The following is a 60,080-nucleotide window of genomic DNA, read 5'->3' as shown; positions in this document are numbered from 1 at the left end:
TGCTAAAGACTTAGAAGGAGGCAATTCTAACATCCCCAATGGGCTATACTGTAAATGATTCTTCCCAGCCCCTGTCAGTGACTCACTCACTGTAGTAAAGTAACACTGGGAAAAGAACTATCTTAGCAATAAATAGATTCCAGAGAAGGACAAATAATACCTTAATACCAGTCCTTGGGGCTGAAGGTTGAAACTGTCTAAAAGAGACAAGCCAGGGTCCAGTCTCCCTTCCATGCTGATATACCCAACACCCCCGTCCTCACACTCCTTGGCCTGGGTCATGTCCACTATGGGGATACTTGACCATGGAGGTCTGGGGCCCTGACAGTTCCCATTGCTTCTGGCCTCTCTCTCTGTCTCTCTGTCTCTCTCTCTCTCTCTAAGTTTATGTATTTAAGTAATCTCTACATCCAATATGGGGCTCAAACTCATGACTCATGTGACTCAAGAGTCACATGCTCTACTGACTGAGCCAGCCAGGTACCTCTCTGACCAGTCTCTTGATGGAGAGAACTCATTGCTTCTCTCATTCGTGCTGGCATTCTATTTAGATATTGAGCAACTTCCTCCTCCCCCCCCCCTTTTTTTTTTTTCAGACTGAGTTCTAATCCTGTTTCTGGGACAAGGTAGCTGTGTACAATATAGGGTAGTTCAGTTATCTGGGCCTTTCTATCTTAATATCTTATGATCACCAATACAATCAAGTTGGTTGAAAACGATATGTGCCAGACATGCTGAGTTTTCTGGAACATTTCAAGAAATTGGATAAGGCATAGACTGTACCCTCAAGAAGTAAAACAGCTAGATACTAATAATACAATAATTCTATAGCACTATGCAAATTAATTATATGTATCTATTGAACTTCATAACCAAGGTGGATAGAACTATAATCACCCCAAAGATTCATTCACCCAATGAAGTTTTGTTGAGCAATCACTATCTGCCAGTTGCTCCTAAGTGGTAAGTGATATAGAAGTGGTCCTCTGTGGGGCTCACAATTTACTAGAGAATGGAAACAGACAATTACAAAAAGAGTATAGTAAGTGCTGTGAGAAGAGTCATACAAGATCCCGTGAGTTAGTAGTGGCTCCATTTGGTTGGTGGGGGGGGTGCTTGGGATCTGATCAGGAAGGAGTGGTATAGGGCTGGAAGCTGTGTTTGGATAGCAAGTTATATAAGGATGCAAAAAAAAAAAAATCAGTAGTCTATGGTAAATAATTGCTATGGAAATACTAAGCAGGCAGCTAAGCTAGTCTTGGTGAGTCAGAGGAAGCCTAGAGAAACAGAGATCCAAGCTGAGACCTGAAGACAGAGCAGGAGTTAGCCAGGCATTGAGAAGGCAAGAGGATTCCAGAGGGAACAAGCAAAGCTCAAGGAACAAGCACTTGACAAGTTGGGAAGACCAATGTATTCAGCATGGCTTAGGGGCTTAGGGTGCAAGGTAGAGGTGGGGAAAAGTGAAGCTGGAGAGGGAGGCTTGGGCCAGCTCTTGCTAGGCCTTGTCAGACATACTAAAGGTGTAGAGTTTATCCAGAGGAATAGTGAAGAACTTTAAGCCTAAGAACAAGGAGAGATTTGTGCCTTAGATCACTTTGGTTTCAGTGTGGAGACTGGTTTGGAAAGGTAGAGAGATCCAAGGCTTTTGCAGTGATCCAAGGGAAGAGAATGGAAACAAGAATTAAGGTAGTGGCTGATGGAAAGAAGAGAAATAGTTTTATGGGGTACTTAGAGGGTAGAGTTAATGTCTGGGGAATAGTTTTGCTGTGTGGGGGAGGGAGAGAGACAAGGCAAGATTTTGTACCATTTCTGACTTGGAACCAGAGTAGGTGAAGGTGCTATTTCCTGAGACAGGGTTTATTCGAGTGGAGCTTGGAGGAAGGGGGGAGTCATGGCTGCAGACAGATTTGGGCAGCATCAACACACTGGGAGGAGAGTAAAGTAGATAACCCACAGAAAGTTCAGCATGAGAAAAGAAGAGGGCCAAGGAAGAAAGTGGAGAACATACATAAAAGGGTGGGCAGGGGAAGAGAAGCCAGCAGACAGGATGAAACCTGGAAAGTGTGGTGCAATGAAAGCCCAGGTAAGAAAGAAGGAAGGGTGAAGTGTGGGATGTTCCTAAGAAATGCTGACACCAAGAATGAAGAGTGGCTACTGGATTTGGCAACAAGAAGCCTTGGTGATATTGGTGGGAGTAGTTCCGTTGGACAGGTGAGATCAGAAGCCCCAGGATGTAAGGCAATGGAGGAATAATTTGGAGGAAGAAAATGGAGGCAGTGGAGGAAGAGATATAGTCTTCAATAAATTTGGCTGTATTTGCAAGGAAAGAAAAATGGAAGGGGCAGATTATATAGAATTGAGAAACTTTTTTTTTTTTTATAATACTTTGTGTTAACATGTTGGGAAGAAGGATCAAGTGAGGAGGAAAAGTTGGAAATGTGGGAAAGTGGGAATTAGGATGGAACAAGCCCTGGAGAGCAGGTAATGCACTGAGAGTCCCAGTGCAGGAAGTACCCTCCCTCAGGAGCTGAGTGGCTTCTGTCTTAATAGAAGGAAACAGCACTGACATTCAGCTGGTCTGCTCTGATACAGCTCAACCAGTTGTTAAAACACTTTTGTACCAGTTAGTAAGTAGTATAAGAATAACTGCAGTAAGCAATAAACATAATAAAACAAATTCTGATATGAACTCATCAACTCAAGCTAATTAAGAGATTGCAACAGCCATGGGTAAAGGGTTTTCCCCTGCACCTGAAATGCTCTGTAGCATTATCTGCTGGTGTGGCAGCATCACTGCAGGCTGAGAGTTGCTTTGCACACTTATGAAGCACTCTTTAAAATTGCCTGTTTAAATTATCTTTGAATTATGGAGTTGCTACTGCTTCTAAATAGTTTAGCTTCATTTTGATTTTATTGCTAGTATATTGTCATTCTTGTGCCAGTAAGTTGCAGTGTTTTAATATTTAAAAATTCAAGAATTTTTAATAAAATACTGATGCCAAACTTGCATAACGAGACAACAAAGTTTGGATGTTTCTTAATATGTCTTTTGAAATCTCAAAGTGAGACTCTCTTGATTGCTGATGGGAACAAAGAAGAAATATTAACGAGATGCATCCTGGAATGTCTTCCATTACTGTGTAAAAATCAGAATATTCATGTAGAAATTCTTTCTAACTTTTTATTTTGAAAATTGTCTGATACACAGAAAAACTGAGGAAAAAGGATGATAAACACCCGAACACTCAATACAAGGACTCAACAAATCTTAATATTTTGCTGTATCTGCTTTAATAGTCTCTGTTGTCTATCCATCTGTGTACATATCTTTCTTTTCCTGAACTATTTGAAAACAAGTTACAGACACCATGACCATTCATCCCTAAATCTTCAGTATATATCTTGCATCACTTAGATGAAATTATCATCCCTAATGAGTTAATAATTCTTAATATCATCTAGCATTAATCTATATTCAAACTTTCCCAATTTAAATCTTTTATAGCGTTAATTAAAAAACCCCCAAGATCCAGTCAAGTTCCATATGTTGCTTTGTTGTTGTTGTTGTTGTTGTTATGTCCTCCTCTCTCTTTTTTTCTTTTTAATCCAGAACAATCAGTATTTTTTCTTCATAGAATTGACTTTTTGAAGACATTAGGCTAGTTGTTTTGTTTTGTTTTGTTTTAAAGTAGGCTCCACATCCAATGTGGGGCTTGAGCTCACAACCCCGAGATCAAGAGTCAGATGCTCCACCAAGTAGCCACCCAGGCACCCTAAGGCCAGTTGTTTTATAGAATGTCCAACGTTATGGATTCTGTTATTATTTCTGTCTGGGCATTTAACTTGTTCCCCAATCCCTCTGTATTTTTTCTTTTCAATTAAAAACTTAGATTCTGATTACCCAATTTGGGGACTAATTCTTTAAAAGTGCTTAACATTGCCTCACATCAGAAGGGATGAGATCATCCCACAACTAATGATGCTTAGTGTGATCACTTGGTTAAGGTGGACATTGTCAGATTTGTCCTGTAAAGTTTCCCCCTTTGCAATTAACAAGTCATCTGCAAGGTTCTTTGACACCATGACTATTCTAAAACACTTTCACCTAATAATTGGCATCTATAGTGATCCTTCCCTGAGTGAATTTATTTCATCAGTGGTTACAAAGCAGTGCATTTCTAATTCTCCCCTTCCTGCATTTATAAGGGAGTAGTTATCTAGAGAGGAGCTTTCCTTCATCAACTAGGACTCTAGAGTTCCTTCTAAAAACGCAGGGTAAATGCTTTATTATCTCTCATTAATTACCAATTTTCAGAGTAAGGTGGTGGCATATTAATCTACACAGGTGGAAAATCAGTCTTTTTCTTTAACTGTGAGATCAGGGTTTTTATCCATTTAGTATTTTACAACCAATTACAGTCATTCTTTTTGTGCTCAAACTGTACTAAAATATGTCCAGTGGGCATCCTTTAAAACTTGACTTCTGTGTCCTTTTGAGGTGCCCCCAAAGTTGTCTGTGAGCACTTTCTTGCTTTTGGCACAAGATGTCCCAGGCCCAATCTTACTTTCCCAAGCTCTGGACATGGAATCAGCCATTTCTCCAAGGTCACTGGTTCTTTTAATGAGGAATGATTTTTAGAAAGCACTGTTTAGGAGCTGGGAGAGTTCATTGCTTCAGAAATATCACCGCTTTCAGACATTTAAGGCAGTGTTTAGAAAAATCATGAATTTATATTGATATTTTCAATTCAAATTTTATATTATAGTTTTCTCCTTTCTTTGATTTTATACTTTACATCTTTTATCAGGGTAATTGAAAATCTTGTAGGTTTCTTTTCTTTTCTTTTTCTTTTTAGTAGCCTCCATGCCCAACATGGAGTTTGAATTCATGACCCTGAGATTAAGAGTCTGTGCTCTATCAACTGAGCCAGCCAGGTGCCCCCAAGGTAATTGAAAATCTTGGCTCTTAATAACCTGGACATATTTACCTATTTGCTTTATCTTAAGATATACATAAAATAGCTTCAGAACTGCAACAATCATAGTACTACTAACAATAAAATCGCTAAATGAAATTTAATATTTATTTGCTGTTTTTTTACTCCTTAGAGTATTTACTGTAAAGGATGTACAGAGTACTGCATTCAGAAGTCACCTGAGATAATTATTTTCTCTAATGGCTACCTTAAAATTACTAAATAAATAGGTTTATTTCCTTTAGTTTTCAGTTTTAGACTTTTATTTTTTCTTTCAAAATTAATTTCATTTTTATTATGTAAAATGCTTAAAGTGTTTAAAAGTAAAAACACAATTAAAAACAGATGTACTCAGACAAGTATATTTATCCTATCCTCTCTTTCATTTCTTCCTTCCCCCTCTAACCATTTTTATTGGTTTCTGTTTTATTTCACAATTTTTTTTTACAAAAATAAACACATATGTATAAGATTCTTATTTAGTCTCCCTTCTTATACAAAGAGTAGCATTATATAGACATCTTTGCACTTTGCTTTTGTTATTTAACTGTATATCCTGATGGTTGATCCATATTAGTATGTATAGGTTATTTTCATTCTTTATTTACAGCTGCATAGCATTGTTGTCTGGATGTACCATGGTTTATTCAGTATCCTACAGATGGACATTGTGTCGTTTCTAGTGTTTTGCTATGACAAACAATGCCAAAATGAATACTCTCATCCATGTTCACATTTGTAGAAATATGTATTGTAAGTAGATTACTAGAAATGGGATTTCTGAGTCTAAGGGTAATTATAGATGTAATTTTGTTAGATGGTGCTAAATTTTATTCCATAAGGATTCTAGTAAACATTTTGCCCTCCCATCAGCAATGTTATAGTGGGCCTGTTTCTCCACAGTCATTAATAGGTTGTTTTGAAAAACTTTGACACTTTTGTCACTCAGATCAATGGGAAATTGTATCTTGGTGTAGTTTTATTTATTTATTTATTTTTTATTATGAATACAATTGAGCATCTTTTCACATGTATTAAGGCCATATGCCTTTCCTTTTTCTTTTTTTAATGTTTACTTTGAGAGAGAGAGAGGGAGAGAGAAAATCCCAAGCAGGCTCCACACTCAGCATAGAACCCAATGCGAGGCTCAATCTCATTGAGCCACTCAGGCTCCCCTGCTTTTCCTTTCCTATGAACTCTCCACTGATGTCTTTTGCTCAGTTTTCTTGTTTTGGTATGTGTGTTTGTGTTCTGTATTTTTAAGAACTATAGCAGGGAGATAAGCTATAAATTACTTGTGATATGTTATACATCTTTATAATTTATCCTTCAATTTTGTTTATTATTTTGCAAAAACACATGTATTTTTAATTTTATATATAGTCAGATTTGTTAATATTTTCTTTTATTCTGTATTTTGAATCATACTTAGAAAGGCCTTCCCAACCCACAGGTTATAAAGGAATTAATCAATGTATTCTTTCAGCAGTTGTATGGTGTCATTATTTATATTTAAATTTCTGATCTATTGGGGTTTATTTTAGTATGTGAAATCAAGTATGGCTCTAATTTTATCTTTTCCCAGAGGCTATTTAGTTGTTCAATACTATTAATTAAAAAGCCTATCTTTCCCCCAGGCATTTGAGATGCCACTTTATTGCACACTAAATTTTTATATTTACTTGATCCTATTTCTTAACATAGTATTCTTCCCCAGTAATCTCTTTCTCTATTCACTTGCTAATACCATACTGCTTTAATTATGGAGGATTCATATTACTTAAATATCTAATCAGATTGCCCTGCCCTCAAATGTTCTTCCTTTTCAGACATTCTTGGTTGTTAACTTTTCTATATGAGCTTTAAAATAAGACTAAATAACTCCAGAAGAAAACAATGGGAATATATGAAATTTATCAATTAACTTGGGCAAATCGATATATTTATGATGATGAGTCTTTGTATTCCAAGGGAAGATCTTTTGATATTGTGCAGGAAGTAGTACCAAACATGACAAATAATTTGTGTTTTTAAATGAAAGGCAATTTGGGTATCTAAAAAGAATAGTGGGGTGGGGCGCCTGGGTGGCTCAGTTGGTCAAGTGTCTGATTCTTGATTTTGGACTCAGGTCATGATCCCAGAGTCATGGGATCAAGCCCCATATCAGGCTCTGTGCTGAGTGTGGAGTCCGTTTAAGATTCTCTCTCTCTCCCCTTCTGCCTCTCTTCCCTGCTTGTATACATGTGTTCTCTCTTTGAAAGAAATAAAGAAGGAAAGAAAGAAAGAAAGAAAAGAAAGAAAAGAAAGAAAAAGAAAGAGAGAGAGAGAGAGAGAGAGAGAGAAAGAAAAGAAAAAAAAGAAAAGACAGAAAGTAGTTGGTATAGCTAATGATGTAAAAGTTGGGTACAGAGTGTACTTAAAAGCTGTTTGATAAGAAGTAAAAATGCTAAACAATGTTAACAGAAGCTACCACTACCTTGCTCACCCGGTGAACCCAGCCAGTCCTCTCAATTTGGACTTGCCTTCATTGTCAACCTGGCTTGGCTGAGTTTCAGGGCTTCCCCAGTGGTCCAAATTTGGAACCAGAATTGAATATCCCAAGGCCCAAGGAAGGGTTATTCACCAGCCACCTCACTCCGCCAGGGAGAGAAGGAGCAGGGGTCCTGGTCACAGAGCCCAGGGTCACTCTCCAGAAGCCCTCTGGGATAAACCTCCCTGCCTTTCCTCTTCTGCTAACCCTTGAAACCAAGCAGGCAGCCTTAAAATATTTCAGGTTTTGGCTCCTTTTGCAGAGGGCTGAGGTTTGGCCTGTCACCTTGCTAAACCACAGGTCTCTCTTGTTTATCAGCTGGGTAAGCTTGTATGGGGTTAGAAGACCACACCCATTCCTAACACAGGTCCTTTCGACTGCACAGCCTGATCTCCCTTAGTCCAAACTACTCAGCAAAGGGCATGGTGGGCACTCTCCAGAGGAGGCCAGACCGAATTGTCAGGAGAGACTGGACCGAAAATTCCGCCATATAAGAGGGAGCAGTGCCCATGATGAACCTGAATCCAGAACTGTGGATCTGGGAGACTGGAGTAAGAAGGGGGAAAATGGGTCCCAGGGTTTAGGAGGAGGCTCATGGTCAAAATGTGATAGGGTTCAGCCTTCAGCACTTGGGGATCTCAAGGAGGGAAAATCTGACCTGGGGTGGAAACTTTATTTATTTATTTATTTTGCATATTTAGGCCCTATCAGGCTAGACTGGGTTTCTCATCTGTGAGTACAGGTGACTGGGCTTCAGCTCAGGGGAGTTGTCTTCTACTTTTTGTCCTCGAGTCTCATTACAGGAGTAGAAACTGAGGGGTGCAGGGCCAGTAGCTGAATAAGATTTGGAAATGCAGGACTCAGAGCTGAGTGTTGATTATACCATACCAAAGCTTGTTTTTAAAAAATATATGAATATATGAACATGCGTGTAGTCTTCTTTTAGTAATTATATTGAATCCTCAAGAACCCACTTCCTAGTCAGGAGTTATAACCCCAGCCAGTGCCCAGGAAGTCCTGAGTGCCCCTTCTCCATCATAATCATCTTTTCTCCCCTCACCCCCATCCCAACTAAGCATGGTTCCCTCTTCTGTGGTAATAGTTTCTTTGCTTTGCTGTATGCTTTTCCATTGTGTTTGCACTCTCTGTGAAGTAAGGAATAGCTTCCCAATTCTGATTTTTCCTTCCTGCCCACAGGAGATTTCCCCCTCAGAGCTGAGAATCTCACTGGGCACTTCAAGTTCTGGGTTGTGGTGGGCTCTGGTGACCACAGGAGTGTTTGCAGCTGCTTCCCTCTGGCTGTGGTGGGTAAACTCCCCTTCTATCCTCTCTCATCAGCTGGCAAAAACAATCCATGAGTAATGTGCAGAACATCATCTTCATGAAATGGTGGTGGCGAGGGCTGTTAGGAAGTTGGGAGAAGAATTCTACCCAAGTGAATGAATTTAGAGGCAGTTTGTCATATTAATCCCATGAAAGGAGCCATGAGGGAGACTAGAGTATGCCAACCTGCTCAGGTCAAAGGGTTCGTAATTTCTCTTACCTCTCTCTTCATTAAGGCAGCCTCAGTGACCTTGCTTGGCCTGAATGCTGGTGCCCCACTCCCCAAGAACACATCCTCCCATGCAATTTTACCTTCCTGGTGCAGGTATATGGTAGTTTGGACTGGACTGGGAGTCAGAGTTACAATTATTTACTTATAAGAATGTTACTGACGTCTCAGTCACACATTAAGCTCCCTTAATTGTCTTTTTCATACACACTAATGTTTCTCGGGGATTTAATAATTGCCTGATGTTTTCATTTTCTTACTTTTCATGATCTTTTAATTTTATAAATGTGAATCCTTCTCAATCCCTTCAGATTCATTATGGTTGTTGTCTAGGTCATTTTGTTGGTGAAGGCTCCCTTCTGCCTTCCCAGCACCTAGGACACCCTAGCCCTTCTAGGCCTCTCCCAGCTGTCCCGTAGACTCTTCTTCCTCCTGACTTTTCTTGGTGACTCCCTTTTCTCTCTTGTGGGTTGATGCTCTGGTTTCCAAGATTCCACATCTTTTTTGGTATACACCCTCCTTTTCCTGGAGTACATCCCTATACTTCCCAAAAAAGGTTCACAGGAAGAAAATCTTAGTTTCCTTAATGTCTTATTTTCCTTCTATTTTATGGGAGTGGGTTTGGGAGTCATGGTCATCCCCAGCAGGGACATCTAGGGTCACAGGAAGATCCCCATCAAGGTGCACAGATGGCCCTTCTCCTGATGAGGAATCTGAATCATCCCTATCCCGATTACCCAAGCAGGCAGCACAATAATACCAGGGCCTGAGGTCTTCTCTGACTCTTAGGTCCCTTATAAGTCCCTGTTTGGGGGTGCCTGGGTGGCGCAGTCGGTTAAGTGTCCGACTTCAGCCAGGTCACGATCTCGCGGTGCGTGAGTTCGAGCCCTGTGTCGGGCTCTGGGCTGATGGCTCAGAGCCTGGAGCCTGTTTCCGATTCTGTGTCTCCTTCTCTTTCTGCCTCTCCCCCGTTCATGCTCTGTCTCTCTCTGTCCCAAAAATAAATAAACATTGAAAAATAAAAAATAAAAAAAAAATAAGTCCCTGTTTGGGGAGATTAAGCTGAAGGACTAGGTGACCTTGTATAAGCATCATTAGGCTCTGGGTCTTAGTTTCCTTCCCTGGGCAATGTACTGATTGGAAGGCCTTCCTCACATAGCTGAGGATCAGATGTGGGGGAAAATGCTTTGATAATAATAAAACAAAATTTAAAAAGGGGCATCTGGCTGGCTCAGTCACTAGAGCATGTAACTCTTGTTCTTGTGGTTGTAAGTTTGAGCCCTGTGTTGGGTGTAGAGATTACTTAAAAAACAAACATATTTTAAAAAACAAAAAGCAAATGACAGCCTGCATTTATGTTCCTTCCTGAACTTTCACGGAGGAAGAAAGAGAGGAGAGGCAGAGCAAATGGGAATCACAGCCAGGAGAACAGAAGGATGGAGGGAAAAGCATAAGAGGTCGGAAGGGGAAATGAGGAGGAAGGATAGTTTGATGGGGGAAGAGCCTGCAGAATGAGTCACAGTAAGTGTGATAGAGGGGTGGAACCTGGGAATATCTCTGGAAACCCACATTTGGCTGCTTTTACAGTTCTCACTTCTCTATCTACCAGGAGATCCATACCAACTTGGTTAGAAACCTACTAAAATGGAACTGAGCTCCTGATTTTTAGACTGGCACCATCACCATCCCCAAGCTCTTTCTTTACTTCTTTGCTATCTCCTCACCCCCCATCCCCAACTCTTTCCCTGGTGCTCTTCTTCCCATCATGTTATTCTTCCCATCATACTCTTCAAGGTAGCCATTTTTGGGACTCCTGTCATGACCAGCAAAGCCTTGAGTGACCATAGCACTCATTTCCTTGTCATTCTGTAGTCTGGAGCTTCCTCCTGTCCCCCAACTCCCTCTCTTGTTCTGCACTCTCCACACACCCTTTCAGCGCCAGAACTTGCCTGATGGGAACCTGCAGGACAGCCTGCAGGACAACCAAATAGCCCCAGTGCCCCAACTAACTCCCTGTACTCACTCACCTCCCTCTGCACTTACTCACCTTCCCCCGACCATGCTCTTCCTGCATTCTAAGCTATAATCCGTTCTAGGTGTTATCAGTTCCCAAGCAGTGTTTGATCAAGCAGAGTGGCAGGATATGGGTGCTGAATTCAGGGCATGGGAGGTAGGATCCCCTGCTGGGGGTTCTCTGGTTTTTAAGATTAGGAGAGTTCCAGTTTTATTTTTTATTTTAGAGAGACAGAGAGAGAGCGAGCAAGCACACACTCGCATGAGTGGGGAGAGGGGCAAAGGGAGAGAGAGAGAGAGAGAGAGAGAAAGAGAGAGAGAATCTTAAGCAGGCTTGAAAGCCTGATGCAGGGCTCTATACCAAGACCCTGGGATCATGACCTGGGCTGAAATAAAGAGTTGTCCCCTCAAATAACTGAGCAACCCAGGTGCCCCTGGAGAGATCCAGTTTTAAAGGAGAGGTACTGGATAAGAACCTAGGTGACCAGTTTCAGTTCAAACACCATCCTCTCTGGGCCCAGTTAATTGACAAACTGGACTTGTTAGGGGATGGAAAAACATCTAACTTGACTTTTTCATTATATAATTCTCTCCAAAGGCATCCTTTGCCCTAGGCTTTTCTGAGCACTACATGGTCTGGTACTGTCTTGCCTGTTGTTAATCTGGGGAAGCTGAAAATCTTCTTGAATTTGGCAGGTGTTTTTTTTTTAAGTTTATTTATTTTGAGAGAGAGAGAGAGAGAGAGGAGAGAGGGAGGGACAGAGAGAGAAGGAGAGAGAGAGAGACTCCTAAGCAAGCACTGCACTGTCAGCACAGAGCCCAATGCAGGACTTGGACTCACAAACCACGAAATGATGACCCAAGCCAAAACCAAGAGTCGGCTTCTTAACCAACTGAGCCACCTAGGCAACCTGAATCTGGTGGGTCTTGATGGTTTACCTGGTGGTGTTATCCAATCCCTTATCCCCAAGGGATCTGAGGCCCTGGTAATCATATTTTTCTCAGCTGGGGTTGCTGCACATATGCTTTCATAGTCATAATTGGGCATGGAGTACCAAGAGACACCCACATGGATCATCTGAGTTCTACACAGACTCCTACCTGCCTTCATAATGGAGGCCCACTTCCTCTTCCTGTTAGAGTTACTCCTACCAGTACTGAATCTCCTTTTTTCTTCTATTGGTGTTTGGATCCAAGGAGACCAAAATGTCTAGACAGCAGCCACAGTTTTAGGTCAGTATGACCCTTACTGTATCACTTGGCAAGAGGGTTCCATGACTTCTAATCCAGCATAGCCAGGACTAAAAGAAGCAAGAAGCACAAATTCCCCCAATGGGTTATTGGCTGTAATAGAAAATGAGCCCACTCCTCCCATCCCTTCATTCTTGGACCAATGTCCTGTGTACTGTTCTCACTGGGGCCATAACACCAGATAAAGGTCTCTGATTCAATAAATACACTACATTATGAACATTGATACCTTATCTTGAAAAGTATTACTTCTGAGCTGATGCTTCAGCAGCAGTATCAGCAGATTATCCCAGGGCTCTGCCAGCAGCTTCAGATTGGTGCAATGTGTGATATTGTCAGTGGATACCACGGTCATTGCCCCACTTTTCACTTCTTATTTGTTGTGAAGTGGGTCTCCTGGACAGAGCTATGTTGTATGGGCCAGACACTCTGTAATTCCCTTGATGGTGGTATTTGGCCAAGGTTCTAAGAACAGAAAATGCAAATTCTTACCCAGAATCAGTGTCTATTTGTAAGAAATGAACGACTGGCTCTTGAAGGTGGAGGAAATCCAATGTAGTCAACTTGCCATCAAGTAGCTGGTTAGTATTTTTGAAGAATATTGCCATATTGTAGGCTGAGCATTAGTCTCCAGTGCTGGCAGGTAGGCCATTAAAGAGGCACAACTGAAAATTAAGAAAACAATTCAATTCATAAAAGCATCAAATACTTAGGAATAAATTTAAGTAAATAAGCGCAAGACTTGTCTGCTGGAAACTGAAACATTGCTGGGAGAAATGAGTGGTCTAAACACATGGAGAGACATTTAATGTTCTTGACTGGAAGACTCAGTATTGTCGAAATGACAATTCTCTCTAAATTGAATAAAATCCCTATCAAAATCCCAGCAACTGTTTTTTATAAAAATTGGCTCACAGATGCTAAAATTTGTACAGGAATACAAATGATTTAGCATAACAAAACAATTTTGAAAAAGGAGAATGAAGTAGGAGGACTCATACCACCCAGGTTCAAAATTTACTATTGTGATCTTATGATTCATATATCTCATATATATTTGGTCTTTCTCCATGGTTCCTGGTTCCACGAAGCCCCCCAAACCCTTGGAATTTCCTAAGTGTTAAGAATGATAAAAGTGTCTTTTGTTATGTGAATGACATGACTTTTGGAAAGCACCTAAGGAAGGGGGCTATTTGCCAATAGAGCCAAGCAAGTGATTAGAAGATTGGAACTTTTAGTTCAACCCCTGACCTCCAGGGAGGGAAAACGGGCTAGAGATTGAATCCATTCGGCAATGGCCAATAATGTAATCAATCACACCTATGTAATAAAGCCTCCATAAAAACCCAAAAGGACATGTTTGGAGAGGTTTGAGTTGGTAAACATAGGGAAGTATTAAGAGAGTGGCACATGTAGAGAGGGCTTGGAAACTGTGCCCTTTCCTATGCATCTCTTCCATCTGGCTATTCCTAAGGTATATCCTTTTATAAGAAACTAGTAATCTAAAATGTATTTTTTTAATGTTTATTTATTTTTGAGAAAGAGAGACAGAGTGCAGGCAGGGGAGAGGTAGAGAGAGAGGGAGACACAGAATCCGAAGCAGGTTCCAGGCTCTGAGCTGTCAGCACAGAGCCCTACGCAGGGCTTGAACTCACAGACTGGGAGATCAAGACCTGAGCTGAAGTTGGATGCTTAATCGACTGAGCCACCCAGGTGCCCCAAAACTAGTAATCTAGTAAACAAAATGTTTCTCTGAGTTTTGTGAGCTTCTGTATGCAAATTAATTGAACCAGAGGAGTGAGTCCTTGGAACCTCTGATTTATAGCCAGTTGGTCAGAAGCACAGGTAACAACCTGGGCTTTCAACTGGCATTTGAATTTAGTGGGTTGGAGGGGGGCAGTCTTGTAGGACAGAATCTTTAACCCGTGGAATCTGATGCTAACTCTGGATAGATAGTCAGAATTGAGTCACATTGAAGGACACCTAGCTAGTGTCTGAAGCATTGTTTGTTGTCTGTATGGGGGCCCCCACAACTGGAAACTGGTAGCAGAATTCTATTAACTATACAGCCGTAGTAATCAAGATAGTGTTATATTGGCACAAAGACAGGCATATAAAGCAATGGAACAGAGTTGAGGATCTAGAAATGCATTCTCATATTTATGGTTAGTTCGTTTTCAAGGTGTTGAAAGAGAGTAAGTCTCTTCAACAAATAGTGCTTGGACATTTCGATATCTGCATGCATTGTATAAATTTTGACCCTTACCACACATCAAACACAAAAATTAACTTGAAATGGATTATAGACCTAAATGTAAGGTCCAAATGTAAGGAAAATAAAAAAACAAGCCACTAACTGGAATAAATTATTTACAGGCCATACATCTGGTAAAGAACTAGTATCCAGAATATATAAAGAACTATTAGTCAATAATAATATAAATAAGCTGATTAAAAATTGAACACCCAAAGAATACAAAAACACTAATTCAAAGGAATACATGCATCCCTATGCATAAACATTATACAGCAGTGTTATTTACAATAGCCAAGATACAGAGGCAGCCCAAAGGTCCATCCATTGATGAATGGGTAATGAAGATGTGAGATACACATACATATTAGTGGATATATATATGTATATATAATAAGATATTATTAAGTCATGAAAAAGAATGAAATTTTGGCATTTGTAACAATATGGATGGAGCCAGAAAATATGCTAAATGAAATAAGTCAGTTAGAGAAAGAGAGATAGCATGATTTCACTCATAGGTGAAATTTAAGAACAAAAAAAATGAGCATAGGAGGAAAAAGGAGAGACAAGTCAATAAACAGACTCTTAATTATAGAGAACAAGCCGATATTTACCAGAGGAGAGGATAGGTGATAGATTAAGAAGTGCACTTGTGATGAGCACCAGGTGATGTATGTAAGTGTTGAATCACTATATTGTACACTGAAACTAATATTACACTGTATGTTAACCAACTGGAATTAAAATAAAAAATGGACAAAAGATTTGAATCACCATTTTACCAAAGAAGATATATGAATGCCTATTATGCTTATGAAAAGATTAGTATTTCAACAATTTAGTCATCAGGTGGAAAACTATAACCAAATGAGATTCCACACTGAGATACAATTATAGCATGGCTATTATAAGAAAAAACATTGTATAAAGAGAAGAGCATTGTCAAGGAGAAACTAGAACCCTCATACATCGCTAGTGGGAAAGTAAATTAGTAGAGTCACTTTGGAAGACAATTTGACACTCTCTTAAAAATCATTAAACATAAATTTAAAATAGAGTTTAGCCATCCCACTCCTGTGAATCTACCCAAGATGAAGAAAAACACAAGTTCACACAAAGACATATAAATGACTGTTCATGGCTTCAATATTTATAATAGCCTCCAAACTGGAAAGAACATAAATGTCTACCAACTGATGGTGGGAAAAACAAACTTTGGTAATCTATACTATGGAGTACTTACTATTCAGCAATTACAAGGAACAAACAACTGATACATGCTATCACATGGATGAACACCAAAGGCATTATGCTAAGTTAATGAAATCAGACACAAAAGACCGTGTAATGTACAATTTCATTTATATGATACACCTAGGGGTGCCTGGGTGGCTCAGTCGGTTGGGCGTCCGACTTCGGCTCAGGTCGTGATCTCGCGGTCTGTGAGTTTGAGCCCTGTGTTGGTCTCTGTGCTGATGGATCAGGGCCTGGAGCCTGTTTCAGATTCTGTGTCTCCCTCTCTCTGTGACCCTCCCCTGTTCATGCTCTGTCTCTCTCTGTCTCAAAAATAAACATTAAAAATTTTTTTTATATGATACATCTAAAAAGGGCTAAAAATAACTGATCAGTGGATGGCTAGAACTAGGGCTGGGAGTGGAGATTAGAACAAGGAAAATTTTTGAATAATGGAAATGTCCTAAAACTTAATTTTGGTGATAGTTGCACAACTCCATAAGCTTACTAAAATTGTTGAACTATTGAATTGTATATGTAATAAAGTGGGTGAGGAATGGTGAAGGTAAAGATTTAGGTTGTCAAAATGTTCCTTCTGAGAAAGCAGTTGCATTACCACCATTCTCTTATGCTTCCTATCATTAAAAACAGTAGGTTTTTTGAGGGTGGTGGTGGTGGTTAAAGTAATTCTGGGCACAGAAATGAGTAGATAGAATCCTTGAGGATATATAATTTCCTTAGAGTACTAATGGTACCTCACAACCTCCTTTGTCTCCAACAGGAGCCCTCCTGCTCCCTGCTGCATTTTCCAGGATCCTATAACTAGTTTGACATGGGACTTTTCAAGACTATGTCCAATTTTTCAGATCCTGTCTTCTCTATTTAGAAGGGGATGGGCAGCATACTACAGACCTAATTCATTCTTGGTCATCAGATAGGGGATTTAGAGATTGTACACCCTTATACTTGTCAAGAACATTGAGATGACTCAGTCTGAGTCCTTCACTTTTTGGAGGTGTGAACTAGGGTCTGAAACTGATGACTGCTTTAACCAAAGCCTGGTAGAGAATTAGAGGCAGTGTTAGAACCCAGAAGTCCTGAATATGAGGCCAGGGTGCTGTGTGCTGCAGAGCACTTGAGTTTGTAGCAGCCAATAGAGAAATGAGGCTCAGAGTCTTTGCCACAATGAGCAAGTGATTCTGAGGCTGATGGTTCTGGTGAAATTTGTAGACCTTCAGGATCCAGAGCCCAGCTCCATTACTGCATTACCAGGGAATGAGAATGAAGGTGGGGTAGGAGTGTGGTTAAGAGGATGTGTGTGTGTGTGTGTGTGTGTGTGTGTGTGTGTGTAATCACAAGATCTAGCCCTGCTTTGTGGTAGTAAGATCCATCCACTCTCATCTGTTCAAACTTTGCAGATGTAGGGTCTCAATAGAGATGAGGAAACTGAGGATAGGAAGGTTTAGGTATTCAGTGGGGTCATGGAGCTAGTACTTGGTTGTATTTGCAAAGGCAAGTACTAGGTCTCACTGTGTTTTGTATGACACCTCCTCTTTTTTTTTTTTCTTGAAAGGGTTTGATCTCTTGTTCTTTTCTTTTTTAATATTATGAGATATAAAATATATGCAGAAAAGTACTGAAACCACATGTAGAGTTAACTAGTGATTATGATCATGTAAGCAACATGCAGGCCAAGAAGCAGATGGGGTCAGAACCCCACAACTGTGCACCTCTCACATTATTATACCCTTTCTCAGCGCCCCTAGTAATTACTCATCTGACTTGTGATAATAATCTCTTCCTCATCTGTGTTTGCAACTGCTGTGATAAAAGGATTGCTTCTCAATTCTGGTCTCATCTTCCCTCTTGAGGCCATGTTTCTGAGACCCTCTCTGCCAGTGCAGGCCACAGACCTTGGTGGCTTCTGGTCCCTGTGGGAGTTCTTGGAGCTGATTCTGGCTGTACCAATGAGCTCTTCTTGTTTGCTCACACATTTGCTCTATGAACATTCATGCACACGTGTGTGTGTGTGTGTGTGTGTGTGTGTGTAAATTTAAGATTACATTTCTCTGGGATAAATGTCTAAATAGTGAATTGCATGTTAATTAAACAAACAAAAAAGACTGCCATACTTGTTTTCCAAAGTAGCTATACTATTTTACATTCCCACCAGCAATGATTGAATTCAGTTTCTCTGCATCCTCACCAGCATTTGGTGCTAATCACTATTCCTTATTTTATCCATTCTGATTTTGGTTTTAATATGCATTTTCCTAGCGGCCAAAGCTGTTAATCATCCTTTCATGTCTTTATTTGCCATCTGCATGTTCTCTTTAAGGAAATGTCTGTTCATGTCTTTTGTTCATCTTCCTATTGTATTGGTTGTTTTTTTAACTGTTGAATTTTTAGATTTTTTTAAAAATGTATTCAAGATATAAGTCCTTGGTTGGACATGTGGTTTGCAGTGGTAAACTTCTGAGGTCATGCATATGGGATTTTCTTCCTCTTTTTCAGGGGCAGATTCTGGAGTCAAGGCTAGCTGTGGCTGGGAAAGCTGAGTCTTGGCAGTCGCAGGGTGCCCAGGCTCAGGGGACCTATTCCCCCCTTTCTCGCACCTCCTCCCCAGCCCAAAGGGTGCAGGGGAAAGTTAGTGCCATTTCTATCCCTATTTCTGAAAACAAGATGCAGAATATAATGTCCTGGACTGGGGTCTCTGACTCTTGGGGGTCTTGGGAGATGGCCTCCATCACAGAGAAGCCTGGATTCTAGTCTAGCTGAGGGGTTCTGTGTTCTGGCCAGCCTCTCCGCCTGCACCTCACTTTCCTTCCCCAGGCACAGGGTGATCAGACAGCCTGCCTGTCATAGCTGAGGAGAGGAAATCTTTTAGGAAAGTATTCTGTAACCAGAGAGCATGCTGTCAATGGTAATGCCTGAGAGGGCAGCTCCTGGGATCTCTCCAAAACCCTAACTGGAACGCCTGATGCCACCCTCGTTTCACTCCCTGAATTCTCTGAGGGGAAGGATGGTTGAGGGGTTGCAACCTGAGGGGCAGGAGGAGGGGGGAGAAGCTGGCAGAGTTGGAAGAAATAAGAGAGATGAACAGGGCGGGAAGGAGCGGTGACTTGCAAGCGCTGGGCCAAGACCCCCTTGCGGAGCCCACACATGGTGGGTCTCATCCCAGCGCCCTGGGTCCCGCCGCTGCGTTGTATGAAACAGGATAAAACGTACCCCACACAGCTGGTTCCCAGCCTGGTGCCCCTAACCCCGCCTCTCTTTGATCCGTTTGTGCTTCGCTGTACCCCACCCCCATCCCTCATTCTCATCCTACTCGGACTGGGCAGCCAGTTCCTCAGCTCGGTTCTTGGCTTCTAAAGCCACGAGTCACTAAATCACTTGTGGCGTTTTCACAAGGAGGTCTGAGGTTCCCAAGTCACCATTCCTTGGCTCCTGCCTGGAGGGCTTTTCACTGGCAGAATCCATGGCCTCAATAAGCTCCCTAAAGGGTTCTGCTGTCCTGGTGCGACACCGGGAAGGCTTTTTCTGCTCCAGGACAGGCTTTGGGGGACTGGCAGGACGGTCAGCACGCCAGCCCCCCTGCTAGGCTTCAGTAGTCTCCAATGTGTCACCTACTGTGGGCACTTCGGCCCCCTTGGAGACGGTTGTCTTGGCGTCCGGTGGTCGGCCTCAGGGAGGGGATAGTCTGCAGGGGCTCAGTTATCCGGAGAGTGGAGGGGGCACCAGGCCTGAGGGACAAGCTGCACAAAAGCCGGGAGGCCCATCGTCCTCCACTAACTCGTTTCCTGGCACCGGTTTATTGGCATGCTGACCTCGGTAGGGGCCAGCAGGAGAACGTGTCTTTTTCTTGGTATACTTCTCTCCAAAAACAGCATCAGCCCTCAGCTTCCTGGGGCTCAAGGGAGGCCTCTCCTTTGGGGAAGCTAAAAAGCCTCTTGGGCTCTGTCCTCCCTGAAGCTGCTGAGACCCCTGTCTGGTGGAGCTGTGGTTACCTGGAGGTCAGAAATGGGGGGCGGAGTTGGGGGTGGGGGCAGAAAAAGAAAGAAAAACAAACACCCCCCAAACAAACAAAACCCTCAATTCCCCAAATCCCTGCTCCTCCAATTCCATTTATATAACCCATCTTTTAGCAATTGATAAAACAACTAAACAAAATATCAATAACAGATATTGAGTTATCTGTTAACAGATATTGAGTTATCTGTTAACAGAGAACCTGAAAAAAACCCAATAACAAACTATCAACCACCTTGATCTAATTGTCATTTATAGACCATTACCTCACAGCAATTGAAGAATAAAACTTTTCAAGTGCATGCAGTAGATAGGTAATATACTGTGCTAGAAAACAAGTCTCAATAAATTAAAAAGGATAGAGATCATACTGAATGTATTCTCTGAATATAATGTAATTAAATTAGAAATTAATACCAATCGAATATATAGGAAGGCCCAAATATCTGGAAATCAACACACCTCTATATAGTTCATAGGTTGAAGACAAAATTACAAGGGAAATATAAAAATATTTAGAATTAAAAATTTCAACAATACAACTTATTAACATTTGTAGAATGCAGTTAAAAGAGTCACTTGAGGAAAATTTAAAGCTTTGGATGTTTAGATTAGAAAAGAAGAAAGACCTCGGGGCACCTGGGTGGCTCAGTCAGTTGAGTATCTGACTTCGGTTCAGGTCATGGTCTCACGGTTCATAGGTTGGAGCCCCAAGTAGGGCTTTGTACTAACAGTGCGGAGCCTGCTTCAGATTCTCTGTGACCCCCTCTCCCTGGCCCTTCCCTGTGGGTGTTCTCTCTCTCTCTCTCTCAAAAATAAACATTAAAAAATACTAAAAAAAAAAAAAAAAAAAGAAAACCCTAAAAGCAGTAACATGAATTTCACCTTAAGAAACTAGAAAGAGTAAAATTAATCCAAAGGATAAAAGGAAGGAAATAACAAAAAAAAAATCAACTAAATAAAAAACAGACAGCAACAGTGACAATTAACAAAGGCAAAACTTTGTTCTTGACTTGACAAACCTTTAGGTAGACTAATCAAGAAAAAAAAGTGGGGTTCTGGGTGGCTCAGTCGGTTAAACTTTTGACTCTTGATTTCCCCCCAGGTCATGGATTGAGTCCGTCTCCCCTTGGGCTGGCTCTGTGCTAACAGCACAGAGCCTGCTTGGGATTTTCTCTCTTGCTTTCTCTCTGCCTCTTTCAACCTCTCAAAATAAATAAATAAATATATAAAAAAGACTCAACATTGTAAAGATGACAGTTCTCCCCAAAATGATCTATAGATTGAACAAAATCCCAAAACAAAATTTGAGGATAACTTTTGGTAAACATTGGTTAGCTGATTTTAAAATTTATATGAAAACATTAAAGACCCAGAACAACTAAAGCAATTCTTAAAAAGGCAAATAAAGTTAGAGAACTTATTTTCAGCTAAAAAAGCTGAGATGATTTGTTGTGTTTATGACCACTTCTATACAGTTATACATACTATCTACTTGTACAATTTCTGTTGATTTTCTTCCTGTTATCCATCAAAGAAATGCATATGTAACCACTTTGGGAAAGGACAGGAGAATGGGTGAGGGAAACTAGAAAATCAAACACTAGCCTCCTCAAGGCACAGAAGGAAATGCTATTTTAGAGCAGATTCTAGGCTAAAGCTGAGACCACACAGAGATGGAGGCCTCAGGCCAGCAGAAGAGGAACTGTGGCTCCATCGGAGATAAATGTAGAATCAGACTGAGCAGCAGGCCTTGGAAAGTGGTTTAGGGCAAAGTCTAAGGGAAAGAAATCCAAACAAAGCTGGGTCTCTAAGATCAGTTTCAAAGAGAAATTGCCTTTCAATTTCTGGAGGTCTTTCTCCCTACCTTCCTTCCCCAAAACCTCTTATTCCAAAATGATCCAGAAAGCAGTGGCCCTGGATGGGGGTAAACTGTCCTAGAGACCCAGACAAATTCAACCTCTCCATCAGAACCCCTTAAACTGTATGAAAGGTTCTCTGATCCCTGCCTTGTTCCCATTCTTAGGGACAGCGCTACAGACACTGTCCCAGTCAAAAAGGAGGTCCAGGGAGGCTGCTCTGTGGTCCCCAGGAACCTAGGTGAAGAAGCATGCCCTTCTGGTTCTCCAGGGATCTATGTGGGGGATCCAGGCAGTACCCTTCAGGTAGGTCTGGAAGCACAGCACCGACCAGGCTGCCTTCCCTTTCGAGTAGTCCAGCCTCTACTCCAGAGCTCAGGTCCCTTTTGAGGAAGATGCAATGTGCATAGGGGTAGGAGGCGGCTCACAACTGTGCAAAGGCTTCGGTTGGGGCATGCACAGGACGGTATGAGACCCTGGCCCCAGCCCCGCAGCATCCCCTTTCCAAGACAGTAGTTAGCCAGATCAGGGGTCATTCACAGTTCTCTTCTATGTGGGGCCAGTGGTGTCCCAGGAATACAACTGTGTGCATTATCCATGCCTTTGAAGTACCCAGGCTTTGCGAATCTGGGCTGGGGATAGGGTGGTGTCGAAGTACCTCAAGAAGTGGGACCCTCTGAGGTAGGCAGGTCTCGTGTGTGTGTGTGTGTGTGTGTGTGTGCGTGTGTGTGTGTGTGTGTGTGTGTTGGGGTGGTAGGGAAGGTGACGAGGATCAGAGAAGGCAGGTGAGGAAGGGGGCAGGAAGGAGAAGAGATCCAAAGGGATATACCTCTTTTCCTTCCTCCTCAAAGGCAGGTTCACTCCAGATCCCACACTCACTCTCCTGGGTCTCTGTCGGAATTAGCATCCCTGAGAGGAACAGGTGGAGATTTTGGACCACAGTGATCTGGTGCCTCAGGACTTCGGAGTCTGGGAACTCTGGCTACCTGTCTGCTCCTCTGTAAAAATAAACTCCATCTAGTTGGTTTCTCTAGAACAGGATACCCAGTGGAAACAGATATTGACAAGTGTCATGGGTCTCCAGGCATGAAAGAGGTTGTGAAATTGAAAAGTGAAACTTCTGAAAAAAAACAAACATAAAACTAACCCTTGTGTGAATGGGGATTCCCAGATGCCTCCTTCCACATTTGGCCACACTACACCACCACAGTTATTTTCTGCATCCCAGAGGTTACCCTCAGTGCTGGACCCCTGAGATCAAAGTTGCAGACATTGGTACCTTTCTCTGAGCCCTCTTCTCTGCCACATAGGGAACCCTTGCCCATTGTCTCAAGACCAAGTCCTGCCCCGAAACACTCAGAAGGAGGAAGAAAGAAGACATAGTGATATTAGCTTGACTCTCAGCTTACTTTTCTTCTTCATTTTCTAGAATCTCTGCCCTGAACTGGGCAGGGAAAAGGACTCAGAGACTCTTGACTCAAGATTCTCCTCAGTCTTTCCTATTCCCTTCTGGAAAAATATCTTTCTTCAAAGAGCTCAAGGACAGATAATAAGCACCTCTGGACAATGGAAGGTGGCAGGATGGAGACTCTCTCTTTAGTTCAGGAGACAACTGATGGCTGCATCGGGTCAGATAGTGATTCTCTTACAGTTTTTGTTGTTGTTTGTTAACTTCTGTTTTGAGAACTATACCCCGCAAAGAGCTAGGAGCCCAAGGTAGTTTCCATGAGGATTTTGGCCACTTCTCATATGCCAAAGTGTCCTGCAAGCTTCGCATAATGCACCTGAGTTCACTCCATCAAGGAATATATTTGTGTGACTTTGGGATTGAGGTGGATTACAATTGTTTGTATATCATATCCAGGGATAATAGCACAATGTGGATCATATGTGTATCAGTCAATGTAGACAGTCCCTCAGGAAGCAGAATTTATTTACAAAGTTTAACAAGCAGTGTGTGGGGCGCCTGGGTGGCTTGGTCGGTTAAGCGTCCGACTTTGGCTCAGGTCATGATCTCATGGTCCGTGAGTTTGAGCTCCGCGTTGGGCTCTGTGCTGACTGCTCAGAGCCTGGAGCCCGTTTCAGATTCTGTGTCTCCCTCTCTCTCTGCCCCTCTCCTGTTCATGCTCTGTCTCTGTCTCAAAAATAAATAAACGTTTAAAAAAAATTAAAAAAAAAAACAAGCAGTATGTACAAATATTAATCAATACCTGTTTTAATCTATGTTACAAATGTTTAAAAATGCCTTAACTAGTTTCAGTGTATCGTCTTTACAGATATGTGTTTTTATAATATATTTATTGATATATAACTCACATACCATACAATTTTTCCACCTAAATCATACAATTAAATGGTTTTTAGTACATTCATAACATTTTAATATTTATTTATTTGTTTAAAAGTTTATTTTTGAGACAGAGAGAAAGCATGAGTGGGGGGGGGGTGCAGAGAGAGAGGGAGAGAGAGAATCCTAAGATTCTCTGACAGAATAGAGCCCAGTGCAGTGTTCCATCACATGAACTGTGAGTTCATGACCTGTGCTGAAACCAAGAGTTGGACGCTTAACCAACTGAGCCATCCAGGCACCCCAATATTTATTATTTTAAGGTAAGCTCTATGCTGAATGTGGGGCTTGAACTCATGACCCTGAGATCAAAAGTCACACGCTCTACTGCCTGAGTCAGCCAGGGACCCCTGTTCATTGCGTTTTGCAATCATCGCTACCATCAATTTAGAACATTTTCATCAGCCCCAAAGAAACCCCTGTACACATTAGCAGTCACTTCTCTCTCCCATTTAGCCCCAAATCTCCCAGCCCTAAGTAACCAATAGTCTATTTTCTGTCTCTATGTATTTAACTATTTTGGATATTTCACATAAATGGAATCATGCAATGATTTGTTTATTTTATTCATTTGATGACAACTGGGTTATTTCTACCATTTGTCTATTAAGGAATAATGCTGTTGTGAATATTTGTGCACAAGTTTTTGTATGGATGTATGTGTTTACTTCTCTCAGATATATACCTGTGAATGGAATTGCTTGGTCATATTACTCTGTTTAAAGTTTTTTAAAAAAAATATTTTTTCTGGGGCACCTGGGTGGCTCAGTCGGTTAAATGACTTCAGCTCGGGTCATTATCTCGCAGTTCACAAGTTTGAGCTCCACGTTGGACTCTGTGCTGACAGCTCAGAGCCTGGAGCCTGCTTTGGATTCCGTGTCTCTCTCTCTCTGCCCCTTCCCTGCTCGTGCTTTGTCTCTGTCTCTTTCTCTCTCAGAAATAAGTAAATATTGAAAAACATTTTTTTTCTGATTTAAAATATGTGGTAAGATACAGATGACATAAATTTACCATTTTAAGTGAAAATTCAGTAGTATTAAATACATTCATAATGTGCAACCATCACCATCATTGATCTCCATAACTCATTTTATTATGTAAAACTGAAACTCTTTACTCATCAAACAGTAATTCCCCATTCCCCCATCCCCTGGCAACCACCATTCTACTTTCTATGATTTTAACTACTTTATGTACCTCATATTAAGTAGAATCATAGAATATTTGTCCTTTTGTGGGTTGCCTTATTTCACTTAGCATAATATGCTCAATGTTCATTTATGTTACAGCACGTGTCATAATTTCCTTCCTTTCTAAGGCTGAATATCCTTTTGTATGTAGATTGCATTTTGCCTATCCATTCATCTGTCAATGGATACTAGGATTGCTTCCATGTTTTAGCTGTAATGCTGAATAATGCTGCTGTGAACATTGGTGTACAAATATCTGTCTTTGAGACTCTGGTTTTAGTTCTTTTGGCATATACCTAGAAGTGGAATTACTGTATCATATTCTACCTTTAATTTTTCAAGGAAACACCATACCACTGTTTCCCACAGTGGCTGTTCCATTTTACATTCTCACCAGTAGTGATCAAGGGTTCTAATTTCTCCACATCCTGGCCAGAACTCTTTTTTTGTTTGTTTTGTGTTTTTTAATAGCAACCACCCTAATAGGTGTGAAGTGAGATCTCATTGTAGTTTTGATTTGCACTGCCCTAATGAATAGTGACATTGAACATCTTTTCATGTGCTTGTTGGTTATTTATATATCTTTTCCAGAGAAATGTCTTTTCAAGTCCTTTGACCGTTTTTGAATTGGGTTTTTGTTTTTCTTGTGGTTGTTGTTGTTGAGCTTTAGGAGTTCTTTATATATTCTGGATATATTCTGGATATCTGTTATCAGATATATTATTTGCAAATATTTTCTCCCCTCTCTGTGGATTCCCTTTTTACTCTGTTGCTACTGTCTTTCAATGTACAAAATTATCATGAAGTATGATTTAACTATTTTTTTCTTTTGTTGCCTATGCATTTGGTGTCAAATATAAGATGTCATTGCCAAATCCAATGTTGTGAAGCTTTTGCCCTGGGTTTCTTTTAAGAGTTTTATAGTTTTAAGTCTCTGACCTATTTTGAGTTATTTTTTCTGTTTGATGTTAGATGTAAGGGTACAATTTCATTCTTTTGTATGTGGATATCAAGTTTTTTCCAGCACCATGTGTTGGAAAAGTTCCTTTCCCCATTGAATGGTCTTTGCACCTCTGTCAAAAATCACTTGACCAAACATTTGAGGATTTTTTTTTGGGGGGGGTATCTATTCTACTCCATTAGTCTATATGTCTGTCCTTGTGCCAGTACCACAGTGTTTTTATCACTGAAGATTTGTAATATGTTTTGAAATCGGGAAATGCATGATCTCCAACTCTGTTCTTATTTCAAGATTGTTTTGGCTCTGGGTTCCCTTGTGATTCCATATGAATTTTGGGATGTTTCTGCAAAAAATGCCATTGTCGTTTTGAATTAAATTGCATTAAATCTGTAGATCTCTTGGGTAGTATTGATATGTTAACAATATTAAGCCTTTCAAAACATGAACATGAGATGTGTTTCCATTTACTTGTTCTTTCAGCAACATTTTGTAATCTTTCATTCATTGGCTAAGTTTATTTCTAATTATTTTACTCTTCTTGATGCTATTGTAATTGGAATTATTTTCTTAATTTCCTTTTCTGATAGTTCATTGTTACTGTATAGAAATGCAACTGATATGTATGTGTTGATTTTTATCCTATAGTTTTGCTGATTTCATTTATTGGTTCTAATAGTTTGTGTGTGGGTATAATCTTTAAGTTTTTTTTTTTTATTAAACTATTGCTTTAGTGGGTCTCAAATTCTGTGACAGATTTTTGGTGAAGTTTTTTCCATTAAAAAGTACTGATTTTAGGGCTTGCTTTGGTAGTATATATGAAAGTTGGAGCGATGCAGAGATCAGCATGGCCCCATGTGCAAGGATGATATGCCAAAAGTACTGATTTTAAAAACTAGTAACTTAAAGATAACACACACACACACACAAACACAACCCAAGTGGTCCACAAAACATTCTCCTATCCATCTGAAGGTTTTACAGTGCATTGTTATCATTAACCAGTCCTTTACTATTATTATTTTTTTTATATGACCTGACTTGAGTTTTTATTTACTTATTTTTCAATATATGAAATTTATTGTCAAATTGGTTTCCATACAACACCCAGTGCTCATCCCAAAAGGTGCCCTCCTCAATACCCATCACCCACCCTCTCCTCCCTCCCACCCCCCATCAACCCTCAGTTTGTTCTCAGTTTTTAAGAGTCTCTTATGCTTTGGCTCTCTCCCACTCTAACCTCTTTTTTTTTTTTTTCCTTCCCTTCCCCCATGGGTTTCTGTTAAGTTTCTCAGGATCCACATAAGAGTGAAAACATATGGTGTCTTTCTCTGTATGGCTTATTTCACTTAGCATCACACTCTCCAGTTCCATCCACGTTGCTACAAAGGGCCATATTTCATTCTTTCTCATTGCCATGTAGTACTCCATTGTGTATATAAACCACAATTTCTTTATCCATTCATCAGTTGATGGACATTTAGGCTCTTTCCATAATTTGGCTATTGATGAGAGTGCTGCTATAAACACTGGGGTACAAGTGCCCCTATGCATCAGTACTCCTGTATCCCTTGGATAAATTCCTAGCAGTGCTACTGCTGGGTCATAGGGTAGGTCTATTTTTAATTTTCTGAGGAAGCTCCACACTGTTCTCCAGAGTGGCTGCACCAGTTTGCATTCCCACCAACAGTGCAAGAGGGTTCCCGTTTCTCCACATCCTCTCCAGCATCTATAGTCTCCTGATTTGTTCATTTTGGCCACTCTGACTGGCATGAGGTGATATCTGAGTGTGGTTTTGATTTGTATTTCCCTGATAAGGAGCGACGTTGAGCATCTTTTCCTGTGTCTGTTGGCCATCCAGATGTCTTCTTTAGAGAAGTGTCTATTCATGTTTTCTGCCCATTTCTTCACTGGGCTATTTGATTTTCAGGTGTGGAGTTTGGTGAGCTCTTTATAGATTTTGGATACTAGCCATTTATCCGATATGTCATTTGCAAATATCTTTTCCCATTCCATTGGTTGCCTTTTAGTTTTGTTGGTTTCCTTTGCTGTGCAGAAGTTATCTTCATGAGGACCCAGTAATTCATTTTTGCTTTTAATTCCCTTGCCTTTGGGGATGTGTCGAGGAAGAGATTGCTACGGCTGAGGTCAGAGAGGTCTTTTCCTGCTTTCTCCTCTAGGGTTTTGATGGTTTCCTGTCTCACATTCAGGTCCTTTATCCATTTTGAGTTTATTTTTATGAATGGTGTGAGAAAGTGGTCTAGTTTCAACCTTCTGCATGTTGCTGTCCAGTTCTCCCAGCACCATTTGTTAAAGAGACTGTCTTTTTTCCATTGGATGTTCTTTCCTGCTTTGTCAAAGATTAGTTGGCCATACGTTTGTGGGTCTAGTTCTGGGGTTTCTATTCTATTCCATTGGTCTGTGTGTCTGTTTTTGTGCCACAGTCCTTTACTATTAAACTGAAATTGACAATTGATGCAAACTGTTCTGAGACCATTCTTCCACCACTAATTAAGACTGGGGTGGCAGGTATTGGGGATAATATTCATTTAGCCTTCTGAGCTTCCTGGACATACCTGGTGACCTTGCCAGCTCCAGCTATCTTATTGTCCACTGCTTTGATGACACCTACAGCAATCGTCTGTCTCATGTCACAAACAGCAAAATGGCCCAGAAGAGGGTAGTCAGAGATGCTCTCAACACACATAGGCTTGCCAGGAACCATACAAACAATGGCAGCGTCACCAGATTTCAATAACCTGGGGCCATCTTCCAGCTTTTTTCCAGAATGATGATCAATCTTCTCCAGCTCAGCAACTTACAAGTAGTGTAAGCTGTGTGAAAATCCAGCACAGTTGTATATCCAGCACTGATTTGGCCTGGATGGTTCAGGTGATTATCCTGGAAGCTAGCTGCTTCCATTGATGGGTCATTTTTGCTATCATCAGCCACATTGCCATGATGAACATATTTGACAGATATGTTCTTGACATTGAAGTCTATATTTTCCCCAGGAAGAGTCTCACTCAAAGTCTCATGGTGCATGTCAACAGACTTTACCTCAGTTCTAACATTCAGTAGAGCAGAAGTGACCACCATAACAGGTTTAAGAACACTAGTCTCCACTTGGCCCACAGGGACAGTACCAATACAATCAATTTTGTAGATGTCCTGGTGGGACAGACACAAGGGCTTGTGAGTGGGACAAGTTGGTGGCAGAATGCAATCCAGAGCTTCAAGCAGCATGGTTCCACTGGAATTGCCATCTTTATAGGTGAGTTTCCATCCTTTGAAAGAAGGCATGTTAGCACTTTGCTGGAGCATGTTGTCACCATTCCAACCAAAAATTGGCACAAATGCTACTGGGATGGTAGCCAATTTTCTTAATGTAGGTGATGACTTTCTTAACCATTTCCTCATATCTCTTCCAGCTGTAGGGTGGCTCAGTGGAATCCATTTTGTTAACACCAACAAATGGTTGTTTCACACCCAGTGTGTAAGCCAGAAGGGCATGCTCATGGGTCTGCCATTCATGATACCAGCTTCAAATTCACCAACAGCAGCAACAATTAGGACAGTACAGTTGGCTTGAGATTTTTTTTTATAAAGTCTGTGCCCTGTGGCATCGATGATGGTCACATAACACTTGCTGATCTTGAATTTCCACAGGGAGATATTAATGGTGATACCACATTCACCATTGCTTTCAGTTTACTCAAGACCCAGGCATACTTAAAGAAGCCCATTCTCATCTTGAATGCCCCCTTATCAAATTTTTCAATAGTTCTTTTGTTGATTCTACCACATGTTTAGATCAGATGACCAGGAGTGGTAGACTTGCCTGAATCTACATATTCAATAACTATGATGTTGATATTAGTCTTCCTTTCCCATTTTGGCTTAGGTTTAGTGGTGGTTTTCATGACACCTGTGTTCTGGTGACAAATCTGTTGTAAAAATGTTTAAGTTTTTCTACATATGAAATTGGGCCATGTGTGACAGAAATAATTTTATTTAAAAATATTTTTAAAATTTATTTTTAAGTTTACATCTAAGTTAGTTAACATATAGTGCTATAATGATTTCAGGAGTCGATTCCAGTGATTCATCCCATAATATAACACCCAGTGCTCATCCCAACAAGTGTCCTCCCTAATGCCCCTTACCCATTTAGCCCATCCCCCCCCACAACTTCTCCAGCAACCCTCAGTTTGTTCTCTGTATTTAAGAGTCTTTTATGTTTTGTTCCCTTCCTTGTTTTTATATTATTTTTGCTTCCCTTCCCTTATGTTCATCTGTTTTGTACCTTAGATTCCTCATATGAGTGAAGTCACATGATATTTGTCTTTCTCTGACTGACTAATTTTGCTTAGGATTGTTTGTTCTAGCTCTGTAAAGAATGCTGGCATAATTTTGATAGGGATTGCACTGAATGTGTATATTGCTTTGGGTAGTATTGACATTTTAACAATATTTGTTTTTCCAATCCATGAGCATGGGATGTTTTTCCATTTCTTTGTATCTTCAGTTTCTTTCATAAGCTTTCTATGGTTTTTAGTGTACAGATCTTTTACTTCCTTGATTAGGTTTATTCCTGAATATCTTATAGTTTTTGGTGCTATTGTCAATGGGATTGGTTCCTTGATTTTTCTTTATTGCTGCCTTATTGGTGTATAGAAACGTAACTTATTTATGTACATTGATTTTATATCCTGTGACTTTGCTGAATTCACGTATTAGTTCTAATGTTTTTTTGGTGGACTCTTTTCTATGTAGAGTTTTCTATGTAGAGTATCATGTCATCTGTGAACAGTGAAAGTTTGACTTCTTTACCAGTTTGTATACCTTTTATTTCTTTTTGTTGTCTGATTGCTGAGGCTAGGACTTCTAGTACTATGTTCAATGACAGGGTGAGAGTGGACATGCCTGTCATGTTCCTGACCCTAGGGAGAAAGCTCTCAGTTTTTACCCATTGAGGATGATATTAGCTGTAGGCCTTTCATATATGGCTTTTATGATGTTGAGGCATGTTCCTTCTACCCCTACTTTCTTAAGGGTTTTTATCAAGAAAGGATAATGTATTTTGTCAAATGCCTTTTCTGCATCTATTGAAAAAATCATATGGTTCTTATGCTTTCTTTTAATAATGTGGTATATCACATTGATTTGTGAATATTGAACCAGCTCTGCAACCCAGGAATAAATGCCACTTGATCATGGTGGAAGACTTTTGGTGACCAACTCAATTTCTTTGCTGCTTATGGGCCTGTTCAAGTTTTCTATTTCTTCCTGTTTGAATTTTGGTAGTGTGTGGGTATCTAGGAATTTGTCCATTTCTTCCAGATTGCCCAGTTTTTTGGCATATAATTTTTCATAGTATTTTCTTATAATTGTATTTCTGTGGTGTTGGTTGTGATCTTTCCTCTTGCATTCATGATTTTATCTATTTGGGTCCCCTCTCTCTTCTTTTTGAGAAGTCTGGCTGAGGGTTTATACATTTTATTTATTCTTTTGAAAAACCAACTCTTAGATTTATTGATCTGTTCTACCGTGTTTTTGTTCTTGTTGTTGTTTTGGATTCTATATTGTTAATTTCTGCTCTAATCTTTATTATTTATCTTCTTCTGGCTTTGGGTTTCTTTGCTGCTCTGTTTCTAGTTCCTTTAGGTGTGAGGTTAGATTCTGTATTTGGGATTTTTCTTGCTTCATAGGCCTAGATTGCAATGTATTTTCCTGTTAGGACTGCCTTTGCTGCATCCCAAATGGTTTGGACTGTCGTGTTTTCATTTTCATTTGCTTCCAAATATTTTTTAAGTTCTTCTTTAATTTCCTGGTTGGCTCATTCATTCTTTAGTAGGATGTTCCTTAACCTTCATGAACTTGGAGGCTTTCTAAATTTTTTCTTGTGGTTGATTTCAAGTTTCAAAGCATTGTGATCTGAAGATATGCTTGGTATGATCTCAATCCTTTTATATTTGTTCAGGGCTATTTTGTGGTCAGTATGTGATATATTTTGGAGAATGTTCCATGTGCACTTGAGAAGAATGTGTATTCTGTTGCTCTTGGATGAAAAGATCTGAATATATCTGTTAAGTCCATCTGGTCCAGTGTGTAATTCAGAGCCATTGTTCCCTTACTGATTTTCTGCCTAGATTATCTGTCCATTGTTGTAAGTGGACTATTAAAGTCCTCTACAATCACAGTATTGTTGTCTACACATTTATTTATGTTTGCCATTAATTGATTCATATATTTTGATATTTTCACGTTGGGGGCATAAACATTTACAATTGTTAGCTGTTCTTGATGGATACACCCTCTAATTATAATATAATGCCCTTCTTCATCTCTTATTACAGTCATTGTTTTAAAATTAGTTTGTCTGATATAAGTATGGCTACTCTGGCTTTCTTTTGACATTCAGTAGCATAATAGATTGTTCTCCATCCCTTCACTTCCAATCTGCAGGTGTCCTCAGGTCTAAAATGAGTCTCTTATAGGCAGCATATAGATGGATCTTGGTTTTTTATACATTCTGATACCCAATGTCTTTTAAATGGGGCATTTAGTCCATTTACATACAGAGTGATTATTGAAAGATGTGGCTTTAGTGTCATTATGTTATCTGCAGGTTTTGTGCTTGTGGTGTTGTCTCTGGTCCTTTGTAGATTTTGCTGCTTTCCACATGCAGAGTCCCCCTTAGGATCTCCTGCAGGGCTGATTTAGTGGTTATGGACTCTTTTAGTTTTTGTTTGTCTGGAAAAGCCTTTATCTCTCCTATTCTAAATGACAACCTTGCTGGATAGAGGACTCTTGGCTGCATATTTTTCCTATTCAGCACATTGAATATTTCCTGCCACTCTTTTCTGGCCTGTCAATTTTCAGTGGACAGGTCTGCTACTTCTCTTATATGTCTACCCTTGTAGATTAAGGCCCGATTTGCCCCTAGCTGCTTTCAGAATTCTCTCTTTATCTTTGTATTTTGCCAGTTTCACTATGATATGGCATGGTGTTGACCTGTTTTTGTTGATTCTGAAGGGAGTTCTCTGTGCTTCCTGGACTTGGATGCATGTTTCTTTCCCCAGGTTGGGAAAGTTCTCAGCTATAATTTGTTCAAATAAACCTTCTGCCTCTTTCTCTTTCTCTTCCTCTTCTGAAACTCCTATGATACAAATATAATTAATTTTATTGAATCACTTAGGTCTCTAATTCTCCCTCGTGGTCTAGTAATTTCCTTTTTCTCCTTTTCTCAGCTTCATCATTTTCCATAATTTTATCTTCTATTTCACCTATTCTTTTCTCTGCTTCTTCCATCCTTGCTGTCGCTGCATCTAGTTTATTTTAACCTATTTACAACATTTCTTAATTCATCGTGACTATTTCTTATTTCCTTGATCTGTGCAGCAATAGATTCTTGCTGTCTTCTATGCTTTTTTTCAAGCCCAGTTGGGGTGCCTGGGTGGTTCAGTTGGTTAAGCATCTGAGTTTGGCTCAGGTCATGATCTCACCATTCATGCTGACAGCTCAGAGCTTGGAGCCTACTTTGGATTCTGTGTCTCCCACTCTCTCTGCCCCTCCCCTGCTCATGCTCTGTCTCTCAAAAATAAATACATATTGAAAAAAAGAGGGAGGAAAATAAAGAAGGAGTACAGAAAAGGTATAAAAAGAACATAGCAATAAATGCCTGATCAAACAACCAGAAAAGAGGGGGAAAAAAGAGAAAAAATATATAATAAGAATCAACCAAAAATCAAATCAGAAACTATAAGGCTCTCCAGGGAGAGAAAAAAAATAGGAGAGTAGAAAGATAAGGCAGGGAAAAAAGAAGAGAAGGAAATAAAAGAAAAACAACAAAAACATCAGACTAACATACAAAACCACAGGACAGTTTTCCATTGGTGCCTTGGAACCAGTGACCGTGCTGGTCTGGAGGAGGGGCCAAGTAGTTCAGTGAGTGTCAATCTCACTTCGGTAGATAAGTAGTTACCAGGCTCTTAGGGGCGAGGTTTGGTATTAAGTGGTCCTGCCTCCACTGGGTGCCACTGTCCTGCTCCCTGAAGCCCCACCGTGTTGGTAATGGGGAGGAAAATGGCAACACCCCAATCTCTCCTCCCCAGACTGGGTGTCTCAAACCATACTGTTCAGGCAGCCCTCTTAGAGTAGTGGAGGAGGTGGGGGGCAACTTGCTTTGCTCCTTCCCCTGTGCCTCCCAGGCGCTCAACTGGGACTCAAAACCCGATGTCTTAAAGGATCCGCTCCATGTGGATGGGTTTTGGAATAGTGTCACTCTGTCCTACTGACAAAGGGCCTCTGGCTTGTGCCTGCAGGGTCTTTTGTCCTGGGGGTGCAATATACCCTCTTCTCACAGTACTCGAGTGAGGGGACTGTTTTCTCCCAGTGCGCTCCTGAGATCGTTACTTAGCCTGGGGTTAGCTTTCCTTCCCTCCAGGCATGCACACTGGCAGCTCTGGTCCAGAGAAAGTCCTGCAACCCCGAAAACTCCAACCTTTACTCCTAAGGCTGTTTGCAAAGTAGAGCCTGGCTCTCTTCAAATTTTTCATTCCCCGACCATGATATGGAGAGTTTTTTCCTTATTTTCCTTATCCAGATGTAACACCACACTTCCACAGCCTCTCTTTCTCTTCCTTTTGTTTATCCACCAAAAGGGATCCCCCCCTCTTCTGTGCCTACACTGCCACCTGTTTTATCTCTCCCAATTCACAAACATGCACCTCTGAACCGCCAAGCTGTCTCCATACTCCCCTGGAGAGGTTTATATCAGACTGTAGTCGGGATTCCTGGAATTCCAAGTGTTCTGACCTCAATACTGCTGTGTTTGAGGGATAAGGGAAATTCTGGTATCACTAATTCTCAGCCATGTTGATTTCTCCCTCTGATCATGGTGAATAATTTCTTTAATATACTGTTGGATTCAAATTGCTAGTATCTTGTTGAGAATTTTTGCATTCAGTTTCATCAGGGACATTGGCCTGTAATTCTTCATTTAGTGGGGTCTTTGGTTTTGGAATCAAGATAATGCTGGCATCATAGAATGAATTTGGAAGCTTTCCTTCCATTTCTATTTTTTTTTGAAAAGTTTGAGAAAAATAACCCCTCTTTATTATTTTTTTTTATTTTTATTTTATTTATTTTTTTTAATGAAACTTATTGACAAATTGGTTTCCATACAACACCCAGTGCTCATCCCAAAAGGTGCCCTCCTCAATACCCATCACCCACCCTCTCCTCCCTCCCACCCCCCATCAACCCTCAGTTTGTTCTCAGTTTTTAACAGTCTCTTATGCTTTGGCTCTCTCCCATTCTAACCTCTTTTTTTTTTTTTCCCTTCCCCTCCCCCATGGGTTCCTGTTAAGTTTCTCAGGATCCACATAAGAGTGAAACCATATGGTATCTGTCTTTCTCTGTATGGCTTATTTCACTTAGCATCACACTCTCCAGTTCCATCCACGTTGCTACAAAAGGCCACATTTCATTTTTTCTCATTAATAACCCCTCTTTAAATGTCTGATAGAATTCCCCTGGGAAACCATCTGGCCTAGGACTCTCATTTTTTGGGAGATTTTTGATAACTGATTTAATTTCTTTACTGGTTATAGGCCTGTTTAAATGTCCTATTTCTTCCCATTTGAGTTTTGGTAGTGTGTGGGTGTCTAGAAATTTGTCCATTTCTTCCAGATTGTCCAGTTTGTTGACCTATAATTTTTCATAGTATTCTCTTGTGATTTTTTGTATTTCTGTGTTGTTGTGAATCCTCCTCTTTCACTGGTGATTTTATCTATTTGGGCCCTTTCTTCTTTTTGAGAAATCTGGCTAGGGGTTTATCAATTTTGTTTATTCTTTCAAAAAACAAACTTTTGATATCATTGATCTATACTACTTTTCCCCCCCCCCATATCATATATTTCTGCTCTAATCTTTATTATTTCCCTTCTTTTGCTGGATTTTGGCTTTATTTGCTGCTTCTTTACTATCTCTTTTAGTGTACGGTTAGGTTGTGTATTTGGGATATTTCTTGCTTCTTGAGATAGGCCTGAATTGCAATGTATTTTCCTCTTAGGACTGCCATTGCTGCATCCCAAAAGGTTTGGACTGTCATGTTTTCATTTTCATTTGTTTCCATGTATTTTTTTTTATTTATTCTTGAATTTCCTGGCTAACCCATTCCTTCTTAGTAGGATGTTCTCTAACCTCCATGGCTTTCCAAATTTTTTCTCATGATTGATTTCAAATTTCAAATTTCATAGCGTTGTGATCTGAAAATATGCATGCTATGATCTCCATCTTTTTATATTTGTTGAGGACTGATTTGTGACTCAGTATGTGATCTATTCTGGAGGATGTTCCTTGTGCACTTGAGAAAAATGTGTATTCTACTGCTTTAGGGTGAAATGTTCTGAATCTATCTAAGTCATCTAGCCCATTTTGACATTCCAAGCTGATGTTTGCTTATTGATTTTCTGCTTAGTTGATCTGCCCATTGTTGTAGGTGGCATATTAAGTCTCCTACTATAAATGGTATTATTAGCAAGGAGTTTGTTTATGTTTGTGTTTATTTATACATTTGTGTTCCTCCAAGTTAGGGACACAAATATTTACAATGGATAGATCCTAATGGATAGACCCCTTAAATGTGATAGAATGCTTTTCTTCATCTCTTGTTATAGTCTTTGTTTTAAAATCTAGTTTGTCTGATATAAGTATGGCTACTCTTGCTTTCATTTGACATTCAGTAGCATGATAGATGGTTCTCCATCCCTTCACTTTCAATCTGCAGGTGTCCTCAGATCTAAAATGAATCTCTTGTAGGCAGCATATAGATGGATCTTGTTTTTTTAATCCATTCTGTGACCCTATGTCTTTTGATTGGGGCTTTTAGTCCATTTACATTCAGAGTGTTTACTGAAAGTTATGAATTTAGTGCCATTTTGTTATCTGTAGATTTAGTGTCTCTAGTGATGTTCTCTGGTCCTTTATAGTCTCTACTGCTTTCCATTCAGAGCGTCCTCTTCAAAATTTCTTGCAGGGCTGGTTTAGTGGTCATGGACTCCTTTAGTTTTTGTTTATCTGGGAAAGTCTATCTCTCCTTCTTTTTTATTTTAATGTTTATTTATTTTTGGTAGACAGAGAGACAGAGTGGGGAGGGGCATAGATAGAGTGAGACACAGAATATGAAGCAGGCTCCAGGCTCTGAGCTGTCAGCACAGAGCCTGACATGGGACTCGAACTGACAAAGTGCAGGATCACGACCTGGGCCAAAGTCAGACACTCAACCGAGCCACCCAGGCGCCCCTCTATCTCTCCTTCTATTCTGAAAGACAGCCTTTCTGGATACAGGATTCTTGGCTGCATATTTTTCCTATTCATCACATTGGATATTTCCTGCCACTCCCATCTGGCCTGAGAAGTTTCAGTGGACAGGTCTGCTACTAACATTATGTGTCTATCCTTGTAGGCTAATGGCCTCTTATCCATAGCTGCTTTCAGAATTCTCTTTATCTTTGTATTTTGCCAGTTTCACTATGATATGTCATGGTGTTGACCTGTTTTATTGAGTTTGAAGGGAGTTCTCTGTGCCTCTTGGGCTTGGATGCTTGTTTCTTTCCCCAGATTAGGGATGTTCTCAGCTATAATTTCTTCAAATAAACTTTGTGTCCCTTTTTCTTGCTCTTCTTCTTCTGGGACTTGTATGATGTGGGTATTGTTTCATTTTATTGGAATCACTTAGTTCTGTAAGTCTCACCTCATGATCTAGTAATTTCCTTTCTCTCTCTTTTTTAATCTTCATTATTTTTATAATTTTATCCTCTATTTCACCTATTCTCTCCTCTGCTTCTTCAATCCTTGCTGTCACTATATCTAGCTTATTTTGCATCTTCAGTTTTGGCATTTTGACATTCACCCCAACTAGTTCTTAACTCTTTGATCTCTGCAGCAAGGGTTTCTTTGGTGTCTTCTATGTTGTTTTCAAACCCAGCTATCAGTCTTATGGCTGTTATTCTAAATTCTTATTCAGATGTATTGTTTATATCTGTTTTAAGCAAGTCCCTTGCTGTGATTTCTTCTTGACCTTTCTTTTGGGGAGAATTCCTCCATCATTTTGGCTAAATTTCTGTCTTTTGCGTGTTTTATTTTTTTTCAACGTTTATTTATTTTTGGGACAGAGAGAGACAGAGCATGAACAGGGGAGGGGCAGAGAGAGTGGGAGACACAGAATCGGAAACAGGCTCCAGGCTCTGAGCCATCAGCCCAGAGCCTGACGCGGGGCTCAAACTCACGGACCGCGAGATCGTGACCTGGCTGAAGTCGGACGCTTAACCGACTGCGCCACCCAGGCGCCCCCTTTTGCATGTTTTAAAAGCTTGTTATGTTTCCTGCACCTGAGTGTACTACTATATTAAAAAGGGGTCATACACTGTCCAGGGCCTGGCATTTCAGAAAGTATTTTTGATGTACAATGTATGCACTCTGCTGTTGCATTTCGGCTGCTCTATCTCATGGGTCAGTTCTCTGCAGAGTTCCTCCTCGCTGGCAGTGGTGGAGTGTTTGGATCTTTAACTAAGTGTGCTTTGATTTTTTTGTTGAAGTAACCCTGGAAAAAAGGAAAAGGGGGAGGGAGCCTGATTGCATACAAAGAAAGATGGAAAGAGAACAAAAGAAAAACAAACAGAAAATCATTAAATTATAAGGCTTATTCCAAAGAAAAAGAAAGGAGAAAACAGGAAAAAAAAGCAGAAGAAAAGAAATAAGAAGGAAAAAGAAAAGAATAAAAAAGCCTGATTAGAAAAAGAAAAAAGATAAAATGAAATGAGAAAAAACAAATCAGAAATGAACATGATTCTACAAGAAAAAAAGAAAGAGGGAAGGAGGTTAAAAAGAAGAAAAAAGAGTTATCTGTTGGTGCCTGGGGTGGTAGATATACTGGTCTGGAAAAGAGGCTGGCTGCATATGCTCAGAGTCAATCTTGCCCCAGTAGATAAACATACCAAGCATGGAGGAACGGGGTTTGGTGTAGCAAGTCCAAGGTTCACTGGAGGCTGCTGTATTGCTCTCTGAAGTCCCACTGTGTTGGTGTTGGGTGGGGGTGGGGGGGTGGTGAAGAGTGTTACCCCAATCTCCTGTCCCTGGACCTGGGATCTCAACCCCAGTTGTTCAGGCAGCCTTCACAGAATACTGAGGGCCCTCAGCTTACACTAGGCCATAACTTTTCTGTGCCTTTTCCTTGGTGCACACAGCTAGGATTCAACACCCAAGGTCTTAAAGAACCCAGCACTTGGCATGCAGCTGGTATGACCCAGTATGGTGCTTATCTGCTCCTCTCTCCTGGAGTAGAGATTCTCCACCCCCCTGATAAAAGGCTTTTGGCTTATTTTCCTAGGAGAGGCAATAAACACTCTTCCAAAAGTATTCCAGGAAGGGGAATGTTCTCTTCCAGTGTGCCCCAGAAATCATTATGCCATGCTACGCACTCCCTCCTTCTCCCCAAGAGTGTGCTCTGCAGCTTTGCTCCGGAGAAAGTCATGCACTTCCAGAACCTCTGAGTTTGAGCTCCACATGCTGTTTGCAAGAACTCGGACACTCAGTACTTCTTGCTCCCCATGTTACAGGTGGGTGGGAGAGACACTGGTCCTTATCTCATGGAGTCAAAGAATGAATCTCGAAGACAGCAGAGAGTGAACAAAGCAATAAAGTTTATTGAGCAAAAGTACAAAGCTCTCAAGAGTGAGGGGGTCCCAACTGGATAGCCACCAAAGATTTTATTGAGACATTATCAGAAAGTTTGTGAGACTTCATTCATGGCACCTTGCCCAGGCAGGTTTGGAATGCATTTATTCCTGCTCCCCCTTTTTTTCCAAACCCCACAGCAGCTTCAGCCTCCCACTTGCAGCTGAAGCCTACCTCCCTGAGGGGCCTTTATCTATCCCTGCTTAATATTAACCCTTTCCCTACTCATTCCTCCCCCCTGGAATAGGGCCCCTAACTGCTGTTAAGGAACAGGGATGATGACTGTTTTGGCTTTTTCAAGTTGACAAGGGATGGTGTGGGGTATGGCAGTCAGTCTACCCAAGGGTCGGTCAAGTGGTCCACAGTATGGTTCCACAGGAAAGCTGGCAGGCATGAGGTGGCACTAACATTGGCAGACACAAAGAGAAAAACACAAACTAAAGATTATGCTGACAAACAAGATGGCATCTCTAAGATAATGTCTCTAGTTTCTATACTGAACAATCTAGGAGAGATCCTGAGTTTGTCCAATTGTGCCTGAATGTCATCTATTTGTCGTGAGACTTTATGAGAATTATTGGTTATATTGAACAACACATGTGAGGGAATCTCTCACAACTCAGGTGATGGAGGAGCAGTAAGTAACCAATGGTGGCTCAATTTTCCAACAGCCGAGCCCTAACTTCCGTTAATTCTTGATTTAAAGCATCTAATGTTTATCAGGTGTTATTTAGAGTTACTCTGCTGAGTAAGACAGTTTGCTTTATTTCACAATGCAAAACTTTTCCAAGGACGAGTCCTACCAGAGAAAGAGCCACAACAGCCATTTACCATTATTACTTTACAAATTTTTGGGTAAGTTGAACCTGGGTATTATTTTATAAAGCAGAGCTTTTATTACTTCTTGTGTCTTTTCCATTTTGCAGGGGAAGGCCTCTACCCAATTAGTAAAAGTACCAACCTATACCAACAGATGTTGGAATCCCTTTGACATTGGCATATGAGGGAAATCTAATTGCCAGTCTTCCCCTGCATAGCTTCCAGTACTTTGCCTTGGAGAGCAATTTTGTGGTTGAGAGGATTGTTTGTAAGGTAAACTTTACAGGCTGATACTACTTGCTGAACTGTCCTTGACAATTTTTTTCTGATAAATATCTTTTGGACCATTTGATAAGTTTTATCCCTCCCTAAATGAAAGGCCTCAAGGCAGTGCTTTAATGATCTCCCAACTCTGTGAGCTAGATAATAGAAATTGCTCCTGCTCTGTTTGTAACCATCCTGAGCAATGGAGACAGTGTCTATGAATCAGACCCCAGTCATTTCCTTGGGAGAGTAGGTGGATCTAAATTGAGCAAGGGAGTTATCCCAAATAAGAGAAGCCTCAATAACTTTTATTAAGGGAAGGCATAAACATTTCCCTGGGGCTAGCAATGCAGTAGTCTTCATCTGGGCTAATATATCTCTTCCCAACAAGGGAGTGGGACTTGTAGGCATGATTGATAAAGAACGAGAAAAAATTAGGTTTCTCCATATACATCCCAGGGGCTGAGAGAAAAATTTAGTCATAAGTTTTCCAGAGATGCCTCTAATCATTACACTGCATTTGGATAGTTGGCCAGGAGTAGAAAGGAGGACAGAAAAGGTGGATCCAGCAAGAAGAAAATAAACTGGCTTTTCAGTTACCTGAGTTTTCCAGAGTTGCCCAAGGCTCTGGACTTCCAATAGATAATTGGTGCTGGGGAACCCCTGTGAAGAGCCCCAGGGCCCATCAGTCCCTTTCAGGGACACTGGTTATCTGAGTCCTCACAGATAGAGGTCTCTGAGGGCATTCAGACTTCTAGTGATCGTCTCCACATAAGGGGCATGGCTTGCGGGGCTTTGACTTCTTTTGTCCCTTCTAAGGATTGTCTTCTCTGTGCTGGCGGCTCGGAGTCTGGAGCCTGCTTCAGATTCTGTGTGTGTGTGTCTCTCTCTGCCCCTTCTCCGCTCACACTCTCACACTCTGTCTCTCTCTCTCTCTCTTTCAAAAATAAACATAAAAAAAATTTAAGGGCAGTCTTATTTCCAGTGCTCTGAACAGCCACACAAGTGGCCTCCGGAAGGCTGGTCTGAGTATGTTAGGCCACAACTAAGGCCTCAGGTTTTTTCTAAAGTCTCCATTTCTGTTCCTTAGTTTCCTCTTGATCTCAGTTGTAATATACCCGATTGGCAGCTCCTAAGAGCTCCAATTCCTTCTCGGCTAACAGCCAATTTTTGCAGCTTCCTTTGAATATCTGGGGCTGAGTGACAAATTTGTCCTTTAAAATAGTCTCAGCCATGGGGCACCTGGATGGCTCAGTTGGTTGAGCATCTGACTTCGGCTCAGGTCATGATCTCCTGACTCGTGGGTTCGAGCCCCACATCGGGCTCTGTGCTGACAGGTTAGGGCCTGGAGCCTGCTTCAGATTCTGTGTCTCCATCTGTCCCTCCCCTGCTCATGCTCTGTCTCTCTTTCTCTCAAAAATGAATAAACATTAAAAAAAAACTTAAAATAGTCTCAGCCTCAGGAGTATTAGGGGAGATAGCTATATTTTTAAAGTTTATATATTTTTGAGAGAGAGAGAGAGAGCACAAGTCCGAGAGGGGCAAAGAGAGAGAGAGAGAGGAGACAAAGAATCCCAAGCAGGCTTCATGCTGTCAGTTCAGAGCCTGATGCAGAGCTCAGAACTCATGAATCTGAGCCAAAATCAAGAGTTGGACACTTAGCTGACTGAGCCACCCAGGTGTCCCAAGATAACCATATATTTAATGAGAGCCTCCTTCAACCTCTCCAGGAAGGCCACTGGGCTCTTACTCTGTGTTTGTAAAATAGTGGCTAATTTTGTATAATTTAAGGGCTTAATCCTTTTATTTATTTTTATTTTTATTTAAAAAAATTTTTTTTCAATGTTTATTTATTTTTGGGACAGAGAGAGACAGAGCATGAACGGGGGAGGGGCAGAGAGAGAGGGAGACACAGAATCAGAAACAGGCTCCAGGCTCTGAGCCATCAGCCCAGAGCCTGACGCGGGGCTCGAACTCACAGACCGCGAGATCATGACCTGGCTGAAGTTGGACGCTTAACCGACTGTGCCACCCAGGCGCCCCTGGGCTTAATCCTTTTAAAATACAGGCTTGTAATAATCTTTTAAAATACAGGCTTGGAAATGGTGGTGATACACTAGGCTAACCTCATTCAGACTTGTTGGGACTGAGCCCCATTAGGAAACTGGAAGTCGCCTATAGGACCTCTAGTCCCATGATAATTAAGAAGTTGTTCATCCCCATATCTCTCAGCTACTGCCAGAACTCCATGTTTTTCTGTTTTATTAAGAGTCTGATTTAACAAAAGCATTATATCATTCCAACTAAAATTTTTCTTAAAGCTTTCCCTTTACAAGCCTTCTACAACTTTCTTTTGCTTTTGTTATTTATTTATTTATTAAAAAAATTTTAATGTTTATTTTTGAAAGGGAGAGACACACAGAATGTGAGTGGGGGAGGGGCAGAGAGACACAGAATCTAAAGCAAGCTCCAAGCTCTAAGCTGTCAGCATAGAGCTTGACCTGGGGTTTAAACTCACAAACTGCAAGATCATGCCCTGAGGCAAAGTCAGACACTTAACTGACTGAGCCACCCAAGTGCCCCTATTTATTTATTTATTTATTTATTTTTAAACATGAAAGAGTATCAGTGGCTATACCTTATAACCAAATATTTGCAATCGAATGGGCAACTTTATTGCCAGTCTTCATTTTATGAAAAACAATCCCTATTTATTGGTTCCATGTGAAGTCATAACTATTGCTTTGACTGAGAATGAGTCCCTACTGCAATTAAGTATAAAAAATATCTTCCATAATTAGAGTGTTGCCTGTATTATTTATTTATTTTTAATATTTATTTTTGACAGGCAGTGCACTCATGCATGTGGGGGAGGGGCATGGGGGGGCAGAGGATCTGAAGCAGACTCTGTGCTGACAGCAGAAAGCTCCATGCAGGGCTCGAATCCACAAAAGAACGAGATCATGACCTGAGCTGAAGTCCGATGCCTAACTGAGCCACTCAGGCGCCCCTCTTTTGCTTTAGATTTTGACCTAAGCCCTTTTTCTCCAACCAGTCTCATTTAGGACAAAATTACTTTCTTTTACCCTCAACAAAAATGTATTCTCATTTCTTAGATACTTCTTATATATCTCCTGCTTTACTGTGTATAGAATTGCTTTCGTTTAAAAAATTTTTAAATGTTTTATTTATATTTGAGAGAGAGCATGAATGGGGAAGGGGCAGAGAGAGACAGAGACAGAATCTGAAGCAGGCTCCAGGCTCTGAGCTGTCAGCACAGATCCCAGTGTGGGGCTTGAACTCGTGAACCACGAGATCATGACCTGAGGTGAAGTCAGGCACTTAACTGAGCCACCCAGGCGCCCCTAGAGTTGCTTTCCTTATTTCCACCAGTCTTAATTACATTCGGCAGAATTTTAACTCTTAGAAACCTTAGTCTCCAGTGAAAACTAAGTAGTAATCAATTGTCAACTGTTACACCAGAATTTTTTAGATGGCAAACTTATGAATCAATTAAGCACAAACCATCTTTTTAAAACAGATTTAAATATCTTAGTTTTTCTGCAATAAGCCCAAAGCACAAAGCTATGTTTAGTAAGCACTGCTTCAGCATTTCACCCAATTTGGAAAAGGCCTAAATATGTAATGAATTCAATCCAGTTTATCATCTAAGCAAAACCTTCAAGTTTCAGGTTTCCAAAGACCCTGAAAGCTATCTTAACAATTACTCATGTAAACTTTAAGACAGACAAAATTAACCATCATTTTAAGCATCTTTTGCTGGCAAACTGCAACAGAGATATTTATGAGCTTATCTGACCTTCAGTAAACCTAGGTAGAAAAAGTTTCATGTATTTAATGTTGATAACTCTAAAGACATGTCTATCTTAAACCAACAAACTTAAATTAGTTTAAATACAGAGTGTATATATATATATAGTTTATTGTCAAATTGGCTCACATACAGTGTGTAAAGTGTGCTCTTGGTTTTTGGGGTAGATTTTCGTGCTTCATCGCTTACATACAACCCCCAGTGCTCATCCTAACAAGGGCCTTCCTCAATGCCCATTACCCATTTTCCCCTCTCCCCTACTCCCCCATCAACCCTCAGTTTGTTCTCTGTATTTAAGAGTCTCTTATGGTTTGCCTCCCTCCCTCTCTGTTTGTAACTACTTTTTCCCCTTCCCTTCCCCCATGGTCTTCTGTTAAGTTTCTCAAGATCCACATGAGTGAAAACATATGATATCTTTCTCTGACTTATTTCACTCAGCATACCTTCCAGTTCCATCCACGTTGCTGCAAATGGCATGATTTCATTCTTTCTCATTTCCAAGTAGTATTCCATTCTATATATAAACCACATCTTCTTTATCCATTCATCGGTTGATGGATATTTTAGCTCTTCCTATAATTTGGCTACTGTTGAAAGTGGTCCTATATACACTGGGGTACGTGTGCCCCTATGAATCAGCACTCCTGTTTCCTTTGGATAAATTTCTATTAGTGCTATTGCTGGGTCATAGGGTAGTTCTATTTTTAATTTTTTGAGGAATCTCCACATTGTTTTCCAGAGTGGCTGCACGAGTGCAAGAGAGTTCCCGTTTCTCCGCATCCTCACCAGTGTCTTTTGCTTCCTGAGTTGTTAATTTTAGCCACTCTGACCAGTGTGAGGTGGTATCTCAGTGTGGTTTTGATTTGTATTTCCCTGATGATGAGTGATGTTGAGCATCTTTTCATGTGAAGCACTTCCATATATTGATTAGGGGTGTCTGCAAATTTGCCCAGATCCTTTTTTATTTGTCTAAAATCTTGCAAGGAAAATAGAATATGGACCTTCGAAGGGCGAAATTCACCATGAGGTACTTCAGTCAATGAATGTGCCTTCCTTTCAGGGGGAAAGTTTCTCATCCCTGGGAATCCTGGATAAGAAGGACATGAAAGTCTAGTAGGTGGCTTTTCCTGAGAAGAGGCCTCAGGGGGCGAGTCTGCAAGTACTAGCCCTTCTGGATCTCTTGAAGGGGCTGGGAGGCTGACACCTCACTTACAGGTCTTACATTAGTCTGCCTGGGCCTGTAAAACAAAGAAGACTTGCACATAAGGAACTTCTGACCATTTATCCTCTCTTTTACAATATAGATATAATTGTAAGATAGTATTGTACTGACTACTTCCCTTAGGAGGCCAGGATTCTCCCTCCTCCAGGCGATACTGAAGCCAAGGCTGGGAACAAAAAAACTTCATGCACTTTTTTTTTTTTTTTTTTGAGGATTTGTGGATCAAATCTTTCCCAGATTTTTAGGACACATTCCAGAGGAGTCCCCGTGGAGAAAGGTTTGTTTCCCATCTCATGATTCCTGTAGGAGTCTGTACCTATTAGAGAGGTGACTATGAAGGCATCCCTGCCTATCAGCTCTCCCTTTTAGAATCAAGGTGTCCCTTGATCTGCCTTCCCCAAAGTGAGAGAATGGCCTAACACCTTGGGTTGAAGAAGGATTGGGCCAGCGGAAGTAGCCATTGTGACCCACTGTTTTAGCCCCAACCCAACCCTTCTTTCCCTCCTCTGGATCTTTCTAAATATTTTAAACCTTGAGTTTGGCGAGGTTAGTGATTCAAGAGTTGTTATTTGTAAAAGTTACAGGTGCAAGCAAACAACTGGGGTGATTATGGGGAGGGATATTCTACTTATAGAGGAAGCTTCCCTGGGCTATGACCCTCCAGGGCTGGCCTCTATCCTTTTACATGTCTTGGGTGCCCAATGGAGACCATAGGGCACAGTCAGAATGCTGAATTTCCAGTCCTTGTGTGAACCCCCCCTCCATGAACCTTTTATGTAGCAAAGTCACTCATGACCTCATTCTTTGGAGATCCCTTTGTTGAGCCCTCATTTCTTGGTTATGCTAATTTGCTTACACCCTCAGGTCATGGAATCTAGTCCATTCAGTCAATTATTTCCTTGCCTCACCCCCAAACACCCTTCCATCCTATATGTCTGATGTCCTATCAGCAGATGGGCCCCAATTGAAGGGTGTAATCCTCAAGACTTAGCAGCACTATAGTTCCTGACTTTTTCTTATTGAAACAAGAAAGCCTCAGCAGGTGGTAGATCTGTGCTCCCATTATTAATGTTTAAAACCCAGGGGAGGGGCGCCTGGGTGGCTCAGTTAAGTATCTGATTTTTTGTCCACCGCTTTCTCTCCCTCAACTCCACGCACCTCCCTCCTGCCAAGCTGTCTCCCTCCAACTGTGGAGATCCTTCTGCTGCTCAGATCAATTTTCTGAGTGTTCCAAGTAATCGGACCTCAATACAGCTGTGTTTGAGGGACATGGGAAGCCCAGGGTCCCTCTACTTCTCTGCCATCTTAACTCCTTCCCAGGAGAGCTATTTAAAATGCATGCTCAAGGGCACCTGGGTGGCTCAGTCGGTTGAGCGTCCAACTTCAGACTTCACTTTAGGTCACGATCTCACAGTTTGTGGGTTCGAGCCCCGCGTCGGGATCTGTGCTGACAGCTCAGGGTCTGGAGCCTGCTTCAGATTCTGTGTCTCCCTCTCTCTCTGTTCCTCCCCCACTCCTGCTCTGTCTCTCAAAATGAAAAAAATAAAAATAAAATGCATGCTTTTTAGTAGCATAGAAGTAATAACAAGAGAATCAGGTAAAAAGTAATGTAGGTTGCCTCTGAGGTTCAGAAAATGGGGGGACATGGAAGATTGGGGACATCTATCTTGATAAGAAGCTTTGTAAAAGTATTTGATTTTTTAAAATATGTATCCATTTGGCAAAAATAAAAAAAACAGCTGGGTAAGTGAGAGACTGGACTCAGGAATTGTTTCATGAGTGCCAATGAGATTGGACAATGGTTGGAAGGAGAGGTGGGATAGAGTGCTGGATTTTTATGGGAGGGTTTTGTTTTGATTTATGTAGTTTCATTTAACTTTTTTAAAAGGGAAGAATTACAGCATGTTTGTATGAAGGGTGGATGAGCCAGTAGAGAGGGGGAAATGGATGATGCAGGTAAGTGAGGGGTCAATGTGTGTCCAAACTGAGGGGCAGCCTTAGACAGGAGGGGACCCTCCACCAACACTGTTGGGAAGGTGAGGGCACACATGCAGATGTGAGGGGGTATTTCTGGGGGGAGATGGTACCGTTATTTTTAAATTCTTTTTTTAAAAGTTTCTTATTTTTTTATTTATTTTTTATTTAAAAAAAATTTTTTTTTCAACGTTTATTTATTTTTGGGACAGAGAGAGACAGAGCATGAACGGGGGAGGGGCAGAGAGAGAGGGAGACACAGAATCGGAAACAGGCTCCAGGCTCCGAGCCATCAGCCCAGAGCCTGACGCGGGGCTCGAACTCACGGACCGCGACCGCGAGATCGTGACCTGGCTGAAGTCGGACGTTTAACCGACTGCGCCACCCAGGCGCCCCAAAGTTTATTTATTTAAGTAATCTCTACACGAATGTGGGGCTCCAGCTCACAACTCAACTTGGAGTTCAAGAGTCACATGAGCTGAGCCAGCCAGGCACCCCATTCTGAGTCCTTTTCTGACTGAAAAAAAAATGCTCATCACCTCAGGGTGGGTGGGAGCAGGAAGGGGGTGGAGGAGACTGAGAAGGGAGGAGAAAGTGAAAAGCAGCCCTCTCAGGAGGGATGACAGTGAGCTGACTGGGGAAATGGCATCTGGAGAGAGCAGAGCTGGGGCCCCTGAGCTGTGTGCTCACCACCTTAGAGAGAGTTCAAGTAGCAGGAGGATCTATAATAGAAGAAAATGCAACGAGATCTTTCTGGTGAGAAGATTTCAATCATTTTTACTTTGTCATTTATACTTTTAACATTTTATAATTTATATTCAGTGAATATGTATTATAATCAGAAAAAAATCTATATTTAAAATTTTCAGAAGGAAAGGAGATGAATAGAAAAATACATTTAGAAATTTGAGAGAGGACAGAAAATGACTGAAGGGAATAAAAGTAATACCATATCCACTGCACACATCAGCTGTGATCTAAGAGGGACTCAAAAGCCTGTTTTACTCCAAACACGCTCCCACAGAGTGGCAGGGTGCTTTGGGGTCAGGCATGTACTCCAGAAACCTCCATTAGAGGAGATGATGTAGAGAAGAAAGTCATCATTGTGGTCAGCAGCACACAGTAGCAGAAGCAGCAGCATATTACCACTGACTGGAGTACCAGAAATTGTGTTAAATACATTACAAACACTATTGCTCATCTGTTTAATTCTCAGATTATTTACAGACAGGGAACTGAGCCCTACGGAGCTTTAAGTAGCTCTGCCCTATGTCATGGCTTGTCAGAGCAGCCCTAGGATATGAGTCCAAGTCTATCTGATTCCGAGACTCAGGCTCTTTATGTCTGGAGTACAGTTGACTCTTCAACATGGGTTTGACCTATACAGGTCTACTTATACGTAGATTTTTTTGGATAAATACAGTACAGTACAGTACTATAAATGTATTTTCTCTTCCTTATGATTTTCTTAGTAACATTTTATTTTCTCTAGCTTATTTTATTTTAAGAATATACTATGATACATATAGGGGCACCCAGGTGGCTCAATCGGTCAAGCAACCGACTTCGGCTTAGGTGATGATCTTGCTGTTCATCAGTTTGAGCCCCACATTGGGCTCACTGCTGTCAGTCAGCACAGAGCCTACTTGGGATGCTCTGTTCCCCTCTCTCTGCCCGTTCCCGCTTGCGCTCTCCCCCAAATAAAAAAGAAAAAGAAAAAAAGAATATACTATGATACATAGAATATACAAAATATGTGTTACTTCACCATTTATGTATATATAAGACTTTCAGACAACAGTAGGCTATTAGTAGCTATGTTTTGGGGGAGTCAGAAGTTACAGGCAGATTTTTGACTGAGCAGAGGTTGGGGCCCCTCACCCCACCTCGTTCAGGGGTCAACTGTATTTTATTTTTATAGAGAATGGCCACAGTTATTGCTCATTTTCACATTCCAAGGCCTGCACTAAGTGTTTCATGTTCATGATCCCATATCATTCTTATATATAAGCCCAGCCTATGCCCTATGAGGCTAGATGGACTTAGAGCATCAGTGCATTCCCATTTTATTTTATTTTTTAAAAACATTTATTTATTTTTGAGAGACAGAGAGGCAGTACGAGTCGGGGAGGGGAAGAGAGAGAGAGGGAAACACAGAATTTGAAGCAGGCTCTAGGCTCTGAGCTGTCAGCACAGAGCCCAACATGGGGCTTGAATCCATGAACCATGAGATCATAAACTGAGTTGAAGTCGTCCACTTAACTGACTGAGTCACCCAGGTGCCCCAGTGCATTCCCATTTTATTATTATTATTATTTTAATTTTATGTATCTTTAAAAATACTTTTGTTTTTAAATTTACATCCAAGTTAGTTAGCATATAGTGCTGTAATGGTTTCAGAAGTTGATTCCAGTGATTCATCCCCTATCTATAACACCCAGTGCTCATCCCAACAAGTATCTTCCTTAATGCTTCTTACCCATTTCGCCCATTCTCCCACCCACAAGCCCTCCAGCAACCCTCAGTTTGTTCTCTATATTTGAGTCTCTTATGCTTTGTCCCCCTCCCTGTTTTTATATTATTTTGCTTCCCTTCCATTATGTTCATCTATTTTGTATCTTAAATTCCTCATATGAGTGAAGTCATATATTTGTCTTTGACTGATTTTGCTTAGCATAATACCCTCTAGTTCCATTCCACGTTGTTGCAAATGGCAAGATTTCATTCTTTTTGGTTGCCAAGTAATACTCCATTGTACATATATATATACACCACATCTCCTTTATCCATTCATTCATCTATCTATGGACATTTGGGCTTTTTCCATACATTGGCTATTGTCGATAGCACTGCTATAAACATTGGGGTGCATGTGCCCCTTCGAAACAGCATACCTGTATCCCTTGGATAAATACCTAGTAGTGTATTGCTGGGTTGTAAGGTAGTTCTAGAGTAGCTACACCAGTTTGTACTCCCACCAGCTGTGCAAGAGAATTCCCCTATCTCTGCATCCTCTCCAACATCTGTCATTTCCTGAGTTGTTAATTTTTGCCTTTTTGATGGGTGTGAGGCGATATCCCATTGTGATTTTGACTTGTATTTCCCTGATGATGAGTGATGTTGAGCATGTTTTCATGCGTCTGTTAGCCATCTGGATGTCTTCTTTGGAGAAGTGTCTGTTCATGTCTTCTTCCCATTTCTTCACTAGATTGTTTTTTTGGGTGTTGAGTTTGATAAATTTTGAATACTAAATTTATAAATTTTGGATACTAACAATTTTTCTGATATGTCATTTGCAAATATCTTCTCCCATTCTGTTGGTTGCCTTTTAGTTTTGCTGATCATTTCCTTCACCATGCAGAAGCGTTTTATCTTGATGAGGTCCCAATAATTCGTTTTTGCTTTTGTTTCCCTTGCCTTACGTGTTAAGAAGCTGGTGTGGCCAAGGTCAAAGAGGTTTTTGCCTACTTTCTCCTCTAGGATTTTCTTCCTGTATTGCAGTTAGGTCTTTCATCCATTTTGAGTTTATTTGTGTGTGTGACATAAGAAAGTGGTCCAGGTTCATTCTGCATGCCCTGTACAGTTTTTCCAACACCACTTGCTGAAGAGACTGTCTTTATTCCATTGGGTATTCTTTCCTGCTTTGTCAAAGATTAGTTTGCCATACATTTGTGGGTACATTTCTGGGTTCTCCATTCTGTTCCATTGACCTATGTGTCTGTTTTTGTGCCAGTACCATACTGTCTTGATGATTACAGCTTTGTAATAAACCTGGAAGTCCAGGATTGTTGTGCCTCCAGCTTAGGGTTTTTTTTATTTTTTTTATTTTTTTAGGGTTGCTTTGGCTTTTTGGGATCTTCTGTGGTTCCATGCAAATTTTAGGATTGTTCTAGCTCTGTGAAGAATGCTGGTGTTATTTTGATAGAGATTGCATTGAATGTATAGATTGCTTTGGGTAGTATTGACATTTTAACAATATTTATTCTTTCAATCCAGGTGCATGGAATATTTTTCTATTTTTTTGTGTGTGTGTCTTCTTCAATTTTTTTCATAAACTTTCTATAGTTTTCCGTGTATAGATTTTTCACCTTTTTGGTTAGGTTTATTCCTTAAGTATTTTATGGGTTTTGGTGCTATTGTAAAAGGGATTGATTCCTTGATTTCTCTTTCTTTTTCTTTATTGTTGGTATATAGAAGTGCAACCGGTTTCTGCACATTGATTTTAAATCCTGTGATTTTGCTGAATTCATGGATCAGTTCTAGCAGTTTTTTGGTGTAATCTTTTGGGTTTTCCATATGGAGTATCATGTCATATGCAAAGGGTGAAAGTTTGACTTCTTCCTTGCCAATTTGGATACATTTTATTCCTTTGTGTTTTCTGACTGCTGAGGCTAGGACTTTCACTACTATGTTGAATAACAGTGGTGAGAGTGGACATTCCTGACATGTTCCTGACTTTAGGAGGAAAGCTCTCAGTTTTCCCACACTGATGATGATATTAGTGGTAGGCCTTTCATATATGGCTTTTATGATCTTGAGATATGATCCTTCTATTCCTACTTTCTTGAGGGTTTTTATCAAGAAAAGGTGCTGTAGGGGCACCTGGGTGGCGCAGTCGGTTAAGCGTCCGACTTCAGCCAGGTCACGATCTCGCGGCCCGTGAGTTCGAGCCCCGCGTCAGGCTCTGGGCTGATGGCTCAGAGCCTGGAGCCTGTCTCCGATTCTGTGTCTCCCTCTCTCTCTGCCCCTCCCCCGTTCATGCTCTGTCTCTCTCTGTCCCAAAAATAAATAAATGTTGAAAAAAAAAATTAAAAAAAAAAAAAAAAGAAAAGGTGCTGTATTTCGTCACTTTCTCTGCATCTATTGAGAGGACCATGTGGTTCTTGTCCTTTCTTTTATTGATGTGATGTATCACATTGTTTTGCAGATATTGAACCAGCCCTGCATCCCAGGTATAAATCCCACTTGGTCGTCGTGAATTCTTTTAATGTATTGCTGGATCCAGTGGGCTAGTATCTTGTTGAGAATTGTTGCATCCGTATTCATCAGGGAAATTGGTCTGTAGTTCCCTTTTTTAGTGGAGTCTTTGGTTTTGGAATCAAGGCAATGCTGGCTTCATAGAATGAGTTTGGAAGTTTTTCTTCCATTTCTATTTTTTGGAACAGCTTCAAAAGTCTAGGTGTTAACTCTTCTTTAAATGTTTGGTAGAATTCCCCTGAAAATCCATCTGGCCCTGGACTCTTGTTTTTTGGAGATTTTTTATTACTAATTCGATTTCTTTACTGGTTATGGGTCTGTTCAAGTTTTCTATTCCTGTTTCGGTTTTGGTAGTTTATATGTTTCTTGGAATTTTTCCATTTCTTCCAGATCGCCCAATTTATTGGCATATAATTGCTGATAATAGTCTCTCGTTATTGTTTGTAGTTCTGCAGTGTTGGTTGTGATCTCTCCTCTTTCATTCTTGATTTTATTTTTTTAGGTCCTTTTCTTTTTATTTTTGATCAAACTGGCTAGGGGTTTATCAATTTTGTTAATTCTTTCAAAGAACCAACTCTTGGTTTTATTGATCTGTTCTACTGTTTTGTTTTTTTGTTTGATAGCATTGATTTTTGTTGTAATCTTTATTATTTCCTGCATTCTGCTGGTTTTAGGTTTTATTTACTGTTCTTTTTCCAGCTCTTTAAGGTGTAAGTTAAGGTTGTGTATCTGAGACCTTTCTTTCTTCTTTAGAAAGGCCTGGATTCTATATACTTCCCTCTCATGGCCACCTTTGCTGTGTCCCATAGGTTTTTGGCTGTGGTGTTATCATTTTCATTGGCTTCCCTGTACTTTTAAATTTCCTCTTTAACTTCTCGATTAGCCCATTTATTCTTTAGTAGGATATTCTTTAGTCTCCAAGTATTTGTTGTATTTCCAATTTTTTTTCATCTGGTTGATTTCAACTCTCATAGCGTTGTGGTCTGAAAGTACATGCAAGATATGATCTTGATATTTTTGTACTTGAGGGCTGAATTGTGACCCAGTATGTGATCTATTCTGGAGAATATTCCATGTGCACTCTAGAAGAATGTGTATTCTGCTGCTTTAGGATGAATAGTCCAGTGTGTCATTCAAAGCCTTTGTTTCCTTGTTGATTTTCTGCCTAGATGATCTGTCCATTGTTGTAAGTAAGATGTTGAAGTCCCCTACTATTATGGTATTATCAATGAGTTTCTTTATATTTGTGATTCATTGATTTATATATTTGGGTTTTCTACGTTGGGGGCATAAATGTTTACAATTGTTAGGTCTTCTTGGTGGAAAACCTCTTAATTAGGATATAATGCCCTTCATCTCTTGTTACAGTCTTTAGTTTAAATTCTAGATTGTATGATATAAGTATGGTTACTTTGGCTTTCTTTTGGCAACCATTAGCATGATAGGTGGTTCTCCATCCCCTTACTTTCTATCTGAAGGTGTCTTTAGGTCTAAAATGGGTTTCTTGTAAACAGCATATAGATGGATCTTATTTTCTTATCCATTCTGTTACCCTACGTCTTTTGACGTTTTTTTTTTTTTTTTGACGCTTAACATTTGCAGGTTTTATTGGCCACATTCATCTTCCTCACAAAGTTCTAAGTTACCGTCCGCGGCGGGCTGACTACGCGGAGGGCGGGGGAGGGGGGGCAGCAGCTCGGCAGCGACTCCGCAGAGGGAGGGCGTTCAGGCGTCCTTTTTCTCCAGTAAAATTTTGTGCAGCTCATCTGCGTCCTCACCTGTTTTTACCCAGATTAACATGGTGACCGGGACGGTGGCGTTCTTCTCATCGATAGTCCATTGACATTTAGAATGAGTACCGAAAGATATGAATTTATTGCCATTGTGTTGCCTATAGAGTTGGAGTTTCTGGTGGTGTTCTCTGGTCCTTTCTAGTCTGTTACTTTTTGGTTTTTTTTGTTTTGTTTTGTTTTGTTTTGTCTTTTCTCCCCTCAGAGACTCCCCCTTAAAATTTCTTTAATGGTCACAAACTCCTTTAGTTTTTGTTTGTCTGGGAGACTCTATCTCTCCTTACATTTTGAATGACATCCTTCCTGGATAAAGAATTCTGACTGCATATTTTCCCCATTCAGCACTTTGAATATATCCTGCCACTCCTTTCTTGCCTGCCATGTTTCTGCAGATAGGTTTGCTGCAAACCTAATCTGTCTTCCCTTGTAAGTTAAGGACTTCTTTTTCCCTTGCTGCTTTCATGATTCTTTCCTTGTCTGTGTATTTTGTGAACTTGACTATGATATACCATGTTGATGGGCAGTTTTTGTTGAAACTAATGGGAGTTCTCTGAGTTTCCTGGATTTTGATGTCTGTTTCTCCAGGTTAGGAAAGTTTTCCACTCTGATTTGTTCACATAAACTTTCTACCCCTTTTTCTCTCTCTTCTTCTGGGACCTCTATGTTTCATGTTATTCATTTTTAATGAGTCACTGAGTTATCTAATTCTTTTTTTTTTTATTTATTTTTTATTTTTTTTTTATTTTTGGGACAGAGAGAGACAGAGCATGAATGGGGGAGGGGCAGAGAGAGAGGGAGACATAGAATCGGAAACAGGCTCCAGGCTCTGAGCCATCAGCCCAGAGCCTGACACGGGGCTCGAACTCACGGACCGCAAGATCGTGACCTGGCTGAAGTCGGACGCTTAACCAACTGCGCCACCCAGGCGCCCCTCTAATTCTTATATCATGCTCTTTTGCCTTAATTTTCTTCTTTTTTCTGCTTCATTATTCTCCATAAATTTGTCCTCTATATCGTTGATTCGCTTCTCTGCTTCATCCATCCTTGCTGCCATAGCATCCATTTGAGATTGCATGTCAGTTATAACATTTTTAATTTCATCCTGACTAGATTTTACTTCCTTTATCTCTGCAGAAAAGGATCCTATGCTTTTTTTCAACCCCAGCTAGTATTCTTATTATCATGATTCTAAATTCTGGTTCAGACATCTTGCTTTTATGTGTATTGATTAAGTCCCTGGCTGTCATTTATTTTTGTTCTTTTTTGGGGGTGAATTCCTTCATTTCATCATTTTGGAGGAAGAAAAAGAATTAATAAAATTAAAATTAAAATTAAAAACAACTAACTGATGCTAGATCCTAGATGTGTTCTGCTCTGGTTGTTGAAAGAACTTGGTATAACAGAGAAAAACAGGAAAGAAAAAAAAGGAAAAAAAGTAAAAAAAAGGTAAGAAAACGTTTGAAAACTTAAAAAATGAATACAATAAAATAGGATAAAATGAAATGATGAAAGTAAAATAGAATAAAGAAATTTACAAGAAATTAAAAATATAGTAGAAAAATATTAAAGAGAAATATTTTTTTTATAAAAGCAGAAAATAAAAATAATTTTTTTATCTTTCTGTATTTAAGAATAAGAAAAGGAAAAATATACCAGTGAACAGAATTAATAAGATTGAAATTACATCCAGTTTCCCCCAGAAGTCAAACTATGAAGCACTTTATAGTCTGTAAACTAAGCAGGCAGAGAGACCTGTGTTCCTTTAGAGCATGGGTGGTGCAGTTGGATGGGGCTTGGTGTAATGGCTCTATACTCCACTAGATGGAGCTTCTTAGCTTAGTGGGGTGGATTGTTGTGGCATCTGTACGTGTGTATGTACCTGCCCAGAAAAGCTGAAAATGGTGTCTCCCAGCTACCCAGTCTTTAGCATCAGAACTCTGTCCTCTCATTGACTGGCAGTCAAGCATCCCTCCTTTGTCTCTGGCTTCCATCCACTCCCCACTTTTACACTGTCCACAACCAAGCCATCAGCCTGCCAGGTGGCACCTCCCTCCTGAATTTTATCTCAGATGGGGCTGTGTCTCCAAACCCCTCACTTCTGATGGCCTTGCAGCTTTGACCTGCTCCAACCCTCTGGAGGAGGGTCTCAGCAAGCAATGGCTGGGTTCCAGCCCACCCCCAAGGAATGTTCCCATGATTATGTAGCAGCAGCATTTCAGGGATTATGGTAAATCACAACACACATCTGGCATGAGGCTTCACCACCCTCTAATGTCCTTGTTCCAACACCAGCAAATGTGACTGTTCTCTGGGGTCCACTGGGGCCTTTGCCTATAGGGAGGCCACATAGCCTCTACCAAATGTCCTCTCAGCAGGGGAACTGTCTCTCCCAGTGTGGCCTGAGGACCCCTCAGACCTTGCTATCTGCTCCTGGGGGTTTGTCTTTCCCACCAGAGCTCCACCAGGAATCAAGCTATGGAGTTTCAGACTCTGCACTCCCCTGTTTATAGAGTCCTAGTGCTATTTAAACCCTTTCCTTTCTCCTTTCTCCTTTCTCCATTTCTTGGTCAGTCCTTTATGGGTGTTTCCACTCTTTCTCTTTCTCTTCAGCTGCTTTCAGGGGGAGTGCTTTTCCTGTACTCTGCCCCCTGTCTCTGTCCTCTCTCTGCAAGAAAAAGCAGCTCCCTACCCTTCCCAGCTTCTCTCTCCCCTAGTTTACCTTTTGTGCTGTGTATCTACTGAGTTCTGTGGCTCAAGTTATGCAGATTGTTGTGTTAATCCTCAGATCAATTTTCTAGGTGTGCAAGATGGTTTGGTATCGATTTGGCTGCATTTCAGGGATGAGAGAAGTAGAAAACTTCCATGCTGCTCCACCATCTTGGTCCATCTCTCTCAGTGCATTCCCATTTTAGATCACACAAGTGATATGAATTCCATTGAGAATCCTCACGAGAGCATTTTCTTCATTAATCTGTATCTAGAGAGAGAGTGTGTGTATGTGTATGTGTATGTGTGTGTGTGTTGGGGGGGTTGTATAATATAATGTGTGTTTCCAACTAGAGTCCCCATTTAGAGTTGGCATTTGGCTTATCAGGAAAACAGTGCAGATGACAGACCATATATTTCTGTACTCTTCTCTCCCATTAACTATCAGAGAGCACTGGATACATCTCAAATGGGCACCCAGGTGTCCCTTCTCCCTGAGTCTCCATCCTTCGTTCCTTGTTTACTCACATCTTCAACTTTCCAGCTTTATTCTGCTGCTTCATTTAATGCTTGCTCACAAGCAGCAATTTCCATTTTCCTAGGTCTCCATGTTCCTCACAGTAGACACCTTCAAGAAAAATTATCCTCTTTCAAGCTGGTGTGGATTGTCACTCACAACACAGCACTGATTGCAGAGAAAGCCTCACCCCCAGTGAGTGAGGGGAGGTGTATAAGGGGTGAAAAGGGCAAGGAATTCCAACCTTCCACATTCCAACAACCTTATAAATTGGGGGATTATTACTCTCAGTTTATAGATCAAGTAAGCTTAGTAATGATAAGTGATTTGCCTAAATCTTACAGAAGTATTAAAGGCCACATTCAAATTCAGACCAGTCTTACCCCAAAATCCATTTCCCCCTCATTCCTCATCCCTCATTAGCCAATATTATTGGCAGCAACCAGGGAAGAAACTTCCTGTGTATGTGTGGGTGTTCGTAGAATTTCTATATAAGAAGGGCTTTGGAGCAGCAACCTGGCTGGAACAGAGTGTGGCTAAGAGAGTTGTCTTGAAGTTGCATTTGCTGAGAAAGCTTGTGCTATTTACTTAGAAAGTTTTGCTTATTTGGGGTAGCATAGGGGAAAGCTGATAGAGATCATGGTGGTGGAGGCAATAAACCCTCTCAAGATACCCCCTGGCTTCTCCATTGTGCTTTTGAATTCTTTTATTAAGTGTGTACATCCTATTTCCAATGATATTGAAGAATCTAGTCGACAGGAGACAGAGTGGGCTCACTAATCGGAGGACTGTGATTCCCAGTAGGTCCTCATCACCTGAGTCCATTAGTAGTGACAATGAAGAGCTGGAAGTGCTGGGCCCCCATGCCTGGGTTCCAGGAAAAGGAACTTAGTTTTTCCTTCATCTCTTGTGACCCAGTTCCTTATGGAGGTCAAGTAGCATCTTTCCCTTCTTTTGGGGGCTTGGTCATTTACTGCTTTCTTGTCAGTACTGTGATGATTTTAAGAAGATGGTTTTGTGTTTTGCATTGCATTTTTAGCTGTTTTCAGTGGGCAATTTTTCCATATGATAGTCCACCTTTTTCATAAATGAAAAATCAAAGGCAAGATGGTTCAGGATAAAGATCACTGGTCCTAGAGTACAAAACCAGAACCTGTGTTTTAACACATAATTTAAGTGTTTTACAAGTGCATGGGATTTTAATGTTTATTTTTTGAAAAGATAATTCTTGCACACACACAAGGAAATTACAAAAGATATGTAAGAAATACATATGTCACACTGTTCATACATCGCATGACATTCTCCAGCCACCCAGGTCATCTACCCAGAAACTACCACAGTTAGCAATTTCTTACTTCTCTTCCCAGAAAACTAAATCTATGTGCTAATGTATATTCTTAAGCAAATAAAAGAGCTGAAGCCACATAGCTTTGGAGAACATATCTGCAAATCACATAAGTGAAAAAGTACTTGTATCCAGAATATATAAACAACCCCTAAAGCTCAACAATAAGAAAACAACCTAATTAAAAAATGGGCAAAAGATCTGAAGACACCTCACAAAGAAGTATACAGATGGTGAGTAAGTACATGAAATGATGTTCAACAATAATGCGATACCACACACACCTATTAAAGTGACAAAACTAGGGGAACCTGGATGGCTCAGTCAGTTAAACTGACACTGGGGAGCCTTCTTGGAATTCTCTTCCTCGTTCTCTCTCTTTCTCTCTCTCTGCCCTTCCTCCATTCATGCCCTCTCTCTCAAAATGAATAAATAAACTTAAAAAAATTAAAATGGCAAAACTAAAAAAAAAACAACAAAACTGGTGGTACCTATTGCTGGAAAGCATGTGGAGCAGCATGAATGTTCATTCGTTACTGGTAGTAATGTAAAACATGGTACAAACATTTTGGAAGACAGTTTGGAATTTTTTTTAAGTTTATTTTCAGAGAGAGCAAGCATGAGCAGGAGAGGGGCAGAGAGAAGGAGAGACAGAATCCTAAGCAGGGTCATTGATACCTGCACAGAGCCCAA

General features: G+C 40.7%; 1 pseudogene; it reads right to left on the bottom strand.

The window, feature by feature from the left end:
• Positions 1-28,740: 28,740 nt before the first annotated feature.
• On the bottom strand, positions 28,741-30,118 carry LOC125166412 (elongation factor 1-alpha 1-like; annotated as a pseudogene).
• Positions 30,119-60,080: the final 29,962 nt, after the last annotated feature.

The sequence above is a fragment of the Prionailurus viverrinus genome, chromosome B2 (genome assembly GCF_022837055.1).
Source record: "Prionailurus viverrinus isolate Anna chromosome B2, UM_Priviv_1.0, whole genome shotgun sequence".
In the NCBI taxonomy this organism is placed as follows: domain Eukaryota; kingdom Metazoa; phylum Chordata; class Mammalia; order Carnivora; family Felidae; genus Prionailurus; species Prionailurus viverrinus.
Note: the sequence above shows the minus strand (reverse complement) of the source record. Positions and strands in the feature narration are given on the sequence as shown.